Consider the following 72089-nt stretch of genomic DNA (forward strand, 5'->3'; position numbering starts at 1 on the left):
AGCGGAAGCAATTTGAGAGTTTAGCTACTACTATGTATGAAGACATAATAGTAACCGGAACAGTGATTTAATACGTTCTTGGATCATCGCTCAACATCCTCCGCCTCCCGACCCCGCTCAACCTGCACATAGGGAAAACATATGCAGGGGCTGAGTACTTGGTGCACCCAGTGAACTCATGCCCAAAAACATTCACCGTTAAGATATGTCAAGCCATCATCGAGTGAATCCCGGGTTTTACTTTTAAAAGGCCGAGAGACACTAAAGTTCATTTCCATAAAACAGTGTCCGCGCGGACTAACATCATCCTCCATCATATACCATATCTGAACCATCATGTGAAACGAAACTGTGGCCACAATCTCGATCACTGGACCGGCCGACCTAGGGGACGGCTCACGATCCCCATCAGTGCACTAGTCTAAGTAGGGCGTAGACCCTAATTAGACCCGAATTCGTTAACCATCAAAGTCTAGTAGAGTTTCATTCTAGTAGACAATCAGATAGGCAGTTTCAAAACATAAACACGACATGACATACTTATAGAAACATCCTTATAACATCGTAAGCATATTGATTCAAAGTAAACGTTAAAGAATAAAGCCCACCTCAAAAGCTTATGATTTCCGTAAAATTCCTCGTTCCGACTTTTAGCGTGCGTGCGAACTACCTTTTCGGAAAACACATAAAATTTATATCAAACCTCTGTAACGACGATAATTAGAATGCATGCACTCTAATTAAAATCTTTTTAATTCTCTTTCTCGATTTTCGCACATTTTTGGTTATTTGGCGGCAGCCCAAGGCGTCGCGTGCGACGACGGTCGGCCGCTTACGCTCGTTCTTTCCTTCGTTGACTCCTCGTATCTTCCATAACGTCGAAAATAATTTCTAAAAATTATTTTTTTTTCGCGCATACTTTAATTTTCTTAATTATTTACCGTTGAAAAGTATTATTTCATACTTAGGTAAATTATTCTTCTTCAAAAAGCCTTACGGGAATTAATTAAATAATTCGCCACGATTAAATTTTAAATTTACGGCCCAAGAGATTTAAATTCTTTAGCCAAATTAAAACCTCCAAGAAATTAATTGAAATAAAAACCCCAAATCATTTAAAGAGGCCCAACTATAAACATACTTCCAATTACTTATTAAAAAGGCCCAATCTTAAAAAAAAAATTTGGCCCAAAAACATCTCCCTCTCCAACACACCCTCTCTCTCTCTCTCTCTCTCTCTTCTTTCTCTCTCTCCCCGTCGCCCTCTCTTTCTCTCGGCAAACACACAGCAGCCGACCACCACCACTGTCGTCGCCGTCGTTCTCCCTCCGGCTCACCACCGTCGCGGCTGGAGCCGTTTGCCGCCGCAGTTGGAGTCGCCGGGAGCTGCTGCCGCGGAGGGCCATCGTCGGTCGCCGCTACCGTGCGGCTGGGACTGCTGCCTCGCCGCGCCGGGGCTGCTGTCTCACCGTCGCGTCACCGGCCGCCGTTATCCGCACCGAGGACATCGAGCGCGGCTGTCCGCCGCTGCCCGTCGCCGGCGACGGCTTCTCCTCCTCCGAAATGCTCCGAACCCGCCCAGAAACACTCCGCAAAGGCCCGCAACACGTGATATTAACATAAAGCTAAGTTCTTTCTAAGCTTCGGCTATGTACGGTGATCGTTTGGAAGATTCTAAGTTGGTTTCTATTTAGTTTGGTTATGGAGGAAAAGCTATGAAACAAGGATGTAACATGCATGAAAAGCTAGAACAACACATGCTTTAAACAAGGAATGGATTATACCTCCAAGAAATGGTTGAAAATGGTAGAGAAAAACAAAGAATGGTGGCTTCAAAGCTTCCTCCTTCTTCCCGTCGACTTCCTCTCGGCGCCTCTCTCTCTTTTTTTTTTGTGTGTGTAGTGTGAAGGTGGGGGGGTGGCTTTTGGGGTGTAGATATTGATGGGAAGTGGGGATGTGAAAACCGTGAACATCATGGGGGGAATGCAAGAACCGCCGGTCGGGGGGGGGGGGGGGAGGAGGAGAAGAAAGAAGAAAAAACTTGGGCTTAGTTAATTAAATTCATACATGGGCTTCCATGATTTACTTTCTATTGGGCTAAAAAAAAAAGAATACCAGCCCAAATTAGTGAAACCACTACTTGGTGGATTTAAAGAGTATTTAGACTCCAAGATTAATTTATTTTTTAATTGGACTTCAAATTTATTTTGAAAAGTCCAAAATAAATTCATACATCATAATTTTGTATTTTCCTTCGTTCATTAAAATTCACGGGTCTTCATTTTTATTTTGTTATCCCGTTCTTCATATCAAAAATTTTTGAGTACGGAAAAACGTACATAATTTATATTTGGTGTTGTTCCAAATATACTATTCCTTTAACCGTTCCTCGCTTACGCGCGTCGTTATCCATAAAACATATATTTTCCTTTCCATTTAATTCATTCGTCTTGCTAATGAATAGCAATTTCATCATCGATCTTTCAACGAGACCTTAAACGTGTCTCCCATCGTTCATAATTAAAATAACATAAACACATTCTTTTTCCATATTAAACACATAAACCATATTCTTTTCATATCACACCTATCGAGAAGCATAGCATTTCGAAATAATTTTATCAATTATTCCGTTACATGAAAATTAACTTCTCAATTAAGGTACGGGTGTTACATTCTACCCACCTTAACAGAAATTTCGTCCCGAAATTTACTCATTCCAAACGAACAGTTCCGGGTACTTCTCTTTTATTTTATCCTCGAGTTCCCAAGTAGCCTCCTCGTGGCCATGGTGTTTCCATAGTACTTTCACGGACGCGATCGATTTATTCCTCAACTCTTGCACTTTCCTGTCCAGAATAGCTTCGGGTTTCTCCTCGTAACTCAAGTCAGGATTCAAAACCATTTCCTCTTGATGAACCACGTGTTTGGGATCGAACACGTACTTTCGTAACTGTGACACATGGAAAACATTGTGCACAGTCCTAAAACTTGGTGGTAGTGCCAACCTATACGCTACGGGTCCCACCTTCTCAAGGATTTCATAAGGCCCTACGTATCGTGGCTTCAACTTCCCCTTTACACCGAACCTCGTTATCCCCTTCGACGGAGATACCCTCAAAAACACCTTATCTCCCGTATTGAACTGTAAATCAGTACGCCGGACATCAGCATACGACTTCTGTCGGTCTTGAGCTTCCTTTATTCTTTGTCGAATTTGTCGCACGATCTCTATCATTTCTTCGACCGAATCTGGCCCGAGTATTCTTCTTTCACCAACCTCATCCCAGTAAAGTGGTGATCTACATTTCCTCCCATACAATGCTTCATACGGGGCCATATTTATTGTCGCCTGGAAACTATTGTTATAGGCGAACTCGATCAAAGGTAGTACTACTTCCCAATTTTCTCCTCTGTCGAGCACCACAGCTCTTAGCATGTCCTCAAGAGTTTGAATCGTTCTCTCGGACTGTCCATCGGTTTGTGGATGGAAGGCAGTACTAAAATTCAGTCGCGTACCAAGCTCCCGTTGCAGACTTATCCAAAACCTTGAAGTAAACCTTGTATCCCGGTCTGACGTGATTGTTACTGGCACCCCATGTAGCCGAATGATTTCCTTCACGTAAAGCCGGGCCAGTTTGTTGGATCCATGAGTTATAGGGATGGGTATAAAATGCGCACTCTTGGTGAGGCGGTCTATAATCACCCAAATGGCTGTATTCCCTTGTCGGGTCTTTGGTAGTCCTGTCACAAAATCCATGGCGATATGTTCCCATTTCCACTCCGGAATCTCCAACGGTTGCAACTTCCCATAGGGTCGTTGATGTAAAGCTTTTACTTGTTGACATGCCAAACATCTTTCCACAAACAAAGCTATGTCCCTCTTCATTCCATCCCACCAGAATGATCCCTTCAAGTCCTGGTACATCTTCGTACTTCCAGGATGAGCGGTGTATGGAGTCTCGTGTGCCTCGGTCAGAATTTCATTTCGAAGTCCTTCGTCGCTTGGCACACATAGTCTCCCCTCATAGGTGAGAGCATTATCAGTCTCCTCTCGAAACTTCTCTTGTTCGCCCTTCCTCACCTTCAGTCGAATTTTCTCCAGATTTTCATCATTCCGTTGCCCTTCTATTATCCTTGTCCGCAGATCGGATGCAATTACCAAGGTGGAAATCTTTCCCTTCACGGTCTCCGGAGCTCTTACCACCTCCAATCGCATCTTGCTAAATTCGCGAATCAACTCCGCTTCCTGAGTGAGAAAAGTAGCCAACTGCGGTTGAGCTTTCTGGCTCAAAGCATCCGCCACCACGTTTGCTTTACCCGGATGATAGTTAATACCACAATCATAATCCTTGACTAGCTCGAGCCATCTGCGTTGCCTCATGTTCAAATCTTTCTGCTCAAAGAAGTACTTCAGACTCTTATGGTCGGTAAAAATCTCACACCGAACTCCATAGAGATGGTGCCTCCAAATCTTCAATGCGTGCACAACAGCCGTTAGTTCTAGGTCATGAGTAGGGTAATTCAACTCGTGTGGTCTCAACTGCCGCGAAGCGTAGGCAATCACCTTACCATTCTGCATCAGAACACACCCCAGTCCAATCTTCGATGCATATGTGTAAACCACATAGTCTACTCCCGGTTCCGGCACGGCTAGAACAGGTGCGGTGGTCAATTTCTCTTTCAACAACTGGAAGCTAGCCTCACACTCCGGTGTCCAATTGACCTTGGTCCCCTTCTTCAATTGTTGAGTCATTGGCCTTGCGATTTTAGAAAATCCTTCAATAAATCTTCGGTAGTGTACTGCCAGACCAAGGAAACTCCGAATCTCGTTTGGGGTCTTTGGCGCCTTCCACTGTTGTACGGCCTTCACCTTTGTGGGGTCAACTCGAATCCCTTCGGCTGTCACAACATGCCCCAGAAAATTTACTTCCATTAGCCAGAATTCACACTTACTGAACTTGGCGTATAACTTCTCTGTTCTGAGTGTTTCCAGCGTGATCCTTAGATGCTCCTCATGTTCCTTTTCATCCTTCGAGTAAACTAGCACATCATCTATGAATACCAGGACGAACTTGTCCAAGTATGGGTGGAATACTCGATTCATTAAGTCCATAAATACCGCCGGTACATTTGTCAGTCCAAACGGCATTACAACAAACTCATAATGCCCATACCTCGTTCGGAAAGCCGTCTTGGGTATGTCCTCCCTTCGTACCCTCAATTGATGATATCGCGACCTTAAATCCATCTTCGAAAATACTCCTGCTTCCCTGAGTTGGTCGAAAAGGTCGTCTATTCTCGGTAGAGGATACTTGTTCTTGAGAGTCAACTTGTTCAATTCCCGATAGTCTATGCACATTCTCAGTGTCCCGTCTTTCTTCTTCACAAACAGCACCGGTGCTCCCCACGGCGACACACTCGGTCGGATAAAACCCAAGTCCAGTAATTCTTGTAGCTGGATTTTGAGTTCTTCCAACTCCTTCGGTGCCATCCTATATGGCGCTTTCGATACTGGTGCGGCTCCTAGTTCCAGATCGATAGTAAACTCTAACTGTCGGTCAGGAGGAGGGCCTGGCAACGCATCGGGAAATACGTCGGGAAACTCACGTACCACTGCCACATCCTCAACTTTACTCTCTTTCTTGTCATGTCCTTGTAGATACACAAGATAGGCCGGACGCCCCTTCCTAATCATCGTGGTTGCTTGAAGTGCTGATATCACACAAGTTCGTTGATTCATCGAAATTCCGTGGAAGGTAGAGGGCTCCTTCCCCGGGGTTTGTAACGAGATTTGCCTCTCTTGGCATCGGATAATGGCATAGTTTTCAGCTAGCCAGTCCATCCCCAGAATAATGTCCACATTATCCATCGGCATAACGTGCAAGTTGTGCGCCACTAAACTAAGTTCTCCCACCGTGAGTTCTATGTTCGAGCAAGATTGTGAAATTTCTACAAGGCCTCCTACCGGTGAGTTCACATTCATCTCATGTTTAAGTTCATCAACAGGCAGTCTTAAAGCATTCACGCAGGAGTGCGATATAAAAGAGTGCGACGCACCCGTATCAAACAGAACAGCAACAGGCATGTCAAGTAATGTTCCCATACCTGCCAGATTATCTCGTTTGGGCTCTCCCTGTGGGGCTTTTGCTTGATTGCGTCCCAAGGCATAGGCCCTAGCTTGAGTCGGATATGGCTGGCGACGCTGCTGCTGCTGCGGAGGTGGTGTAGGATTTCCTCGAGGTCCGTTCGGCTTTCCCCCACCTCCAGTATTGTTGTTGCTCGGGCACTCTTTGGCGAAGTGTCCGACTCCACCACACTTGTAGCAAACGTTGGTCCCGACTCTGCACTCTCCCATGTGGTTCTTCTGACATTTGGCACAAGGAGGTGCTCTCTGACGGAAATCTCCACTTTGGAAGGGAGCAACTTGCTTTCCTTTTCCCTGGGAAGAGTTTGGGGTACTCTGGAACCTCTTGTTGTCGAAGGGTGCGCGGTTCCCGTCCCATTTCCTCTTATCCCGAAAATTCTGCTGTGAGGGCGGCGGTGTCGGAGTAGTGGGTGTAACCGTCCTTTCCCGTGGCATCGCTTCCTCCACGGAGTGGAGATATGAGAAAATCGTTTGGTGGGTTTGGAGAGATATATTTGACCAAGATTTGACTACAAAATTGAAATAAATAAATAAATTTTTTTTTTCTCTTTTATTATTTTTTTTACGGGTGTTACAATCTACCCATCTTAACAAAAATTTCGTCCCGAAATTTGCTTACGTCCTTCGAATATAGAATTTCTCCATCATCTTGTCTTCGAATATAGAATTCCTCCTTATCTTGCACCCTCTTTTGCATTTGAACTTCATTTCGTCTTCGCTATCTTCCACTTCTTGAAATCCTTCTCGTATTCTTTTTGTCCTTATCGTTCCGGAAAAACTTAGGAAATAGTAAAATAGTTCACGCATCAAGCTTGCTCCAACGTCTCGCGCCATTCCAAGAAAAGTTTCATAGTCCACCGACCTCCATTCGCACTCTCACTCTTCTTGTCTCGTCGTGCCTTGACACATTAGGGATTCGCCCCACACTTTCAGATTCTCGTTCGTTTTCGTCACTCGGGCAAGTGATAGATTATTTCAACTTAAAACTACGGTTCGCGCATACCCAGTCTAGCCTACAACATAAGCACTCTATGTTCGCAACATACTTCATCATCTCACATCTCAACATCTACCACAATTAACGTCATTCATACCACAAGATAAAACACACAACATTTTCACATCCATAGCAAAAGACTTTCGAACTTCACATTTATATTCAAAACTTTTGAAACAAAATTTCTTTACACTTTCACACTTTCCTCAAAAATTTCCACATCTCACTTTTAAAGTAAAAGTTTTGACTCAAAACTAAAATATACTTTCGCATAAACTTTCATCCATCGTATAAAACACTCCATAGAATAACGCATCATACTTTGCACCTCATAACATAAATATCATCATACTTCCATAGCTCAATTTTCCAAACGAAAAAGTTAAAACTAATTTTCTCGAAACTCAAAAATTTTCGAACAATTCATAAACACAGCATTTTCCATTGATCAAATCTTTTCATAAAAGACAAGTCACCCCATTGCATAACATATCGCGAAACACACACATATATTTTTTTATATAAGCCAAGTTCATCTATCTCAATGTAAAACATACTTTATTTTCATAACCATAGCTCTGCTATCCCATTGTAAAACATACTTTGTTTTCATAACCATAGCTCTTTTATCCCATTGTAAAACAAACTTTGTTTTCATAACCATGTCCATAGCTCATATATCCCATTGTAAAACATACTTTGTTTTTCCTAACCATAGCTTCTCTTCTTCTTTCCTGAAAACTTTCTCATAAAAAATTTTCATAAAATTAATTACCTCTTTCTTGATTGAGCGTGGCGAAGCGGGATGTTGAGCCTTCAATGCATAATTATTATTATCATTATTATTATTATCACTATTATTTTAGTCTAGCGAAACAAGTCTAGACTAAGACTGAAAAAGACTCTCGGGTCCAGAGCGGAAAGAAAAATTGCTCTGATACCACTTTGTCACGCCCGCATTTTCTAAGGATAGAAAACACGGTTGATCGCGACTAGGGGAGGGTTAAAGAAGCGGGGAAGGAAGGGGAAATCAACACAACTCAACCATAGCCCGAAACAATGGGAATAGCTCGAATAAAATCAGAGTATCTCAACAATCAACAACTCAAAAATGAATATTATCTCAACGATACAATAACTCAAAAGAAGGACAACTACTTAGCGGAAGCATTTGAGAGAATGAATATGCCACGTGTGAAGACATGACACATTCTACACACTTAAATTTCTTCAACGGTCTTGCTCAACACCCACCGCACCCGTCACGCTCAACCTGAAATTTTTAAAAGAAAAGCAGGGCTGAGTACTTGATGCACTCAGTGGACTCATGCCGAAAACATTTTATAAAAAGTATTTATCATGCCACCATTGAGTGACCTTGGGGTTTTAACTTTAGAAATCGCCCAAGACACTAAAATCATTTCCATTGTAAAATTCGGTTGATCAACCATTTTCCCATAGCTATCTCCCATATCTGATCAATTGATGACAAGGAATGTGGCCACATTCCAAGTCACTAGACCGGCCGACCCAAAAGACGGCTCACGATCTCCATAGGTGTACACTAGCCTGAATAGGGACTCACTCCCTAGACAGACCCGAATTCGATTATCCATTGATGGCAAAAGCCACATCAGATAGGTTCCATAGAATAAAACAAAACACGATATGACAAATATTCATATCATTTTCACATAAAAAGTATACTTAGGGCATTGCCCTTATTTAAAAAGAAAGCCCACCTCAAATGTTTAACTCCTCAATCACCTTCTGCTTCAACCACAAACGACGTGCAAAGTTCACCCTTTTAAAAATAATATGATATGCTAAAATCAGACTTTGCAAAATAAATTAATTTAAAACAATGCATGTATTATATGGGTGCGCTCAATTTATTCTTCGTCTTTACTACGAAGTAAACATACTTTTGTAAGATAAATTTCTATCCATCATTAGTTCAAAAATTATTTAAATTATCGGGCTGGAGAAAAATAATTAACTCCACTAAACAACCAAAGTCCAACCCATCACCAGAATACTCCAAACTGCCGACCCACTCAACAAATAAACTGGCCCACTTCTAAACCATTAAACTCTCTGACCCAAACCTCTAATAAAAGGGCAGCCCAATGCATTTTGAAACACTTCAATTAATTAATTAATTAGTCTAATGAATAAAACAACCCCATTCCCACGCTCTCCAAAATCAGATTCCTCTTTCCCAAAAAAAAACTCTATCTCTTTCTCTATGTTTTTATTCAGCAAGCAGTTCTCTCTTTTTTATTTCTCAGTCTCAAAACAGCAAATCTCAAACACACTCATTCTAAAATCAGCGCCGCCTCTCGCCCCTCCGTCGAGGACCAAACGCCGTTGTTGTCATCGCCAAATTCACGGTACCTCTGACCCCTCGGTCCGACCAACTCCGCTGCGGTCAAACTGCCGCTTCCGCAGCCTGCCATCTCCACCATTGTCAAGCAGCGCCACTGCCGCTGTCGCTGTCTCCGTTTCACACGCCGGGCCGCCGCAAGTTCCACAGCCTCACCCCCCGTCGCTACTCTTTTCTCCCGGCAGGTAAGTCCTCTCCCCACCCAAAACATTGTAATTCTAATTCTCCTAATCGATTTTGATATGTTTCTCGGTTGATTTCGTGGTTACAAAACTTCTACACCATTAAAGATTGGAGTTTGGACAAACTGTGTTATGTGTTATGTGAAACATGAAGCTATGCCTTGAAACGAAACATGGGAAATTTCAGAATTTGAGAAAATTACCTTTGTCGGGGAGGGAAAAATCGATCTGCAAGATGAACTCTTTCAGCCGGTATTTTCTTTGAGATTCTGAGAGAATGATTAAAATTGTGGAATTGATGGAATATATATATATAGGCAAAACTGATAGATATTGGTGGATTTGGTGGTTGGAGAGATTTTAGGGAGTGGAGATATGAGAAAATCGTTTGGTGGGTTTGGAGAGATATATTTGACCAAGATTTGACTACAAAATTGAAATAAATAAATAAATTTTTTTTTTCTCTTTTATTATTTTTTTACGGGTGTTACAATCTACCCATCTTAACAAAAATTTCGTCCCGAAATTTACTTACGTCCTTCGAATATAGAATTTCTCCATCATCTTGTCTTCGAATATAGAATTCCTCCTTATCTTGCACCCTCTTTTGCATTTGAACTTCATTTCGTCTTCGCTATCTTCCACTTCTTGAAATCCTTCTCGTATTCTTTTTGTCCTTATCGTTCCGGAAAAACTTAGGAAATAGTAAAATAGTTCACGCATCAAGCTTGCTCCAACGTCTCGCGCCATTCCAAGAAAAGTTTCATAGTCCACCGACCTCCATTCGCACTCTCACTCTTCTTGTCTCGTCGTGCCTTGACACATTAGGGATTCGCCCCACACTTTCAGATTCTCGTTCGTTTTCGTCACTCGGGCAAGTGATAGATTATTTCAACTTAAAACTACGGTTCGCGCATACCCAGTCTAGCCTACAACATAAGCACTCTATGTTCGCAACATACTTCATCATCTCACATCTCAACATCTACCACAATTAACGTCATTCATACCACAAGATAAAACACACAACATTTTCACATCCATAGCAAAAGACTTTCGAACTTCACATTTATATTCAAAACTTTTGAAACAAAATTTCTTTACACTTTCACACTTTCCTCAAAAATTTCCACATCTCACTTTTAAAGTAAAAGTTTTGACTCAAAACTAAAATATACTTTCGCATAAACTTTCATCCATCGTATAAAACACTCCATAGAATAACGCATCATACTTTGCACCTCATAACATAAATATCATCATACTTCCATAGCTCAATTTTCCAAACGAAAAAGTTAAAACTAATTTTCTCGAAACTCAAAAATTTTCGAACAATTCATAAACACAGCATTTTCCATTGATCAAATCTTTTCATAAAAGACAAGTCACCCCATTGCATAACATATCGCGAAACACACACATATATTTTTTTATATAAGCCAAGCTCATCTATCTCAATGTAAAACATACTTTATTTTCATAACCATAGCTCTGCTATCCCATTGTAAAACATACTTTGTTTTCATAACCATAGCTCTTTTATCCCATTGTAAAACAAACTTTGTTTTCATAACCATGTCCATAGCTCATATATCCCATTGTAAAACATACTTTGTTTTTCCTAACCATAGCTTCTCTTCTTCTTTCCTGAAAACTTTCTCATAAAAAATTTTCATAAAATTAATTACCTCTTTCTTGATTGAGCGTGGCGAAGCGGGATGTTGAGCCTTCAATGCATAATTATTATTATCATTATTATTATTATCACTATTATTTTAGTCTAGCGAAACAAGTCTAGACTAAGACTGAAAAAGACTCTCGGGTCCAGAGCGGAAAGAAAAATTGCTCTGATACCACTTTGTCACGCCCGCATTTTCTAAGGATAGAAAACACGGTTGATCGCGACTAGGGGAGGGTTAAAGAAGCGGGGAAGGAAGGGGAAATCAACACAACTCAACCATAGCCCGAAACAATGGGAATAGCTCGAATAAAATCAGAGTATCTCAACAATCAACAACTCAAAAATGAATATTATCTCAACGATACAATAACTCAAAAGAAGGACAACTACTTAGCGGAAGCATTTGAGAGAATGAATATGCCACGTGTGAAGACATGACACATTCTACACACTTAAATTTCTTCAACGGTCTTGCTCAACACCCACCGCACCCGTCACGCTCAACCTGAAATTTTTAAAAGAAAAGCAGGGCTGAGTACTTGATGCACTCAGTGGACTCATGCCGAAAACATTTTATAAAAAGTATTTATCATGCCACCATTGAGTGACCTTGGGGTTTTAACTTTAGAAATCGCCCAAGACACTAAAATCATTTCCATTGTAAAATTCGGTTGATCAACCATTTTCCCATAGCTATCTCCCATATCTGATCAATTGATGACAAGGAATGTGGCCACATTCCAAGTCACTAGACCGGCCGACCCAAAAGACGGCTCACGATCTCCATAGGTGTACACTAGCCTGAATAGGGACTCACTCCCTAGACAGACCCGAATTCGATTATCCATTGATGGCAAAAGCCACATCAGATAGGTTCCATAGAATAAAACAAAACACGATATGACAAATATTCATATCATTTTCACATAAAAAGTATACTTAGGGCATTGCCCTTATTTAAAAAGAAAGCCCACCTCAAATGTTTAACTCCTCAATCACCTTCTGCTTCAACCACAAACGACGTGCAAAGTTCACCCTTTTAAAAATAATATGATATGCTAAAATCAGACTTTGCAAAATAAATTAATTTAAAACAATGCATGTATTATATGGGTGCGCTCAATTTATTCTTCGTCTTTACTACGAAGTAAACATACTTTTGTAAGATAAATTTCTATCCATCATTAGTTCAAAAATTATTTAAATTATCGGGCTGGAGAAAAATAATTAACTCCACTAAACAACCAAAGTCCAACCCATCACCAGAATACTCCAAACTGCCGACCCACTCAACAAATAAACTGGCCCACTTCTAAACCATTAAACTCTCTGACCCAAACCTCTAATAAAAGGGCAGCCCAATGCATTTTGAAACACTTCAATTAATTAATTAATTAGTCTAATGAATAAAACAACCCCATTCCCACGCTCTCCAAAATCAGATTCCTCTTTCCCAAAAAAAAACTCTATCTCTTTCTCTATGTTTTTATTCAGCAAGCAGTTCTCTCTTTTTTATTTCTCAGTCTCAAAACAGCAAATCTCAAACACACTCATTCTAAAATCAGCGCCGCCTCTCGCCCCTCCGTCGAGGACCAAACGCCGTTGTTGTCATCGCCAAATTCACGGTACCTCTGACCCCTCGGTCCGACCAACTCCGCTGCGGTCAAACTGCCGCTTCCGCAGCCTGCCATCTCCACCATTGTCAAGCAGCGCCACTGCCGCTGTCGCTGTCTCCGTTTCACACGCCGGGCCGCCGCAAGTTCCACAGCCTCACCCCCCGTCGCTACTCTTTTCTCCCGGCAGGTAAGTCCTCTCCCCACCCAAAACATTGTAATTCTAATTCTCCTAATCGATTTTGATATGTTTCTCGGTTGATTTCGTGGTTACAAAACTTCTACACCATTAAAGATTGGAGTTTGGACAAACTGTGTTATGTGTTATGTGAAACATGAAGCTATGCCTTGAAACGAAACATGGGAAATTTCAGAATTTGAGAAAATTACCTTTGTCGGGGAGGGAAAAATCGATCTGCAAGATGAACTCTTTCAGCCGGTATTTTCTTTGAGATTCTGAGAGAATGATTAAAATTGTGGAATTGATGGAATATATATATATATGCAAAACTGATAGATATTGGTGGATTTGGTGGTTGGAGAGATTTTAGGGAGTGGAGATATGAGAAAATCGTTTGGTGGGTTTGGAGAGATATATTTGACCAAGATTTGACTACAAAATTGAAATAAATAAATAAATTTTTTTTTTCTCTTTTATTATTTTTTTTACGGGTGTTACATGGGGGGAAGTACACTTGTTTTTGGGCTTTTCTAATTAATTGGAATTGGGCCTCATTATTTAGAATTTGATGTTTGGGCCTCTTTAATTTAAATAAGATGTTTTGGATAGTTGGGCTTCATTAGTTGACATGGGTAAATTATTAAAGATGGACTCCATTTAATTGTTGGGCTTTAATTTGTAGTTGGAGATATAAGGTGGGGAAATAATTAAACTTGAGGCTTTTAATTAAATCTTTGGGCCGATAATTAATAGTGGCGAATTATTTAATTAATTCCGGAATATTTTAACGAACGAATAATTATATCCTAAGTCCGAAATAAATATAGTTCGAGGGGAAAATGCTTGTGATAATTTAATTACTTTTATTAATTTTTGAGAATTTTATTTCGATATAGTGGAGAAAAATACGAGGAGCTAACGGAGGAATTGAGGGCGTAAGCGGCCGCCGAATAATCGAAAACCGAGATAAATCGAGATAAAAGACTTTGCCTAGGATGCATGCATTTTTAGTTTTGTTTGAAACAATGTGTTGATTTATCTATTATATAAATTGTTAAAGGTGAATCATCGCAAGGGAATCGTGATCGCAAGGGAAAGAAAGTAACTTCAATTTAAGCACTCGAGGTGGGCTTTCTTTTAAATAAGGACAACGTCCTAAATATTTTATCGATGGAAATGAAACTGTTTTTATCATGCCGTGATTTGATTTTTAACGTGCCTATCTGATATGGCTACGCGCCATTGTTATATAAATCGAATTTGGGTCCTCGTAGGGCCGCAAACCCTACTTGGACTAGTGTACACCTATGGTAGATCGTGTGCTAGCGTACGGGCTGGCCGGTCTAGTGGCTTGGTTTATGGCCACATTCCAAGTCATGTATTGGCAGATATGGCTAACGTCTATGGGAAAATGACTGATCAGTCGACTTTTACTATGGGAAAATGATTTTAGTGCCTCGGGCCTTTCTAAAGCTAAACCCCGACGGTTACTTAAGTATGGCATGATAAATTGACAACTTTTATTGAAAATGTTTTCGGCATGAGCCCATTGAGTATTCTTATAGTACTCAGCCCTGCATGTGTTTTCCCTATGTGCAGGTTGAGCGGCGACGAGGATGTGTTGGTGTTGAGCAAGTGAATTAAATATGTTATTGATGTCTTTGAACCTTGAGTGTCGTTGTGTCTTCACACATGACGTCACTCTTTCTCTTGGTCGTTTCCGCTGTGACATGTCTTAAATTATGATTCATTTGGGCCGACAACTTTAATTGTTGGGGTAATGGATATTCTGAATTCCTTGTTGGATAATATTAAACTCTTGGTTATTTATTTGGATATTAATTTGGTCCAACTTGTGTTGAAACCCTAATTCTTTTCGTCTTCTATTTAATTCTTTTAATCACGATCGCCCGTATTTATTAACCCTAAGAGGCGGTCGTGACAGTTTGGTATCAGAGCCTCAGTTTCTTTCCGCTCTGGACCCAAGAGTATTTTGAGTCAAAATCTATCCTTGTACTAATTGGCTAAAGTATTAAACGTCGAAGGCTCAACACCACAACTCGTCACGCCCAACCACGAAAGAATAGGTAAGAATATTTTGGCGACTTTTTAAATGAGTTACTGAAATTTTTGAAATCCGAAGGAAAAATGGTTCCTTGTGAAAATGGCAATTTTGGGCCTATTGGAAATTTAAAGTAAATGCTATGGCTTTTGGAAAATGATGTGGTCACGTGAGACACTATGGGAGTATGTGATTGAAGGTGTTGAATGTGGTAAATATTGAAGTGTGAATATGAATCGCATGCTTGAGGCGGAGATTTGTTATTACATGTTTGAACTGCGAACAATATTTGAAGAACATATATGTTGATTACTTGAACGACGAAAATTCTAATGCATAATTTGTTGAAATTGTATGACTTTGGAACTCGGAAACGCAAAGTATGACGCTTGTGTAGTTGCAATTATGTGATTGTGATATAGATGGACACGAATTGTATGATTTATGAAATGTGATTCTAGGGACTAAGGATTGATTGAGTTACTATTTTAAATACTAATATATGCTGGATGAAATACTATGGAATGCCAAATGGTTTATATGGATAAACATGTTTGACTGCGCAATATATAAATGACGTTTTATGTGATAATTCATGATTGATGAAGTACGAGGTATTGTATAGAATCATTGTGAAAGTGAAATGTGGAATTTTGAACTTCGTTACAAACGTAGAATCCATATGGAGCTTGATTTAAGCAATGACCGAATATATGTTGAAGTATGAGACTATGAACTATGTCTGGAAAACATAGAGTGCCTAAGAAGTATGCTAGGCTGAACGTGCTCGAACATAGTTGTAAACTGATAATTACAATATCACTTTCCTGAGTGATGGGACAAACGAAAACATGTACTTCGAACTAGACGGAATATTGTAATTGCCTATTGTCTTCCCTGGATGATAAGAACAAAACGAAAGGAAGTTTCTAACGAGATCAAGACAAGAAGAAATGTTAGATGATATATCCTTACAACGACGAGATTTTATGCATGCAATCAAATAAAGTGAGTGCAATCGTGCATAACATGTTAATGCGACGACGCGCTACAAATAAGACAACATTTATGACACGTTAAGGCCGGGAGGGTTATTACCATGTTTTAATGAGAATGACCGCTATGGCGTGCCAAAAACAATATGAAGGTGTGATCTTCAAGGACAGTTAATTGTTGTAACGACACCAAGAATCTTGACTTCGAATCTAGAGTTTTCGAGAACGCATCTATTATCTTCGGGAAATGACGGAGTGCTACCTTTGTAGCTAGAATGGACGAATTTAATTGACAGCACTTACTTGGATTCTCATAAATTTATTTCTATGAAGCTCCTTGACAATGGTATTCTTTTCGTTCATTTAAAACCTTTGGTTGACCTGCAATTTGCAAGTGATGCATCACTGTTTCCTTTTAATGAAAGTAGTGACTCTTTCTTGTTCCTCTTGAGTCATTTGCGGAGCCATCCTAATCAATGGCAATTTCAATAGTGCTCCTCATGTTGAAACCCGTTCTGATCCAAGTAAGACTGTTAAATAGATTTCTAAATTCTTGATACAAGACTCTCAAGAAAGACAATGGCTCGATCTCTACAAACACATATGAGGAATAAGTTTTAAGAGACACCTACAAAATGATACACCAGCAACACGCAGAGTCGAATATTTACGCATCTATGCTTAGTTGTAGCAAGCAGCCAAAGAATCGGACGTTATGCCATACCTAGATATAAGGTCTTGAGAAATAGAAAGCTGAGAGAAGCCGTGTACACCAAATGATCACGTTTTGCGGCTCAGAATTTATGTAAGTGGTTTGATCAAGGGATATACGGATAACAACAGAAAGTTGTGAGTCGGAGTATTTAAGATCGTCGCATAAGATCATCACTGTACGATAGTATTGGAATGAAAATACGGGCACCATGATAGATTAAGATATACAAATGAAGGTCGTCGACGAGAGAAAATCGTCTAGCAAGTGGCGAAATTGAATCAACTAAAATGGGAAATAATCGAAAGGAGAAACGCGTGCAAGCACCATCACCATCACCTCCTCCACCTAAGCCAGAATGGCATATTGAATGGTTTTGCTAAAGCAAAATCCTAATATCTTCGATGGGATAGGAGAGCCAGCAAAGGCAGAGACTTGGATATGCGCTTTGGAGCGTATTATCACAGTTCTAATGTGCAACGCTGAGGAACGAATGACTTGTGTGACCTATGGGTCAGTCGATATCTGGTGGGATACCAAGATGAAGACTACGCCACGAGATCAAGTGGGTAGAATGACTTGGGAGAACTTTAAGGAGGAGATATATATCAAGTACGTACCAACAGCAAAGGCGGCTGAGTTTTACTACTTAACCCAAGGGCGCATGTCGGTGACTGAATATGATCGAACACTCTGCGATATGACTCGGTATGCACCTAAACAAGTTGACACCGACGAGAAGCTAGCAGATAAGTTCCGTGAGGGTCTAAGGCATGAGATAAAGATGGCACTAGCTAGTCGTGGGAGACTTACATACGCGGAGGAGTTAGCCCTCGCACTAGATGTTGAGGCAACTATGCCCAAGGAGAGGGCGATGTGAAACACTACACTAGCACTGCCTCCACCACATTATTCTCGAGAGAAGAGAAAGTGGGATGAAAAATAGGACCCACTATGAAAACAAGAGTTACCAGCCCACCCAAAATCGACCACAGTATGGGGGTAGATAAAATTTCTCTAGCCAGAGGAGCGACTTCCGACCTAGACCACCACAATGTAATGTGTGCTCCAAGTACCATCACGGAGAGTGCAGAATGCTGAATACCACCAAGTGCTTCAACTGTGGTGGAAATGGCCACATCTCTAGAGAGTGTCCGAGCAAGAACGTGGGCATGGGTTCAAGGCGGAACAGTCAGGGATTTCGTCCGCAGTCCAGGGCACCACCGGCTGAACCAAGGATGAATTGTGATCAACCTCCGCGACAACAACAACCTCACCGCCCAAGACTTCCCTCCCAGTCTAGAGCATATGAGCTGAGTTTTAGACAACCCAAGACTGAACAATGACGGGAATTTGGAAGGTATGGGCAAACTCCTCGATACGGGCGCATCGCATTCTTTCATATCAGAACTATATGTGGACACATTAAGTTGCCAGCAAATAAATCTGAACATAGGATGATGGTGACCTCACCAGTGGGAGAGGTAGTAGAGATTTCTCGAACATGCTCGAACATAGAAATTGTTATAGGAGAACTTAGGCTAGTCGCGCACGACTTACAAGTTATGGCCATGAAGGATGTCGATGTAATATTGGGAATGGATTGATTGACTGCGAATTTTGCTACGATTCGATTAAGGAGAGACAAATATCATTACAAGCCCCTGGAAAGGAACCAATCGTGTATCATGGAATCACGATTAATAGAAAGACGTCTATCATCTCCGCGCTCCAAGCCACTACGATGTTAAGAAAATGGCATCCTGCCTATCTGGTCTATCTACAAGGAGATGAGAAGGAAGAAAGGAAACTGGAGGACGTTGTTGTGGTACAATTTGCAGACGTTTTTCCTGAAGCTTTACCTGGCCCACCGCCAGATCGACAATTGGAGTTCACAATCGACCTAGAGCTAGGGTCGGCACCGGTGTCTAAGGCCCCATATCGAATGACGCCTAAAGAGTTGGAAGAACTCAAGATACAACTACAACAGCTTATGGACTTGGGTTTCATTAGACCCAGTGTTTCACCGTGGGGCGCGCCTGTGCTTTTTGTGAAGAAGAAAGATGGATCGATGAGAATGTGCATCGATTATAGAGAATTGAACAAGATGACTCTCAAGAACAAATATCCACTGCCGAGAATAGATGACTTATTCAATCAACTTCGGGGAGTCGGCGTGTTCTCAAAGATGGACTTAAGGTCCGGATACCATCAATTAAGGGTACGAAGAGAGGACATACCGAAGACTGCTTTTCGCACAAGATATGGTCACTATGAGTTCGTGGTAATGCCATTTGGATTGACGAATGCACCTGCCGTATTCATGGATTTGATGAACCGAGTATTCCACCCATACTTGGATAAATTCGTTTTGGTATTCATAGATGATGTACTCGTTTACTCGAGGAATGAGAAGGAACACGAAGAGCACCTGCGAATTACCTTGGAGACATTGAGGAGTGAGAAATTGTATGCTAAATTCAACAAGTGCGAATTTTGGCTTAAGGAAGTAAATTTCCTTGGTCATATCGTGACGGCAGAAGGAATTCGAGTGGATCCTGCTAAGGTTGAGGCGGTACAACGGTGGAAAGCACCTACAACACCAAACGAGATTCGGAGTTTCCTAGGCTTGGCAGGATACTACCGATAGTTTATTGAAGGGTTCTCCAAGATAGCGAGACCCATGACCCAACAACTCAAGAAGGGGGTAAAAGTCAATTGGACCCCAGAGTGTGAGGCAAGCTTCCAACTGTTGAAGAAAAAGCTAACTAGTGCACCGATTCTAGCGGTGCCAGAGCCTGAAGTGAACTACGTGGTATACACTGACGCATCGAAGGTGGGACTTGGATGCGTATTGATGCAAAACAACAAGGTGATTGCTTACGCGTCACGACAATTGAGGCCACACGAGTTGAACTATCCAACCCACGATTTGGAGTTAGCAGCGGTAGTTCACGCCTTAAAGATTTGGAGACATCATCTCTACGGAGTTCGATGTGAGATTTTTACAGACCACAAAAGCCTGAAGTATTTCTTCGAGCAGAAAGATTTGAATATGCGGCAAAGAAGATGGCTCGAGTTGGTGAAAGACTACTATTGTGGCATCAATTATCACCCCGGCAAAGCAAATGTGGTGGCGGATGCTTTGAGCCGGAAAGATCATTCCCAGCTGGCTACTTTTATCACCAAAGAAGAGAGCTTGATTCGCGAATTCAGCAAGATGCGTTTGGAAGTGGTGAGGGCACCTGAAACAGTGAATGCACGAATCGCCACTCTAGCTGTTGAACCTGATCTAAGGTCGAGGATTATTGAAGCACAACGGATGGATGCGAAATTGGAGGAAATTCGTATTGAAGTGCGAACCGGTGAATCTGGGAATTTTAGTGAAGAAGGAGACAATGCCCTTACTTTTGAAGGAAGATTATGCATGCCAGATAGCGAGGAGCTCAAAAATGAGATTATGAGTGAAGCGCATGAAACTCCTTACACCGCCCACCCAGGAAGTACGAAAATGTATCAAGATTTGAAGAAATCCTTTTGGTGGAATGGTATGAAGAGGGACATAGCATCATTTGTCGAAAGATGCCTAGTCTGCCAGCAAGTGAAGATTCTACATCAACGACCGTATGGGAAGCTACAACCACTAGAAATTCCTGAGTGGAAATGGGAGCACATCGCCATGGATCTTGTGACGGGATTGCCAAGGACTCTAAGAGGGAACACCGCCATTTGGGTAATTATAGACCGACTCACTAAGAGCGCGCACTTCATTCCGATTCTTGTAAGCTATGGGTCCAACAAACTGGCTCAAATCTACATATGGGAGATAGTTCGATTGCATGGAGTCCCAGTGACTATCACGTCCGACCGTGACCCAAAATTTACCTCAAGGTTTTGGATGAGCCTACAGAAAGAGCTTGGAACCAAATTGAACTTCAGCACAACGTTTCACCCGCAAACCGTTGGACAGTCCGAAAGAACGATCCAAACTCTCGAAGATATGCTAAGAGCCGTGATACTCGACCGAGGAGGAAGTTGGGAGGCAGCACTCCCACTGATCGAGTTCGCCTACAACAATAGCTTCCAAGCAACGATAAACATGGCGCCGTATGAGGCATTATATGGAAGAAATTGTAGATCGCCGCTCTACTGGGATGAAGTTGGCGAGAGAAGAATACTCGGACCTGATGCAGTTGAAGAGATGGTGGGAATCGTTCGACAAATTCGTGAGAGGATAAAAGAAGCTCAAGACAGACAAAAATCATACGCGGATGTCCGACGAACTGATTTACAATTCCAAGCTGGCGACAAAGTTTTCCTGAAAGTATCTCCATCAAAAGGGATAACACGATTCGGCGTCAAGGGCAAACTGACGCCGCGATTTATCGGACCTTACGAAATTCTTGAAGGAGTGGGCTACGTTGCATACCGGTTGGCGCTACCACCAAACCTTGGGAATGTGCACAACATTTTTCATGTGTCACAGTTACGAAAATACGTGTTCGACCCGAAGCATGTGATCCGTTTTGAGGAAGTCGTGTTGAATCCAGACTTGAGTTACGAAGAGAGACCCCAATCTATTTTGGACCGAAAGATCCAGAATATGAGGAATAAACCTGTTGCTTGTATGAAAGTGCTATGGGAAAATCATGGGCATGAAGAAGCCACGTGGGAGAATGAGGATAAAATGATGGAATTGTACCCAGAACTCTTTACTTGAGGGTAGCAAATTTCGGGACGAAATTTCTGTTAAGGGTGGTAGGATGTAACGCCCCACTTTTTGAACCCTAATTTGTGAACCCGAAAGTACTTGTTTTAATGCTATTGTTTTGCGAAGATCCATGATCTAATTGTGGTGAATTAATTGGTTTTGGACTGAGATTTGTGAAATAAGTTACATCGCGAATCTAAATAATTTCCTTTCCGTGAGGAATATTTATTGGACTCAATTCTATGTTGGATCCGATAAATAAAATAAATAATATAATAGTCCAGTCCGTGATTAATAAATTGTGTACTGCACAATTTAAAATAAAATACAATGGGCTGTGAATTAAGCTAAACTAATTAAAATAAAATATTTTTAATTCTAATCTTAATTAAAGATTTTACACAGATATTTCCTGCTCCGTGATGAGATATTCACCCTCCGTGATCTGCAAATAAATATTAAATAAATTCAAATTTATCCAACATATATAAAAAAAAGAGAAGAAAGCAGATTTTAAAATTCTCTCCTTCCCCACGTTGGAGAAAAAAAAGTTCCCCTCTCTCCCCAAATCTCTCTCACATCCAAACTACCCATCCCTCTATTTTAAATCTCCAATTTAGTTATTTCTTTCCATTCTACACGTCCTCAGCAAGCAAGAAAAACCAAGACCATTCTGCTCAACTCCACTCAAGTAACCAAAATCCTCCAGCTTCAAGAACCATTTTTTTTAATCCTCAACATCCGTCTGCAATTGAAGGTAAACACCTCCCCCATCCAAATTTCAATTACATTCTACTGCATCCATACACATTACACCCTACAATTTCCACAATCTGCAATATACCTTGAATCGAAGCAAAGTAATCTAAAGAAACAAATTTTAATCAAATAAAGAACTTACCTTCGGGGAGGAAATCGGGGCTGCGCGGTCTTGATTCGGGGCTGTTCGGGGCGAGTTCGGGTAGCTGCGCGAACCGGCGACGAAGGCAGCGGCTGGCGGCAGCAGCAGCTCCTCCCGGCGACGAGGGCAGCAGCAGCTCCTCCCGGCGACGAAGGCAGCAACAACGGGCAGCAGCGACGGCAGCGGCTGGCGGCTGCGCGGACCGTCGTGACAGCAGCGGCCGGCGGCGGTGGGTGAGGCGAACGGAAGAAGCCGACGGGAGATTTGGGTGACATTCCAGCCGGCGAGAGGGAAGAGAAGAGAAGAGAAGGGAAGAGAAGAGAAGAGAAGAGAAGAGAAGAGAAGAGAAGACGTGGGGGGAAGTACACTTGTTTTTGGGCTTTTCTAATTAATTGGAATTGGGCCTCATTATTTAGAATTTGATGTTTGGGCCTCTTTAATTTAAATAAGATGTTTTGGATAGTTGGGCTTCATTAGTTGACATGGGTAAATTATTAAAGATGGACTCCATTTAATTGTTGGGCTTTAATTTGTAGTTGGAGATATAAGGTGGGGAAATAATTAAACTTGAGGCTTTTAATTAAATCTTTGGGCCGATAATTAATAGTGGCGAATTATTTAATTAATTCCGGAATATTTTAACGAACGAATAATTATATCCTAAGTCCGAAATAAATATAGTTCGAGGGAAAAATGCTTGTGATAATTTAATTACTTTTATTAATTTTTGGGAATTTTATTTCGATATCGTGGAGAAAAATACGAGGAGCTAACGGAGGAATTGAGGGCGTAAGCGGCCGCCGAATAATCGAAAACCGAGATAAATCGAGATAAAAGACTTTGCCTAGGATGCATGCATTTTTAGTTTTGTTTGAAACAATGTGTTGATTTATCTATTATATAAATTGTTAAAGGTGAATCATCGCAAGGGAATCGTGATCGCAAGGGAAAGAAAGTAACTTCAATTTAAGCACTCGAGGTGGGCTTTCTTTTAAATAAGGACAACGTCCTAAATATTTTATCGATGGAAATGAAACTGTTTTTATCATGCCGTGATTTGATTTTTAACGTGCCTATCTGATATGGCTACGCGCCATTGTTATATAAATCGAATTCGGGTACTCGTAGGGCCGCAAACCCTACTTGGACTAGTGTACACCTATGGTAGATCGTGTGCTAGCGTACGGGCTGGCCGGTCTAGTGGCTTGGTTTATGGCCACATTCCAAGTCATGTATTGGCAGATATGGCTAACGTCTATGGGAAAATGACTGATCAGTCGACTTTTACTATGGGAAAATGATTTTAGTGCCTCGGGCCTTTCTAAAGCTAAACCCCGACGGTTACTTAAGTATGGCATGATAAATTGACAACTTTTATTGAAAATGTTTTCGGCATGAGCCCATTGAGTATTCTTATAGTACTCAGCCCTGCATGTGTTTTCCCTATGTGCAGGTTGAGCGGCGACGAGGATGTGTTGGTGTTGAGCAAGTGAATTAAATATGTTATTGATGTCTTTGAACCTTGAGTGTCGTTGTGTCTTCACACATGACGTCACTCTTTCTCTTGGTCGTTTCCGCTGTGACATGTCTTAAATTATGATTCATTTGGGCCGACAACTTTAATTGTTGGGGTAATGGATATTCTGAATTCCTTGTTGGATAATATTAAACTCTTGGTTATTTATTTGGATATTAATTTGGTCCAACTTGTGTTGAAACCCTAATTCTTTTCGTCTTCTATTTAATTCTTTTAATCACGATCGCCCGTATTTATTAACCCTAAGAGGCGGTCCTGCGAGGGCTAATGACTACAATAATATCACCAGGTAGGCCTCCAAGCCAATTGTAACAACAATTTTACAATTCTTGGTTTATTAATCTAATTAATATACGTCCATAAATTATTCTGGTTGTGAGGGCTACTCAAAATAATTTAAGCAAGTCAACCCCATCACACGATGCCAACCATGCATCTATGAATGAGCCTAAATCTTGTAAATTTAGAGTAAACGCGAGGGCGTAAAACTCGTGGTCGAAAAGACTAGGAACATCAAACAATTGTGATGGACGACGCGTTTGTTTCAAAAAACAAGACTTATATTTTATGGGGAAAAGTGTGATACTAGTTTTGTGAATATAATATCTAATATTAAATTTCAAACAATTACTGGGCGCCGCCTACCCAGACATAGTATAACACGGACTATAAATACTGGGCGCCGCCTACCCAGACATAGTATAACACGGACTACACATACTGGGCGCCGCCTACCCAGACAATAAAACGGTCTCTAACTACTATAGTTAAAATAAAACAAACATAAATCAAATAACATGCTTATTACATATGATATCAAATAATACTCAACAAATAAAATCAAATTTTATTTTCTAATTAAATGTGGATTTAATTATATTAATTCTAAATTAATATAATTATACATATCTAATATTAATTCCAAATTAATATTGTGATGTGGAGTATATATTATCATTTCCAGATGCTAACTATGTCCCAATTTGTTAATCTAATTAACAAAATTAATCCAATCTACATTAATTCTAAATTAATAAACTTGTAAATCAAGTAATAACTCCAAATTATCATCAAGCACATATATTATTTATTATTCCAAAAATAATAATATTAATAAATTCTAGCTCATTAATTCATTAATCCAATTAATAAATTTATCATCTAATGTATATCAATTCCAAACTAATATAAACAGATATTTAATATTAATTCTAAAACAATATTAAAACACATTTACTATTATTATTCAAAATAATGATAGTAAATAATTTATTGGCTTGATTAATATTATTAATTCCAAATTAATAATGTGATTTACCGTGATCAAAACCACGATTCGGATCCGACCCGGATCTTCAAAAAAAAACCGCTAGGGCTCTGGGAAAAAATCCCATGTCGTTGTCGTTCCGTCTATCGTCACACTATCAATTAGATTTAGGGATTTCTCACAATGAAATCACTCCCTTCTCAAACACGGCAGCGGCACATCATCCCCTACTTTCAGTTGTCATCGCCTCACGTAGTGAACAAATTGATTTTCATCAATGCTGTTTGTCGCACATCTTTGAGGCTCGTGTAATTCTTATCCAGACGCCACCGATTCATCATCGGATGAATCCAATCCATCGGAGAGAAAATCTAAGGGAATAATTCATGAGCTGCCGCTCCCTCTGTTGAAGATTTCCAGCCGAGAAATCGAATCGGGACGCGGCACCGATGAATTCCAGAATTTGTTGTTGAGAGGAGTTTCGTCGGTGTGCACAAGAGGAAATCGGTGAAGGAATTTTGAAATCCAATTTCATAATTTTGATTTCCAAAATCATCCACAAATTATTAGACTACAAAACAATTATGAATCGAGCCCTGGGCTCTGATACCACTGTGAGGAATTCTTGTGTTCATCTAATGAGCGCAGCGGAAATTGCAGACAAGAATAACAGATCTAGATTCATAATCATATTGCAAGTTGAGCACGTAATACACAACGGAACTAAATCTTACTTGTTGTTGTGTTTTCTTCTACGATTGTGTCCTGCAAGTTGAATCCACTACTATCGAGGTCCACGTGTATTCTGATCCGATGCAGGAACAATTCCTCGATACAATCGCTCTATAGAGAAAGCTAGGAATTCTCTACAAAGCTTTACGTATTTTCCTCTAATGTTACGATATTTCTCATCTCCCACAATGGAGAATAAATAACCATTATATAGACAAAGAGTCATTAGGGTTTCATGATTGTTGGGCTTATGGACTAATTATAATTGTAGCCCAACTATAATTATTTAATCCATATTAATCTAATCTAGCCCATATCCTTTCAAGATGATCAAAACTCAGAAGGCATAAACGTCATGGAAGTACTAGTGTTTATTCATTTAAATGGGAACATTTTGATTTTTCTATTATTAGGCATGGATCAGTCTTCCCCTATTCTCACATATCATAGCATCACAAGAATTATGATCTGCAGAAGCAAAAGGATCTTAATACAACACCCAAATTTTCAAACTAATTTAATGTTAAGAGTATTAGTTTGGGAAAAAGCCATCCTAACTCACAAAACTAGACAATCCATAATATACCTAGTGCCAATCTAGACACGGGTTATTTTTCTCATCCTAATTGATACAGACACCAAAACTGATGTTACTTTTTTATTGATAAATCAACAAGGCCACGTCATAATGAACTCAAACCGGAGACATTTGGCTTCAAGCACTAACCACTCTCCCACTAGGCTAACACACATCACTAAGTTCCAAATTTGCTTCTCTCTGTATAATAGCTGCATAACTTACATGGAGATCTGTGAGTGTAACATACAAACAAATAAGAGCAATTACAAGAACAAGGCTAGCAACAACAAAGGGTTCACATATCTTGTGCCTGCTCCCACGGCCCATTATACGGATGACTGCTCTATTTGTCGTGTGGGGCGATTGCGCCTGCGAACTGGCTTCACTTCTTCCTCTTCAGAAGAGACATGGACATCATCTTCCTTCTCTTCACCATCTTCTGCTTCAAGTATTGCTTGGTTTATTGCAAGCTGGATCATCGCAACAACACAAGTTGTCATAACAGAATTTCTCTTAATATGGATACGAAATGCTAAGTTAGACTTCGGTAAATCTACCACCTACGATTAATTCATAAGAGAGACATAAGGCAAATCTTGTGTCCCAATTGGTATGTACAATGTATTAATCCTCAATAATAGTTTATTAAACGGAAACAATTATTACAAACATGGTTCACTCATTTAGAGACCGTTACAAGCAAGGGGAGTAAGAACACATGGCTAGAGACGTAGCATGGTAGGGGCAGTGTCGACTACCGAGGAGATGTACGACCATGAGTATTGACATGGTTTACCCTCCCTTTTACACCTCAGAAAATGGGCACCCAACAAAATCTTTTCTTGACTACTACTTTTAGGGGAAGCAAGCAGTCTTAGATGTGGTTAGGAGTTTTTCCTAAGATTCCGAGGTGAAATTACTTTGTACTCCCTCCGCCCCATAAAAATTACCACTTTCTTTTTTCGTCCATCCCATGAAAATACTTCATCCGTCCAAACTAAGTTGAGTCAAAACTTTTGGGCTCGGAGATTAAGAAATTGTGTTGAAAAGTAGGAGAGAAGAGTAAAGTAGGAAAAATAAATAGAGAAAAAAATAGGTAATGGTATAAATTAAGAGTGATTGAATGTTTTATTTTTTTTTTCAAAAAAATGACTCAATTTAGTTGGGACATCCCAAAAAGGAATACGACTCAACTTAGTTGGGACAGACGGAGTATCTCATTTCCATTTATTGAAAATTCTCCCAAACTCATTACCCATATACATCAATTTATTTACAACTCCACTAGGGCCCACCATTAAACGCTAATAATAATGTGGATCCTACTATCCTCAGAGGCTATTGTAACTACCTTATCCTCATCTCTCTTAGTTTACCAATTACGCATTAATTCTCGTATCATCCCAAATGTCCTTATTTTTTTGGGACGGAGGAAGTATTACAGAAAAGAGTAGCTGGTTTGCCTTAGCTAATTAGCTTCTTTTACTATGGCTAGGCCATTGATTTGGATCTTCATAAATTTGATAGGAGTAAATTAACTTCTATTCATCTCAGATATCGTTTTCTACTTCAATATATCCCCAATCAAAATTCATCTAAGATTCTTGTATAGCAATGGACCAAAAATCCAAAAATCAACAAACTATTTTAGCTGTAACATTACACACAGAGACAAAGGCATGAAAAAAGAGCAATTCAATCCCTTGAAAACATTGGACGATAGAAGAACAAGCACGTCATCCAGCAATTATCCAAAAAATGAGAAGAGTAGTGGCAAAATATTGTGAATTACTACCTCTTCGAGAAACTTCTGGTCGAGCTTGTCGGCAATTCTAATAGAGGTGATGGCTGTACCTGCCAGAAGAGATAATGGGAAAACGAAGGCAAATATGTAGCTGGTGGTGCTCGGCCCGGCGCGTGTTAGTACTACTCTCCGGCGCCCAAATCCGGATAATTGGGGGTGTTGTCGGGTGGTGGGGAGGATGAGAGTGGGAGAAGAGATTGAGTTGCTTAACATCTTTAGATTCTCCAGATTGAGTTATCGATAGCTTGGATTAATGATATTGTATTTAAATATATCAGTAATTGAATTAGAATGACAGGCAATTGTTTGACACGCAGAAAAAAATACACTTTATAGAGTTTATTTTTATATATGCACAGCTATGTACTTGAATGACATCTAATTTTAAACTTAATAACGTAATTCTAACTTCGTGCTACCACGTGATATGCAATATATAAAATTATAAATGCTACCCCTTTATCCCAAAATAAGTGAAACACTTCTTTTAGTCACGAGATTTAAATAATTAGACCATCCGCAATGGGGCGGACGATTGCACGCCCGATGGCGCGCATCGTCCGCACCCGCCATCGTCCGCCTCATTGCGGGTGCGTGACATAGGCCGCGGACGATCGTCGCGCCCTATACTAAAGGCGCGGAGTATAGCGCGGACGATGTCCATTGTCCGCGCCATCGTCTGCCCCATTGCGGCCTACGCGGACGATGGCCGCGGACAATAGGCCATCGGCCGCCCCACTGTGGGCTACGCGGACGATGGTCGCGGACGATGGCACAACATGATAGTCGAGAATGAAGGCGGAAGCATCACCGATTGGAATGAAGATGACCGTGCATCTAGCACATCCGACACGTCGACCGAGACACCCGATAGAGGGTTACCGTTAGGCTTCAATGGGGTTCTGTCTAGACAGGCCTCAATGCGCAACCAACAGGATCATGCGCAGCTCATGAGCGACATGATTGAATAAGTGTGGGCTCGTAACCGCCGTCACTGAGTTTGCGTTTTTTTTAATTCGCATTGTAATGTATTAATTTTTATTAAATGAAATGAAGTTTTTGAAATTCGTATTTTAATTTATTAGTTTTTTAAAATTCGTATGGATTTTGTAAATATTAAAAAAATGATGATGTGGCGCGCCATAAGGCGCCCCACTGCAGGTGGGGAGGTAGGAGGATAAAACTGATGACGTGGCGCGCCATAGGGCGCCCCACTGCTGATGCCCTTAATATTTAAAGAGTTAAAGTAGAGAGAGAAAAGTATGAGAGAGAGAAAAAATGAAGAAATAAAGAGAGAATAAAATAAGAGAGATGAGTTTTTACTAAAAAGAGAAATGATTCACTTATAGTGGGACATTCCAAAAAGAAATATGACTCGCTTATCTTAGTACAGAAGAAGTACTACACTATTATAGATATAGACAAATTGCATTATAAATAGTTTATTTTTGTATTGTAACCATTGACTCTTTAATTTGTACTTATACATATAGATGGATTGCATTTATAGACCGTTTATTTTGCATTATAGATAATTTATGTTATGATGCATTCCGCCTATGTTTATAATATTATTTGTGAAAATCCATCTACATCGTCTAGTTATGTATATTGCATTGTAGCGCTTACAAATTTTGCATATTCTGTGCCATGTGGCAGCACGAGACTAAAAGTATGTTGTCACTTTAAAAATGAATGCTCACTAATGCATCTGTGTGCATGTATGTATGTATATAATAAAAAAATAATACTAGTATCTTATAAAAATTCATTCATTATAAAAGTTTAATTAGTATAATAAATTAATATTCTTTTAAACTATGCCTATATAAGATAATTTTAACTATTTTCTTTTATTTTTTATTTTCTAAATTTGATAATTTCTTCTTCGTTTTTTAAACCAATTTTTTGCAATATTTTTGTCCTCCAACACTTAGATAATTTATATTTATCCACGCCAATTTAGTAAAGAGTTAAGATGACTAGATGAGTCATGCAAATAAAAGTCCAAAGAATTAAGTAAATTTTGGGCTTCACATTTGAAATAGTCTAAATAAATAAATCAAATAACTAAATTAGAGCTTGGACATAAACAAATAAATAAATGGGAGGTAATTTAAAACCTTCTTGAGCCCAAATCTTGTCTTTCACAGCGCCAGGATGGATCCCAAGCAGAACTCTGAAGTCTTCATTCTTCTCTTGACCGTTACTTTGCAGGAGATTAACTCATCCTTAATCCTGCAAATTAATATCATTCAATTCCACTTAGTGGTAGCAGATTAAACACCAATCAATTCCTAAATCTTTTCTCTCTACTCTATCGCCATCACAATCTGCACTCACCCATTTTTGCACACTCTCGAATTTCCAAGCAAGTTGAGCCGAGTTAAGCAAGCAAACATTCTTAATAAATCATATCATAGGTACTTCCATTCACAGTTTATATATCAATTTCCACAACTTCTTTTGGAATCAAACTAATACGAACTTCATTACAGAAATCACAATCCGGAGTGACCTTTCTGTTCTCCAACCCAACCTCTTCAACCACAAATTTTGTTTTCTACAAGGTATATTATTTATACGACGTTGATCGTATCGGAGACTATGCTCAACGGTGAGGGAGCTCAGTGTTCGAAGGCGGACTGCGCCCGGTGGATGAATAAAATCATGAGACTGCCGGTGTCAACAAGAATGGTCACAGGTGAAGCTTGTATCGCGCCCAGAATGTTATTTGATTTGGCCCGTTGTTGTTCGTCAACAGCATTCAAGTGAGATATGTAACGCCCCGTCTTTCTAAACTTAATTTTTGAACCCTAAAGTACTTGCAATTAATGAAATATTTATTGCGAAGTCCGTGAAATTATTTGCCGAGTGGAATTGTTGTTGGATACTTTTCGTGACTTAATTTTGAGTTGGAATTTTGACTGGGTCAACTTTGTAGTTAAATGTTTTTGCTGCTTTGAATAGTTAATGCGGGGTGAAATTAAATGTTTTTGAATAATTGATCATTTGTTATGAGAGCTAGAAATTGTGAAGTAAATCACAATGCGAATTTAAATAATTCCTTTCCGTGAGGAATACTTATTGGATTCAATTCCGTGTTGGATCCGATGAATTAAATAAATAATACAAAAATCTAGTCCGGTGATAAATAAATTGTGAGCTGCACAATTTAAATAAAATACAAAGGACCGTGAATCAAACTAATCTAATTAAATATTTTCCTCGTTGACTTGGTCACCAATTATTCTTTACTTCAAATTTTAAATAAAGATTCTACAGAGATTTTCCTCCTCCGTGATCTGCAAATAAATTTGAAAATAAATTAAATTAATGAATATCATATAAAAAAAGGGGAAAACAGAATCATCCCCCTCTTCCCACGTTAAAACCGTCCCTTTTCCCTTCACTCCATAAATCTCTCACATATCTATCAACCACCTCCCCTCTATAATGTACCTTTCACAAATCAGTTTCTCCTATTCGTTTCTCTGCAACAAGAACACAAGATATACTCTTCTTAATCAAATTCAAGGTAACCTGCTGAATTTTCCCTCTATTTTACATGCTTTGGAACAAACACACTTAATTTTCCTTCCGCCAGGAACCGAGAAAAAAAAAACAAATTTAAGAGAGAAGGTCCTACATCGTTTCATCCTTGTTTCATTCACAATCTGTCAATTGAAGGTATACACCTCCCTCACCAAAATCTGACTTTTAATGCTGCACTCAAACATGCACTACCGTTTAACACAATCCGAAATCAAATCTAGTAATAGGGTAATCGAAGCAACCAAATTAAAGATCGAACCTGTAAAGAACTGAAATCAAATTTAGAACTTACCTTGTGGTTGTTCGGGCGAATCGGGGCTGTCCGGAGAGTACGCACTGCCAAGCGTTGGCCGCGGCTGTTGCTGCTCAATCTGGACAGCGGCGTCGGGCGATGGAGGAGCGAACAGGCACGGCGACGCAGCGGCGGTGACCGGTCAATTGGTGAGGGGCGACAGAGCTCTAATTTCTGTTTGTTCAACTTTTGAAATTGGGGGTGTTCTTGGTTGGAGAATTACAGTAGAGAGGGAGAGGGGTAACCTACGGTTTTGGGGATAAAAAGGGCAACGAGTTTTGGAATGTAGGAATAGTTGGTTCTTAATTATTTTATGCCTTTAAAATTTTAGTCTGTGTTTTTTTTGTTTTTTTTAAAAAATGGGATGGCAGTGCGTACGTGTATGTAAGTTAGTTAGCTATGGGAGTATTTATAGTTACTGTTTGTATAGGAAGTACTTATATTAAACTGGTATGTGTTGGGGTGGAGTATTTTTGGTTCAGTACTTTTAGTATGGATTTGGGGAGTGCCGAGAGGGAGAAGGGGAGTATTCTTTGTGGACTCCTTTTCCTTTGACTTTTAATTTGAGCTCCATTTAATTGTTTGGGCTTTAAAATTTTAATTTGAGATATAAGGTTGGGAAATAATTAAGCTTTGAGGCTTTTAAATAAATCTTTGGGCCGATAATTAATCGTGATGAAATTATTTAATTAAATCCCGAATTAATTTTGAAGTATGAATAATTTGTCTCATGCCCGGAATATATACATAATTTTCTTAACAAATGGAAATAGTTGCGATAATTCAAGTTATGCGCTTGAATAAATTTTGGGAATTTATTTGACATCGTGGTGTAAAGTACGAGGAGCCAACAGAGGAAATATAGCTTGGGCGGCCGCCGAATAATCGAAAAACAAGACAAACGAGATAAAAGACTTTACTTAGGATGCATGCATTTTATTTATTTATTTGAAAAGTGTGTTGATTTATGTATTAACTAAATGATAAAGGTGAATCATCGCAAGTGAAACGTGATACCAAGGGGGAAGACAGTGCTTGTGAATTAAGTAGTCGAGGTGAGCTTTTTTTTACTAAACTCTTTTACGCTTTCAAAAGTATGATTATGGTGGAAAAAGGGTGGTTTAAATTGTTATGTCATGCCATGTTTGTTTTGATGATGAGATTGTCGCCTGATGCCAAGTTGGTGAGTTCGCTCCATTAGGCTATATGGCTATGTTGAGATTGTGCCTGATGCCTAGTTTGTGAGTGTGCTCCATTAGGCTATAGGGCTATGTTAAACGAATTCGGGTCTGAGTAGGGCCGCAAACCCTATCAGGATAGTGTACACAGGTGGGATCGTGAGCCGTCCTTGCTAGTCGGCCGGTCTCGTGGGCGAATAGTGTGGCCACATTTTCGTCGCACTATGGAAAGAGGATGTGATTGAATGATTGTTGAGAAAGTGGGGAGATTGTTTTGACTGGCCAGTCTATGAAATTGTTTTGTGATACTCGATGATATTTCTTTCCTAAATGTAAAACTCGAGTTCACTATGGTATGGATGACATAACTTTCATCAAATGTTTTCGGCATAAGCCACTGAGTATATTAAGTACTCAGCCCTGCATGTGTTTTCCCTATGTGCAGGTTGAGCGGCGACGAGCAATTGGTGGTGTTGAGCAATTTAAAATTGAAGCATGTTTTGGTTAGTCGTAAACTACGAGTGTCGTTGTGTCTCCACACATGACGTCACTCTTTCTCTTGAACGCTTCCGCTGAGGCATTGTTTTTACTCATTATTCATTTAGCTTTGAACCTAATTATTTGGATAATGTCAACCTCTTGGCCCTTTTTATTAAATATTAATTATTGGTCAAATTCTTTATTGAAACCCTAGTTTCCTTCGTCTGTTTATTAAGTTCTTTTAATCACTATCGCCTGTATTTATTAACCCTAAAGGGCAGTCGTGACAGTTTGGTATCAGAGCCAGGTTTCTTTCCGCTCTGGACCCAAGAGTCTTTTGGAGTCAATATCTATCCTTGTCTTAATTGGCTAAAGTGTTAAACATCGAAGGCTCAACACCACAATTCGTCACGCCCAACCACGAAAGAAGAGGTAAGAATATTTTGGCGACTTTTTAAATGAATTACCAAATTTTTTGAAATTCGATGGAAAAAAATGGTTCCTTGCGAAAATGACAATTTTGGGCCTATTGGAAATTTAAAGTAAATGCTATGGCTTTTGGAAAGTGTTGTGGTCATACGAGACGTGAGACATTATGGGAGTATGTGATTAAAGGCGTTGAATGTTATGGATATTGAAGTGTGAATATGAATCGCATGCTTGAGGCGAAGACTTGTTATTACATGTTTGAACTGCGAATTTAACTTGAAGGCATACATGTTGATTACTTGAGCGGAATTTTTTTTTTATGTCTATGTGGTCGAAATTATATGATTACGAAACTGTGAATACAAAGCATGATGAGTGCATAGTTGCAATTTTGTGATTGTGATACAGATGTCCATGAATTGCACGATTTATGAAATGTGATTTCATGGACGTTGGAATGATTGAGTTACTATTTTAAATATTAATATACGCTGGATGAAATGTTGTGGAATGCCAAATGGTTTATATGGATAAATATGTTTGACTGCGCAATATATAAATGATGTTTTATGTGATGATGATTCATGATTGATGAAGTACGAGGTATCGTATAGAATCATTGTGAAAGTGAAATGTGGAATTTTGAACTTCGTTGCAAATGTAGAATCCATATAAAACGATCGAAGATATGTTGAAGTATGAGACTATGAACTATGTCAGGAAAACATAGAGTGCCTAAGAAGTATGCTAGGCTGAACGTGCTCGAATATAGTTGTAAATTGATAACTACAATATCACTTTCCTGAGTGATGGGACAAACGAAAACATATACTTCGAACTAGACGGATTATTATAATTGCCTATTGTTTTCCCTGGATGATAAGAACAAAACGAAAGGAAGTTTCTACGAGATCAATACAAGAAGATATGTTAGGTGATGTATCCTTACAACGACGAGAAATTGTGCCTGCAATCAAATAAAGTGAATGCAATCATGCATAACATGTTAATGCGACGACACGTTACAAATATGACAACACTTATGACACGTTAAGGCCAGGCGGGTCATTACCATGTTTTAATGAGAATGACCTTCAAGGACAGTTAATTGCTGCAACGACACCATGAATCTTGACTTAGAATATAGAGTTTTCGAGAACGCTTCTATTATCTTCGGGAATTGACGGAGTGCCACCTTTGTAGCTAGAATGGATGAATTTAATTGACAACACTTACTTGGATTCTCAGAAATTTCTTTCTATGAAGCTCCTTGACAATGGTATTCTTTTCGTGCATTTAAAACTTTTGATTGACCTGCAATTTGCAAGTGATGCATCACTGTTTATTTTAATGAAAGTAGTGACTCATTCTTGTTCTTCTTGAGTCATTTTCGGAGCCATTCTAATCAAGGGCAATTTCAATAAGTGATCCTCATGTTGAAACCCGTTCTAATCCAAGTAAGACTGTTAAATAGATTTCTAAATTCTTGATACAAGACTCTCAAGAAAGACAATGGCTCAATCTCTGCAAACACATATGAGGAATAAGTTTCAAGAGACACATACAAATGATACACCAACAACACGAGGAGTCGAATATTTTTACATCTATGCTTAGTTGTAGCAAACGGCCGAAGAATTGAACGTTATGCCATACCTAGATATTAGGTCTTGAGAAATAGAAAGTTGAGAGAAGTCGTGTACACCAAATGATCACGTTTTGCGGCTCAGAATTTATGTAAGTGGTTTGATCAAGGGATATACGGATAACAACATAAAGTTATGAGTCGGAGTATTTAAGATCGTCGTATAAGGGCATCACTGTACGATAGTATTGGAATGAAAATACGAGCACCCTGATAGATTAAGATATACGAACGAAGGTCGTCGACGAGAGGAAATCATCCAACAAGTGGCGAAATTAAATCAACTAAAATAGGAAACAATCGAAAGGAGAAACGCGTGCAAGCACCATCACCACCACCTCCTCCGCCTCCAGTAGACCGAGAAATTGCGAAGATGTTCTTAAAACAAAAACCACCCGTCTTCAATGGGATAGGAGAGCCAGCGAAGGCCGAGACTTAGATACGCGCATTAGAGAACATCCTCGAATTCTTGAAGTGCACTGAGGAAGAGCGTTTGATTTGTGTAACCTACCAACTCACGGATTCGGCCGACTTTTGGTGGGACAAGCAAAGGACCATGACCACCGAGCAAGTGGATACAATGACATGGGAGGACATTATGGCGGAGATATACAACAAGTATATCCCAAAAAGTTACCGAAAGGCGAAGACGACCGAGTTTTACAACCTCAAACAAGGGCGCATGTCAGTGACAAAATATGGCCGCACACTTGCGACATGGCTCGGCATGCAGCCGAACAAGGGATACCAATAAGAAGATGGCTGAGAAGTTCCATTCGAGCTTAAGGCATGAGATAAGGATAACATTGGCCAACCTTGGGAGACTTACATATGCTGGATCGTTGACCCACGTACTAGACGTGGAGGAAGCTATGCCCAAGGAGAGGGCGATGTGAAACACTACACTGGCACTGCCTCCACCACATCATTCCCGGGAGGAGAGGAAGTGAGATGGAAATAGGACCCACTATGAGAACAATAGGCACCAGCCCACCCAAAACCGACCACAGTATGGGGGCAGACAAAATTTCTCTAACAAGAGGGGTGACTTCCGACCCAGACCACCACAATGCAATGTGTGCTCCAAGTACCATTTCGGAGAGTGTAGAATGCAGAACACTACCAAGTGCTTTAACTGTGGGGGAAATGACCACTTCTCTAGAGAGTGTCCAAGTAAGAATGTGGGTATAGGGTCAAGGCAGAACAATCAAGGATTCCGTCAGCAGTCGAGGGCACCACCGGCGGAACCAAGGATGAATCGTGATCAACCTCCGCGACAACAACAACCTCACCACCCAAGACTTCCATCCCAGGCTAGAGTAAACAACCCAAGACTGAACAGGGGAGTTACGAGAACGGGAATTTGGCAGGTATGGGCGAACTCTTCGATACACCTATTGTTGTGTTGTTTGATACGGGCGCATCGCATTCTTTCATATCAGAACTATGTGTGGACACATTAAGTTTGCCAGTTACTAAATATGAACATAAGATGATGGTGACCTCCCTTGTGGGAGGGGTAATAGAGATTTATCGAATATGCTCGAACGTAGAAATTGTTATGGGGGAACTTAGGCTAGTCGCGCACAACTTACAAGTTATGGCCATGAAGGATGTCGATGTAATCTTGGGAATGGATTGGTTGACTACGAAGTTTGCTACGATTTGATGTAAGGAGATACAAATATCATTACAAGCCCCTGGAAAGGAACCAATCGTGTATCATAGAATCACGATGAACAGAAAAACGTCTATCATCTCCGCACTCCAAGCCACTACGATGTTGAGAAAAGGACGTCCTGCCTATCTGGTCTATCTACAAGGAGAAGAGAAGGAAGAAAGAAAAGTGGAGGATATCGATGTGGTACGAGAATTTCCAGACGCCTTTCCTTAAGCGTTGCTTGGTCCACCGCCGGATCGACAATTGGAGTTCACAATCGACCTAGAGCCAGGGTCGGCACCGGTGTCCAAGGTCCTATATCGAATGGCGCCTAAAGGGTTGGAGGAACTCAAGATACAACTACAAGAGCTTATGGACTCGGGTTTCATTAGACCCAGTGTTTCACCGTGGGGCGCGCCTGTGTTTTTTTGGTGAAGAAGAAGGATGGATCGATGAGAATGTGTATTGATTATAGAGAGTTGAACAAGATGACTCTCAAGAACAAATATCCACTGCCAAGAATAGATGACCTATTCGATCAATTTCAAGGAGCTGGTGTGTTCTCAAAGATGGACTTAAGGTCCGGATACCATCAGTTGAGAGTCCGACGAGAAAACATACTGAAGACTGCTTTTCGCACGAGATATGGTCACTATGAGTTTGTGGTAATGCCGTTTGGATTGACAAATGCACCTACGGTATTCATGGATTTGATGAATCGATTATCCCATCCATATTTGGATAAATTCGTTTTGGTCTTCATAGATAATCTACTCGTCTACTCGAAGGATGATAAGGAACATGAGGAACACCTGCGAATCACATTGGAGACGTTGAGGAGTGAGAAACTGTATGCCAAATTCAGCAACAGTGAGTTTTGGCTTAAGAAAGTGAACTTCCTTGGTCACATTGTGTCAGCAGAGGGAATCCGAGTGGACCCTCCAAGGTTGAGGCGGTACAGCAATGGAAAGCACCTTCAACACCAAACGAGATTCGGAGTTTCCTAGGCTTGGCAGGATACTACCGAAGGTTTATAGAGGGATTCTCCAAGATAGCGAGACTCATGACCCAACAACTCAAGAAGGGGGTAAAAGTCAATTGGACCCCAGAGTGTGAGGCAAGTTTCCAACTGTTGAAGGAAAAGCTAACTAGTGCACCGATTCTAGCTGTGCCAGAGCCTGGAGTGAACTACGTGGTATACACTGACGCTTCGAAGGTGGGACTTGGATGTGTATTGATGCAAAACAACAAGGTGATTGCTTACGCGTCACGACAATTGAGGCCCCACGAGTTGAACTATCCAACCCATGACTTGGAGCTAGCAGCGGTAGTACACGCCTTAAAGATTTGGAGACATCATCTCTACGGAGTCCGATGTGAGATCTTTACGGATCACAAAAGACTGGAGTATTTCTTCGAGCAGAAAGATTTGAACATGCGGCAACGAAGATGACTCGAGTTGGTGAAGGACTACGATTGTGGCATCAATTACCACCCCGACAAAGCAAATGTAGTGGCAGATGCTTTGAGCCGGAAGGACCATTCCCAACTGGCCACTTTTCTCACGAAAGAGGAAAGCCTGATTCGCGAGTACAACAAGATACGTTTGGAAGTGGTGAGGGCACCTGAAACAGTGGAAGCACGAATCGCCACTTTAGCTGTTGAACCTGATCTAAGGTCGAGGATTATTGAAGCACAACGGATGGATGCGAAATTGGAGAAAATTCGTGTAGAGGTTCGAACCGGCGGATCTGGGAATTTTAGTGAAGAAGGTGACAATGCCCTTACTTTGGAAGGAAGACTATGCATATCGGATAACGAGGAACTCAAAAACGAGGTTATGAGTGAAGCACATGAGACTCCTTACACCGCCCACCCAGGAAGTACGGAAATGTATCAAGATCTGAGGAATCCCTTTAGGTGGAATGGTATGAAGAGGGACATAACGTCATTCGTCGAAAGGTGTCTAGTCTGCCAGCAAGTAAAGATTCTACATCAATGACCGTATGGAAAGTTACAACCGCTAGAAATTCCTGAGTGGAAATGGGAACACATCGCCATGGATTTCGTGACGGGATTGCCGAGGACTCTGAGAGGGAACACCGCCATTAGGGTAATTATAGATCGACTTACCAAGAGTGCACACTTCATACCGATTCTCATAAGCTAGGGGTCCAACAAGCTAGCTCAAATTTATATAAGGGAGATAGTTCGATTGCATGGAGTCCCAGTGACTATCACATCCGATCGTGACCCAAAATTTACTTCAAGATTTTGGGTGAGTCTACAGAAAGAGCTTGGAACCAAATTGAACTTCAGCACAGCATTTCACCCACAAACCGATGGACAGTCCGAGAGAACGATCCAAAGTCACGAGGATATATTGAGAGTTGTGGTACTCGACCGAGGAAGAAGTTGTGAAGCAGCACTACCACTGATTGAGTTCGCCTACAACAACAGTTTTCAGGCAACGATAAACATGGCGCCATATGAGGCATTGTACGGAAGAAAGTGTAGATCGCCGCTCTACTGGGATGAAGTTGGCGAGAGAAGAATATTTGGACCCGATGCAGTTGAAGAAATGGTGGAAATCGTTCGGCAAATTCGTGAAAGGATAAAAGAACCTCAAGACGGACAGAAATCATACGCGGACGTCCGACGAACCGACGAACCGACTTACAGTTCCAAGTTGGCGACAAAGTTTTCCTGAAGGTATCCCCGTCAAAAGGGATAACATGATTTGGCATCAAGGGCAAATTGAAGCCGCGATTTATTTGGCCTTACGAAATTCTTGAAGGAGTGGGCCCCATTGCATATCGATTAGCGCTACCACCAAGCCTTGGAAATATGCACAACGTTTTTCATGTGTCGCAGTTACGGAAATATGTGTTTGCCCCAAAGCACGTGATCCATTACGAAGAAGTCGCCTTGAATCCGGACTTGAGCTACGAGGAGAGACCCCAATCTATTTTTGACCGAAAGATCCAGAATGTGAGAAATAAGTCTGTTGCTTGTGTGAAAGTACTTTGGGAAAATCATGGGCATGAAGAAGCCACGTGGGAGAATGAGGATAAGATGATAGAATTGTACCCTGAACTCTTTACTTGAGGGTAATAAATTTCGGGATGAAATTTCTGTTAAGGTTGGTAGGATGTAACGCCCCGTCTTTCTAAACTTAATTTTTGAACCCTAAAGTACTTGCAATTAATGAAATATTTATTGCGAAGTCCGTGAAATTATTTATCGAGTGGAATTGTTGTTGGATACTTTTCGTGACCTAATTTTGAGTTGGAATATTGACTGGGTCAACTTTGTTGTTAAATGTTTTTGCTGCTTTGAATAGTTAATGCGGGGTGAAATTAAATGTTTTTGAATAATTGATCATTTGTTATGAGAGCTAGAAATTGTGAAGTAAATCACAATGCGAATTTAAATAATTCCTTTCCGTGAGGAATACTTATTGGACTCAATTCCATGTTGGATCCGATGAATTAAATAAATAATACAAAAATCCAGTCCGGTGATAAATAAATTGTGGGCTGCACAATTTAAATAAAATACAAAGGACCGTGAATCAAACTAATCTAATTAAATCTTTTCATCGTTGACTTGGTCACCAATTATTCTTTACTTCAAATTTTAAATAAAGATTCTACAGAGATTTTCCTCCTCCGTGATCTGCAAATAAATTTGAAAATAAATTAAATTAATGAATATCATATAAAAAAAGGGAAAACAGAATCATCCCCCTCTTCCCACGTTAAAACCGTCCCTTTTCCCTTCACTCCATAAATCTCTCCCATATCTATCAACCACCTCCCCTCTATAATGTACTTTCACAAATCAGTTTCTCCTATTCGTTTCTCTGCAACAAGAACACAAGATATACTCTTCTTAATCAAATTCAAGGTAATCCTGCTGAATTTTCCCTCTATTTTACATGCTTTGGAACAAACTCACTTAATTTTTCTTCCGGCAGGAACCAAGAAAAAAAAAACCAAATTTAAGAGAGAAGGTCCTACATCGTTTCATCCTTGTTTCATTCACAATCTGCCAATTGAAGGTATACACCTCCCTCACCCAAATCTGACTTTTAATGCTGCACTCAAACATGCACTACCGTTTAACATAATCCGAAATCAAATCTAGTAATAGGGTAATCGAAGCAACCAAATTAAAGATCGAACCTGTAAAGAACTGAAATCAAATTTAGAACTTACCTTGTGGTTGTTCGGGCGAATCGGGGCTGTCCGGAAGAGTACGCACTGCCAAGCGTTGGCCGCGGCTGCTGCTACTCAATCTGGACAGCGGCGTCGGGCGACGGAGGAGAGAACAGGCACGGCGACGCAGCGGCGGTGACCAGTCAATTGGTGCGGGGCGACGGAGCTCTAATTTCTGTTTGTTCAACTTTTGAAATTGGGGGTGTTCTTGGTTGGAGAATTACAGTAGAGAGGGAGAGGGGTAACCTACGGTTTAGGGGATAAAAAGGGCAACGAGTTTTGGAATGTAGGAATAGTTGGTTCTTAATTATTTTATGCCTTTAAAATTGTAGTCTTTGTTTTTTTTGTTTTTTTAAAAAAATGGGATGGCAGTGTGTACGTGTATGTAAGTTAGTTAGCTATGGGAGTATTTATAGTTACTGTTTGTATAGGAAGTACTTATATTAAACTGGTATGTGTTGGGGTGGAGTATTTTTGGTTCAGTACTTTTAGTATGGATTTGGGGAGTGCCGAGAGGGAGAAGGGAAGTATTCTTTGTGGACTCCTTTTTCTTTGACTTTTAATTTGAGCTCCATTTAATTGTTTGGGCTTTAAAATTTTAATTAGAGATATAAGGTGGGGAAATAATTAAGGTTTGAGGCTTTTAAATAAATCTTTGGGCCGATAATTAATCGTAATGAAATTATTTAATTAAATCCCGAATTAATTTTGAAGTATGAATAATTTGTCTCAAGCCCGGAATATATACATAATTTTCTTAACAAAGGGAAATAGTTTCGATAATTCAAGTTATGCACTTGAATAAATTTTGGGAATTTATTTGACATCGTGGTGTAAAGTACGAGGAGCCAACAGAGGAAATATAGCTTGGGCGGCCGCCGAATAATCGAAAAACAAGACAAACGAGATAAAAGACTTTACTTAGGATGCATGCATTTTATCTATTTATTTGAAAAGTGTGTTGATTTATGTATTAACTAAATGATAAAGGTGAATCATCGCAAGTGAAACCTGATACCAAGGGGGAAGAAAGTGCTTGTGAATTAAGTAGTCGAGGTGGGCTTTCTTTTACTAAACTCTTTTACGCTTTCGAAAGTATGATTATGGTGGAATAATGGTGGTTTAAATTGTTATGTCATGCCATGTTTATTTTGATGATGAGATTTTCTCCTGATGCCTAGTTTGTGAGTTCGCTCCATTAGGCTATATGACTATGTTGAGATTGTGCCTGATGCCTAGTTTGTGAGTGCGCTCCATTAGGCTATAGGGCTATGTTAAACGAATTCGGGTCCGAGTAGGGCCGCAAACCCTATCAGGCTAGTGTACACAGGTGGGATCGTGAGCCATCCTTGCTAGTCGGCCGGTCTCGTGGGCGAATAGTGTGGCCACACTTTCGTTGCACTATGGAAAGAGGATGTGATTGAATGATTGTTGAGAAAGTGGGGAGATTGTTTTGACTGGCCAGTCTATGAAATTGTTTTGTGATACTCGATGATATTTCTTTCCTAAATGTAAAACTCGAGTTCACTATGGTATGAATGACATAACTTTCATCAAATGTTTTCGGCATAAGCCACTGAGTATATTAAGTACTCAGCCCAGCATGTGTTTTCCCTATGTGCAGGTTGAGCGGCGACGAGCAATTGGTGGTGTTGAGCAATTTAAAATTGAAGCATGTTTTGGTTAGTCGTAAACTACGAGTGTCGTTGTGTCTCCACACATGACGTGACTCTTTCTCTTGAACGCTTCCGCTGAGGCATTGTTTTTACTCATTATTCATTTAGCTTTGAACCTAATTATTTGGATAATGTCAACCTCTTGGCCCTTTTTATTAAATATTAATTATTGGTCAAATTCTTTATTGAAACCCTAGTTTCCTTCGACTGTTTATTAAGTTCTTTTAATCACGATCGCCTGTATTTATTAACCCTAAAGGGCGGTCGTGACAAGATAGGTCCACTGTGATTACATTGTCCTCCGGTAAATCACTGTCAATTTGCTGCTCGGCGATGTCGTCTTCATCAACACCCATGTAAGCTAAAAACTTATGCTTACAAACATGGCCTGGGGCCCACGCATAAACCCTGATGAGAACGATCTGATTTTTCTGATGAAGAAGACATACAATCTGGAGTTTTCCGAGCTCATTTCCGAAGGCGCGGCCACCCGACGGTTGCGGAGTCTGGGAGGTCGTGGCAGCCTGTACAGGTGGTGCGGTTGGGGTGTTGTACAAACCTCGCGAATGCCGTGGAAACCATGGTTTATGCGAAAAAGTTGATGAGGATGACTGCGATGTATTTTGACTTCCCATTGAAGCGGTTGCTTGAGACTGAGGATATAAATGGGAAGAAGAATATAGTCTGGGACACCAGATAGTAGGGATGTCAATTTAGCCCGCAACCCGTGGGCTGACCCGAATAGCCCGCCAAATTTATAGGGTTAGAAAAATTCAAATTCACTAAAAAAATATATTTAAATTTCTAAACATGCTTTAAAATTTCTTGATGTTTATATTTTATGTTGCATAAATCTCAAATATTAGTATTTGATCATGTTAATATTTGAGTTTACGCATATATCTCAAATTTATCATAATTAAATATTTTACATTTTATAAATATAACTAATTTTCACCATTATTTATTGGATTGATCGCATGTTAATTTTATCGGTAGCAACCCGATTAACCCGATGGGCTAGCCCGAAACCCGAGCTTTTAGGGTTAGGGCTGAACTTTTATAACCCGAAAAAATAACAACCCGATTAGCCCGCACCCGATTGACCCGCAACCCGAATAGGGTTGGCCCGAAACCCGGTGGGCTGGCCCGATTGACATCCCTACCAGATAGCTTATTATGTTGTCGCTCGAACTCTATCGAAGGTTGATTGAGGGGTTTTCTAAGATTTGGAGTTTCCTAGGTTTGGCTAGATACTATCGAAGGTTGATTGAGGGGTTTTCTAAGATTACAAGGCCGATGACCCAACAACTAAAGAAAGGAACCAAGTTCGTATGGACTTCCGAGTGTGAAGCAAACTTTCAGCTTCTTAATGAGAAATTAACCATTGGATCAGTCCTTACTGTGTCGAAGCTGGAAACGAACTATGTGGTGTATACTGATCCTTCGAAAGGGCCGTGCTAATGCAGCACGACAAGGTGATTGTGTATGCATCACGAAAACTAAGACCGCACGAGTTAAATTACCCCACACATGACTAGGAATTAGCAGCAGTTGTGCATGAAAATTTGGAGACATCACCTCTATGGGGTTCGATGTGAAATTTTCCGGGATCACAAGAGCCTAAAATACTTCTTCGAGCAGAAGGATTTGAATATGCAACAACGAAGATGGCTTGAATTGGTGAAAGATTACGATGGTGGAATCAATTATCATCCCAGCAAGGCTAACATGGTGGCCGATGCGTTAAGCCGGAAAGATCAACCTCAACTAGCTACTTTTCTCACTCATGATGAGAGCCTGATACGAGAATTTAGTAAGATGAAGTTGGAAGTGGTGAATGCTTCCGAGACAGTAGAAGGGAAAATCGCTACTCTAGTAATTAAACCCGATCTCAGAACGAGAATCGTGGAAGCTCAGAGGGGCGATACTGCGTTGGAAAAAGTGTTAGAGTTTGTATACTAGAAATTACCTTTCGAGTGATTGAATACTGTAAAACTCTATATTTTATTTTCCAATGGATGCAACATATTATTTTTGTCATAATGTTGTTATGTTTTACATTTAATGAATGTTTATTGCATATTTAAATGTATAAGCAACGTAACAAAGTCTAAGTCTTTGTTTTAGTAGACCGGTTGTGGGCGTCGTCCAATTTAAGGTGACACGGTCAGTTCTGAACAAAGAAAAATAAGAATTTCACAACCTAGATAGGCCTAGACTACCTATCGTGAAAGGTTACAATGTCAGTACGCATACTTCTAAGCCTTACTGAAATAAGATGACATTGGTGTGGTATAGTGATGGATCCGCGAATTATTGATGTTAGTAAATGCTGGTAGAGAATTATGACACAATGAATTTACGTGGTTCGATTTACTGAGGTAAATCTACGTCCACGGGGAGAAATGAGGGCAGGTTTGTATTGCTTGATCTGCGAAAATACCGCTTACAATACAGACTTGCTATATGCTATTTTATCTCTAGAGAGCTTAACCCTTTTCTATCAGATCTAAGTTCTATTTATACATTGAACTAGGATCGTGGTTTGCAGCCCCACTAACAAGATCGTGGGTGAGCAATAACTGCTCAATAACTGCTTCATACCACTAAATAGATCGTGGGTATAGTGGAGGTCGTGGAGGCCTTTCGTGAGTCCACCAACTCCTAGTTCGGTCGAATGCTGAGACCGAACTGCTGGACTTTACCGATCAGCTCTTGCCGATCTGAGAGAAGAGCTTGACTGGTCGGCTTTTACCGAGCTGTAGGCTGAGTCCGAACTCTTTGGTCGTGCCGAACTCTTTGGTCGTGCCGAATTCTTTGGTGCCGAACAGATACTCTTTCTTGGGCTCTGGGCTGATGGGCCGTCACTGTTATTGGGCTTGCCATTAGGGTTTAGTTCGTACCCCATCACTACCCCCCCCGAAAAGCGAAGTGGATCACTTCGGCAAGGTGAGTCACTTCGGCATTCTGGATAACGGTAAGGGGGAGGCTGACGTCAGGGGACGTGCCTAGCGCATGCCTGCATTAAATGCGACAGTAAAATCCGGCCGTTGATTCCTGAAAAGGTGGGATTCGAAACGGCGCAACGATTTCGAAATCTTTCCCGTATCTGATAAATACGCTCTTTCTTCATCATTGAAGCACTTTTGCTGTTGCGTCTTCTATACTCTCTTTCTTGCGAAAATTCTCTCTCCGCTTTCAAGAATTTTTTTCAGACTATCTTCACCTTCAAAAGTAAGAAAAATGTCTTCTTCTTCTTCTTCGGAGTCGGGTAGCGTTAGGAAAGGGGGTAAGGGGTCTTCTAGCCGGAAAGAATCCGGGGAGAAGACCGTAGAGTATTTTCACAGTATCTTGAGTAAGGATACTGTGATATCCCTTTACGAAAAATACTCTTTTCCTGGGGGGAAGGCGGTGGTACCTGACGGTGATCACAGGGCTGACTCCCCGCCGGAGGGTTACGTCACCGTGTACGAGGCCTGCTTAGAATGCGGGCTTCGTTTCCCCCTCCCTTCTGCCTTTATAGATTTACTAGATTTTTTTCAGCTTCCTTTAGGCCAGGTGACTCCGAACTCTTGGAGGCACTTGTCGGCCTTCGCTGCCGAACTCCGTAGGTTAGGAAGGGATTTGTCTTTGAAGGCGATCCTTAAATTCTTTCAATTTAAGAGGAAGGGGTCTTGGTTTTACTTGATCCCTTTACAGCCTTTTAGGGCCTTTTGTAAAACGAAGTGGCCGAAGTGGCAAAATCGCTTCTTCTACTATGATAGGACCGCGGCTCCTAGTTTTCCCTGGAGAGGGCCGGAGTCCGTTATCCGTCACCCTCGGCCTGAACCGTTGGACGAGCTCGACGGCGAGCTCAACAAGATTCCCCTAGTTAGGAAACAATACACGGAGTCTGAGCTCGTCAAGGGCGACGTCGTGTTCGACATCTCGTCTTCGGACGAAGAGGCCGAGGGTGAGGATTTCTCTTTATCTTTATGCTCTACTGCTTTAACGAAGAAAATCTGACTTTGCTTTCTTGCTTTTTGGCAGTGTTCATGTTGAATAAGGCTATCAGAAAGTCCTCCGAGCTTGTGGAGCCGGAGAGAGAGAAGGCTACCAGCTCGGCGCCTGATGCCGAGAAGAATCCGAAGAGGCAAAAGACCTCTTCGGGTCCAAAGAAGCCGGAGTCGACTTCGGCAAATAGGAAGGGGAAGACCCAGAAGCCCCCGAGAGCGCCAGAGAAAGACATGGTCTTGGCGCCTCCTTCGGAGCATATCTGTGAGCCATTTCTATGGCCCACGGACTTCGCCGAGGTGAATTGTCTTCTTGATTCCTTGGCTTGGCTTCTGTCCTGTATTTTTGGTGCCCTCTGTTAACTTTTTTCCTTATCCATTTTCAGAGGAATGATATGCTCTCCAAGCTCGTCGCCGTCGAACTCTCCAAAGCGTCCAACGACTATGCCGAGATGCAGAGGAAATTGGCGGCTGCTTGTCACCGGGCCGAGCAGGCTGAGGCAAACTTTGAGAAAGCCAGGGCTGCTAGGATTTCGGCCCAGGATGAAGCTCAGTTTGCCAAAAACCAGCTCGTCATCCAGCGAGAGCAGACGAAACAGAGGGATGCTGCCGCCGTGGTTGCCCAAGGAGAGGGTCTCCGTGCCTACACGGAGAGACTCTTTTTGAGCAGCCAGTTCTCGGCCTTTGTCGGTAGTCTGGTAAGGCTAATTGCCGATAAGGGCGAGCAGGGGGCCGACGTCGTGCTGCCTCTGTACAGCCGAGAGATAGCAGCTCGGCTTCAGAATCTGCCGCTCCTTGAGGAGCTCGCTTCATCTTCGGTCCTGCTTTCTGCAGACCGAGTCCGGAGTTGTCGAGCTGATCGGGACGAGAACCTGGAGGCTATCTTTGCCTCCGTGGGACCCGTTTCACCCGCTTCGACTTACAACGGAGAGGGTGAGGCCGAGCCGCTGGAGCGGGAGGCCGAAGTCGATCAGGCCGGGCATCCGGAGAAGGAAGCCGAAGTCGAGCGGGCCGGGCATCCGGAGAAGGAGGCCGATCAGGAGGCGGAGGCGAGGCCGGCAGGAGGCGAGGCTGAGGCTGAGGTAGCCCAGGAGAAAGAAGCTGTACCAGACCGAGGAGCCGGAGACGAAGCTGGCGGAGTATGATTTCGTCTCCCTTCTCTTAGTCTAGTTTCTTCCTTGTAAAATGGCCTTGATGCCCTCCTAGTGTAAAATTTTCCTTGTGAATGAAAAATTCTCTACACTTGTCTTCGTATAGCTTTTCGTACTCGCCTTTATTCCTGTTGTATTTTACTATCTGCTCGGTACAACTGCCGAACTAATATAGCTGCTTTGTACCCAAGGAGATGGAGATACTTCACTGGAAACGGCTGTACTCTTCGGCTTTGGACGAAGCTGAGAGAAGAGCTATAGCCGATCAGACGAAGAATGACGAGCTTCTGGCTCGTTTAGTGAAGCTGGAGGCCGATATCAAGGACTTAGAGTCCGATAAGAAAGATCTGGAGGCCGAGCTGAATACGACCATTGCTGAGAGGACTGCGTACGAGGATTACATCCGTGTGCGCGGGGGATTGACCATATCAGATGTTCAGAGTCGAGTTGACGAACTGTGGGAGGAATATCTTGTACTCCGGAGGAACAATGCGCTGGAGAGCTCGGCTTGCCAACAAGTTGTGAAATCACTACGGCGTTGGGCTTCTCGGTACAACATTGTTCTTTCTCGGCGCCCCTCCATAGAAAGATTCCTTCGGCATATCGTGCCAACAGATGCTCGCACTCCAGATCAAACCTCTGGTTCCCTTGTTCAAAATCCTACTCCAAGTCAACAACGAACTCCGGAACAGCCGGAAACGTCTAGACGAGAACGGGCTCAGGAGCAACCGGAATCGTCAAGACAGGGACGGACTGAAATTCGCCGAGGAGTTGTGACTATGAGCGAGCAAGATCAGCAGATGCTTATTGCAGAGACTCTTCATCGCCGAGGTGTTAGGACTTCTCGGGCTCGGGGAAGAGGCGTTGGGTCGAGGATAGCATCTCGTCGACCTGCTTATTCTTCATCTGCTCGGAACGACCGAACTCGGCTTCCAGAGGATTTTGTGAATAGGTGGCTCAACTTTAGCAACCCCGGACAGTAGAATAGTCCTTTGTAATAGTAGGGTAGCGGAGTTGTATGCTGAACAAGATTTGAAAAATGAAATTTTGTTTCCACCTCTAACACTGTATTTACAGCTTAGCGAAAAAAAGAAAAAGACGAAAGAAAAAAAAAAAAAAACTTTAAACTTTTATAAAACGACAAGTAAAAGATACAAGTAAAAAAAAACAAACAAATAAAAACATGTACCCCTATGACCGAACTAGACACAAGACAGACTGACCGGACTTTGTCTCTTACAAGTGGAACTTCTTGAGGTTGGAGACGTGCCATGTTCGGGGTACTTGTTCTCCTGACATGTGAGTCAATTTATAAGACCCTTTGCCGAGGACTTCTGACACCCGATATGGACCCTCCCATGTGGGCTCGAGTTTGCCCAGCTTTTCTGCTCGGCTTACTTCGTTGTTTCTCAAGACGAGATCTCCCACTTGAAATTGAAGCTTTTTCACCCTTTGGTTATAGTACCGGGCTACTTGCTCCTTATACTTGGCTGCTTTTATGCACGCCAATTCTCTTCTTTCTTCGGCGAGATCTAGTTCTGCTCTCAGTCCGTCGTCATTCATTTCTGAGGAGAAATTTAGAGTTCGGGGACTGGGTACGCCGATCTCCACCGGGATTACGGCTTCAGTGCCGTACACCAGACTATACGGAGTTTCACCGTTGGAGGTTTTGGGTGTAGTTCGGTAGGACCATAGGACTTGAGGGAGATTTTCTACCCATTGTCCTTTGGCTTGTTCTAACCGAGCTTTTAACCCTTTCACCAGAATCCGGTTCGTTACTTCCGTTTGTCCGTTTGCTTGGGGATGGGAGACCGAAGTGAACCGCTGTTGAATGTTTAGCTCTTGGCACCAATTCTTGAACGTCTTGTCGGTGAACTGAGTCCCATTATCCGAGATGAGGATGTGGGGTATGCCAAATCGGCACACTATGTTCTTCCAGACGAAGTCCAATGCCTTTGAGCTCGTTATCGTAGCTAATGGTTCAGCCTCCACCCACTTCGTGAAGTAGTCCACGGCAACGATAAGGAATTTCATTTGCCGAGGAGCTTGAGGAAGTGGTCCCACTATGTCTATGCCCCATTGCATGAAAGGCCAAGGGCTTTGCATAGTGTACAGATCGGTCTGCGGCATCCTTGGGACATTTGCATGAATTTGGCACTTCGTACACTTCTTGACGAGCTGCACTGCCTCTTGTACCATGGTTGGCCAATAATATCCCCATCTCAGAACTTTTTTAGCTAAAGCTCTGGCTCCGATGTGGCTACCGCACGATCCTTCATGAACTTCTCTGAGGATGTAGTCCGTCTCTTCTGGTCCTACGCACCGCAATAACGGCTGGAGGTAAGACTTTCTAAAGAGGACTCCTTCATGAAGTTCGTACCGAAGAGCTCGGCACGTGATCTTCCGAGCTTCTCTCTTATCCTCGGGCAATTGTCCTTGATCCAGATACTGCAAGATCGGCGTCATCCAGTTCGGCGAGCTGGATACTGAATGTACCTCGGCTTCATCAATGCTTCGATGCATTAATTCTTCCGCCTTTGAGCTCGGATCTGAGGCCAACTTACTTAAGATATCTGCTCGGCTATTTTCCGCTCTGGGAATACGGATTATCCGAAAATAGGAGAAACTTCGGCTGATGCTTTGCGCTTTGTCCAAATACTTCTTCATTCTCTCGTCACGGGCTTCACTTGTACCCAACATGTGATTTACTATGACTTGTGAATCACAATGGACTTTGAGAGATTTGACGAGCAGACTTTGCGCTAACTGGAGTCCGGCCAGGAGGGCTTCGTACTCGGCTTCATTATTAGTAGTGGGGAATAGGAACCGAAGTGAGTAGGTTACCTCGTGTCCGTCGGGAGCGACAAGTAGAATACCAGCTCCACTTCCCATCTTGTTTGAAGCTCCATCTACGAATCCGCTCCAACAGTCCGGCGGTTCTACTTCGGATTCCAAGGGCTGTGCTAGTTCGGCATTGGCAGAATTCTTCTGTTCGGCAATAACAGGACTTGCTTGATCGAACTTTGCTTCTGCAAGAAAATCTGCCAAGGCTTGTCCCTTGATGGCTTTCCGAGGTAGATATTCAATTGTGTGCTCTCCCAACTCTATAGCCCACTTGGCGATTCTGCCTGATGCTTCCGGTTTGGTCAACACTTGCCGAAGTGGCAGATCAGTTAAGACGCATACCTTGTGAGCATAGAAGTATGGCCGCAGTCTCCTTGCTGCATTTACTAATGCCAGAGCAATCTTTTCCAGTGGTTGATACCTTGTTTCTGGACCTCTTAATGCTCGGCTTGTAAAGTAGATGGGAAGCTGCTTTAGGCCTTCTTCTCGTACAAGCACCGCGCTGATGGTTTGATCCGATGCCGCTAAGTATAAGAATATTACTTCGGCTTCGGTTGGAGCAGAGAGCATAGGAAGCTCGGCTAGATAACTTTTGAGCTCGTCAAAGGCCTTTTTCTGCTCGGCTCCCCACTCGAACTTTGGTGCCTTTTTCAACACCGTGAAGAACGGCAGTTGCTTTTCGGCTGCTTGAGAAAGGAATCGATTCAGTGCGGCTAGGCATCCGGTTAGCCTTTGCACGTCATGTATGGACTTCGGCATTGCCATGTTTTGAACGACTTGAACTTTTGAGGGGTTTGCCTTGAGTCCGTCCTTTGAAACCCAACAACCCAGAAACTTTCCCGAATCTACCAAAAAGGTACACTTTTGGGGATTAAGTTTGAGGTTGGCTTTCTTGAGCACGTTGAGAGTGGACTTGAGGTTGTGCTCGTACTCCGAAGTGCTTTTGCTTTTGACGACTATATCGTCAACATACACTTCGACCTCCTTTCCAATCAGGTGCCGAAAAAGCTTGTCTACCATCCTTTGATAAGTGGCTCCGGCATTCTTTAAACCGAATGGCATCTTTTTATAAGCGAAAATGCCGAAATCAGTAATGAAGGCCGTTTTTGAAGCGTCAATCTCATCCATTAAAACTTGATGGTATCCTTTGTACAGATCAAGAAAACAAAAAATTTCAAAGCCTATCAAAGCTTCTACTTTTTTATCTATGTTCGGAAGGGGATAGCAATCTTTGGGACAGTGCTTATTTAGATCGGTGAAATCTATGCACATCCGCCATCCTCCTTCCTTTTTCTTGATCATGACAGGATTGGCTACCCACGAAGGGTACTTCACTTCGAATAACACATCCGCCTTCAATAATTGACGGACTTCGTCATGGATGACTTGATTTCGTTCTGCCGCAAAGAGTCTTTGCTTCTGTTTTATCGGCCGGACTGAAGGATCAATATTTAACCGATGAGTGATTACCTCGGGGGGCACTCCGGTCATGTCCAACGGAGACCATGCAAAGACGTCTTTATACTCCTTGAGGAGCTGGATGGTTTTTTCCCGAAGTAGGGGCGTTCCCGCGAAGCCGATCTTAACCGTTCGGGATGGATCGTCTTCGTACAGCTGAACTGTCATCGAGTTCGGCTCCGGTATGACTTCGGTCATCGCCTCTGACTCCGGCTGCTGTGATTGCTATGCTTGGTGGTGCCGATCTGACTGCTCGGCACTTCTAAGCGCAATTTGCAGACATTCCTTTGCTCTCTTTTGGTCACCTCGGATGACCGCTATCCCTCCTTTAGTGGGGATCTTGATGGTGAGGTGATAGGTGGAGCAAACGGCCCGAACTGTGTTGAGCCAGTCTCTTCCCAGGATGACGTTGTACGGGGACCGAGCTTTCACCACGAAAAACTCAATCATCGTACTGGAGCTAGTAGGCGCTTTCCCCACCGTGATCGGAAGGCTGATAATACCTTCAGGGCGGGTGTCCTCCTGGGTGAAGCTCTTCAGGGGAAGCGGAGCCGGACTGAGCCGAGCTGGGTCCACTTCTAGTTTGTCGAAGCACTCTTTAAAAAGAATGCTAACCGACGCTCCTGTATCCACAAACACCCTGTGGATCAGTTTGTTTGCCACTCCGGCTTGGATGACAATGGCGTCTTGGTGAGGAGAGATGGCCGGGACGGGATCAGCAGCCGAGAACGTAATCACTTCGTCCTGCTTCAGCCTTTTATGCGTTGGCTCCTCTCGATTGGAGCCTCTGCGTTCTGACTTTAGGGACGACTTGGTCTTCCCGGCAGGGAGCGCGTCAATAGTCTGGATTACTCCATCATATTGCGGCTCGTCATCGTCTTCGGGATCCGGCTGCCTTTTCGGATCCTGAGGGGCGCAGTTCGCACCACTCTGCTTTTTATTCTTCTTTGGCTGCTTACTTCGGTATTTTTTCAATGTCCCTGCCTTCACAAGAACATCGATACCTGCAGCCAAGTTTCTGCACTCCTCAGTATCGTGACCGTGGTCTTGATGGTAGGAGCAGTAGTTATCCTGTGGTCGGCGCGCGGCTGATTTCGTCATCCGCTTTGGCTTTTCGAATAGGTCAGAGTGCAGTTCGAAAATTTCCGCCCTCGGCTTGTTCAGCGGTACGAACTGAGCGGGCGGCTTCTCGGGATTGAGACGAGGTCCCAATCTGTCTTGCACCGGAGCCCTTTGAATTCTTTCAAATGGAGTCCGGCGAGGATGCCCCTGATCGCTATGATCGGGCTTCCTTCTGTCTCCTCGGGACGATGAGCTGTCTAACGACCGTTTACGACGGTCTGCCTCATCGGCCCGGGAGTACTGGTCCGCAATGTCCCACATTTCCTGAGCTGTCTGCGGACCGCACTCAACGAGCTTCCTGTAGAGAGCTCCGGGCAGGATTCCATTTTGGAATGCCGAGATGACAAGCAGATCGTTGAGATCGTCTACTTGCAGGCATTCCTTGTGGAATCTTGTCATAAAGTCGCTAATTTTTTCGTCGCGACCTTGACGAATGGAAAGCAGCTGAGCCGAAGTGATTCGGGCTTCCGCTTTCTGAAAGAACCTCCTGTGGAAGGCATCCATTAGATCTCGGTAAGATCTGATGCTGCCCTGGGGGAGGCTATCGAACCACCTTCTCGCGTTCCCGATGAGCAGCTCGGGAAACAGCTTGCACATGTGGACCTCGTTGAGACCCTGGTTCGCCATGTTATATTGATAGCGCCCCAAGAAATCGTGAGGGTCCACGAGCCCATCGTAAGTCATCGACGGAGTTCGGTAGTTCTGTGGTAGGGGAGTTCGGGTGATGTCGTCCGAGAACGGAGTCTTCAGTGCTCCGTACACGGCGAATCCGATATCTCGTCGGTATGGAGGAGATTGAGTTCTCCTGTGATTCCGGTACCGAGGAGGAGCTGGAATATGTCGGGGTTGAGGATTCTTTCTCCTGGGAGATGCGACACTACTGCGGTAGTGACTTTCTTGTGCGGAGGGAGAAGGAGAATCCGTCGTTTTCGTCTCCGGCTGCTTTTGGCTTTTTCGCAGGAAGGTTAAGAATTCCTCCTGCTTTTCAGCCAAAAACTGCTTAACAGCCTCATTCAAATCGGGCTGCTGGGAAGACTCAGTGGGACGATTTTTGGAGCGGCTTGTTCCTTCGCCATGAGAACTGGTGGTGGATTTATCCCTAGGCTGTTTTCCCGACCTATGGGATGGATTGGCTTCCTCCTGGTTCTCACGGGCTGGAATACGGGTATTCTGCGATCTGGTATGCATTTTTTGGGTGGAAAAAATGGATCAAAAATTCGCTTTATCACAAATTTTGTTCTCTGCTTCCCACAGACGGCGCCAGTGATGGATCCGCGAATTATTGATGTTAGTAAATGCTGGTAGAGAATTATGACACAATGAATTTACGTGGTTCGATTTACTGAGGTAAATCTACGTCCACGGGGAGAAATGAGGGCAGGTTTGTATTGCTTGATCTGCGAAAATACCGCTTACAATACAGACTTGCTATATGCTATTTTATCTCTAGAGAGCTTAACCCTTTTCTATCAGATCTAAGTTCTATTTATACATTGAACTAGGATCGTGGTTTGCAGCCCCACTAACAAGATCGTGGGTGAGCAATAACTGCTCAATAACTGCTTCATACCACTAAATAGATCGTGGGTATAGTGGAGGTCGTGGAGGCCTTTCGTGAGTCCACCAACTCCTAGTTCGGTCGAATGCTGAGACCGAACTGCTGGACTTTACCGATCAGCTCTTGCCGATCTGAGAGAAGAGCTTGACTGGTCGGCTTTTACCGAGCTGTAGGCTGAGTCCGAACTCTTTGGTCGTGCCGAACTCTTTGGTCGTGCCGAATTCTTTGGTGCCGAACAGATACTCTTTCTTGGGCTCTGGGCTGATGGGCCGTCACTGTTATTGGGCTTGCCATTAGGGTTTAGTTCGTACCCCATCATATAGCACTGAATTGGATCTAACAGCAAGACAAGTCTGTATGATATCTACTGAAAGACGATGTCTTGATAATTAATTTCTTAATCAATGTACGTTAGCATTGAACATACGGTATTGATTATGTACTACTTTGACTTACCAAATGGTGCGGGTTTTTTGCAACCCAAGAATCCTGGTATATTGGATAATGGTGATTAATATCTAGCGGTGCTAGGATTGCTATTATATTGAATCATGCGCGAGGTGAGTTTCGTGTGATAACGTCCACAAGAGGAGCTCGAAACAAGGTTTTATTATTCGGAACCTAGCTAGTTGGAGTTTGATTACTCTATTAATAATAAATAAGCGTTTCTTGCTAAGTCCACTCTTGGAGTTAATAATATGTTAATTAATTAAGTTCATAGCAGACATTAATTAATTAATGGACGTTTCTATCTTAAGCTCGGGAAATGAACGACAAAAAATGGAAACCCGAAATACTTGTAATTTCGGATTTGGATGGGCAGTGCAATATTACTTCTATGGTGGCTGCTTGTAATATTCCAATATAAGCTTATATTAAATTGTTGGTTCAATTTAATTAGTAAGAAGATAATTGGGGGATGCCATATCCAAATTCTTCTATAGATCCCTGACTGAGCCCAATATGTGACTTAATATAAATAGGAGAAAAAAGGAGACCGAAAATAGACTTAATTATTATCATAATTTTCGTCCCCCTCTCTTTCTGGACGAGGGACGTTTTTCAGCTCCCTCCGTGAGCAGTTTCCGTCTTCTTTATTCAAGTCCTAGTATTTTGGTGAGATCAGCCCACATTGATATCAGTTTACAGTCCGGAAACCAGTAAGAAGATCCGTGGTTTAATACTCAAGATCTTCACGAGGAGAAGACGCTAGCCAACTTCGATTCTTTGGAGAATCAACGAGGTAAATTGACTAATTCCGCAGTAAGCATGTTTAAGTTTTCAATTACGCTAAAGCATGACTAAATTCAAGTTATGAGCATGATACATGTGAGAATTATGCGAATAGATTTTGTCTAAATAATCTGCTAAATAGATTAAGATATTATGTGTTCAATCTGTTGCACGTTTCCGCTGCCAACCCCCTTCAATTGGTCTCAGAGCCAGTCTTTGGCTCTGATTATTTGGATTTAAATTTCGCAAAATTCATGTATGCCTGTGTTATTTGATTGCGAAGCATGTTCTTGGTGTTTTTGCTTATATTTTATGCATTCTGAACTCAAGAACTATCGAATCAAAGAACTTGAATTTTTTTATTGTACCAGACGTACGATCAAGGAAGGGTTGTCGAATTGAGTGGGAGCCGAGACCACACGCCCCTGACGGAACCCGCGAACAAGATCAACGGAGGGAGCAGGCTAGGCATGGTGGCTCGACCGAGAGCCGCCGAGAGCTGAACCAGCGTGTCCCGAACCCAGGCGGAAGTGCCGGTAGCAACTTCCAGCGGCGACCGAGAGCACTGTGCCCAGGCGCGGGTGTTGGCTGGTACAGTGGGAGTGGCTGGGAGGCGAGACGTCAGGCTCCTCGCTGGCCGAGAGAAGTCGTGCCACCGAGCATGCTCCTGGCCGAGAGCAGCGGATGCTAGACGTGCCGAGACGTCGAACCAGGCAGGCGCGATGCGTGGCCAAGCACAGCGGTGCCCTGTGCGTACGCCGCTGGCCGAGACGTGCGTGCGGCTTGGTGAGTCGGGTTCCGATGAAGAACTCATCGGATTTTCATCGTTCATTGTTCGTGCAAACCTCGTACGATGAGATATCGATGATGGATTATTTTAATGATTATTAAAGATATCATTAAAGTATTATTATTTAATGGAAATAAAATATTTTGAGAAGATTTCCCTAGAATTTAGGAATATTGAAATTATTGACTATATTTATGGAAATAAATAATACTCCCTCCGTCCCGTGCTACTCGCACGTTTGCTTTTCGGCTCGTCACAAAGTCCTTACACTATTTATAATTTAAGTTAGAATTAATGCATTTAATTAATATGTTAGTTTAAGTTAAGAGCTTTTTTATTAAGTGATGTCTCATTACACCTAAAATTCTTTTTTAATTACACAAAAAAATAAATCCCAAATTTACGGCCTAAAATGAAAAGTGCGAGTAGCATGGGACGGAGGGAGTATTATTTTGATTCCTAGATCATATGGACAAGAATAATTTAATAGTTTCCTAATTATATATCTAGAATCCTAATAAGGATAGATATGTAGGAATACATTAAATAATATAATTTCTTCCTAATCTTGAACATGGAAATATTTTGAGTTTAATTTTTGATGTCTAATTAAGATTTAAATAATTCGTTTATTTTAGAAACATCTTATAGTAGACGTGAATAAGAATTAAATTCTAGAATAATTAATTTCCTAAAGTAAGATACTAAAAGATAATAAACGATTTAATTATCTAGTCAATTAAATGCCAACAGAATTTAATTAAGCATTTTTCTGCCTTAAGGCTAAGGATAATTAAAGAAAAACCATAACCCAAATATCTAAGCTATAATTACGAACTTAATGTTTGTATATGGTCTCCATCGATTGGTCTGCAATTTGTGAAGCTAATTTCTAATATCATCGCCACCCATTATGTGAGGACAATAATCCTAAGAAATAGTAAGTTCATGAGGGCGGACTTCTCAAATATAAATAGTATGAACTAGAATGTGGTTTCTAATATTATCGCCACCCATTATGTGAGGACAATAATCCCAAGAAACTATGAGATTCAGGAGTTCACACAGAATTTATGAGATAGCTTGATTTTATTAGCATCACATGAACATTGTTATATGAGTGTGTTGTAGAAATGAGATTTTGTAATGCTAAATCTGGTGGTCTTACTTAGGAAACATTAGGCGGTCATGCCATTAAGTGGTCTCTGGACTATTCGTCGGTGTTGTGACCAGTAAAATGCTAAAATTTTAATGCGTATTGACCTTTTTATGGAGGCTACAAAATTTTAATTTTACCGTTGTAAGATTTTGAAAAGTTTTATGGTTAATCTACTCAAATTTCTTACATAAGTTTATGACAAATAGTAAATCTTCTGTTTTGCAGTGCAAACTAAATCGTCAAAGTCAAAATGTCATTTAATCATCTTTGTGCAATTCTTAAAGAAAACAAACTCGAGGGCCAAAATTACATAGAATGGAAACAAAATTTGGACATCGTTCTCACAGCTGAAGAGTACAAGTTTGTGCTCACTACTCCACAGCCTCCAGTGCCGGCGGCCGCCAAGTCAGCAGCGGTCCGCTCCAGGAAAGTTGTGCATGGAATGAAGAACAGGCCCAACGACTACTACAAAGAGTCCAGAGAGTTATGGGATGATAGCCGGTGACGGCTGAAACAGGTGCAGCAACCCGCCGACCAAGAGTCAGAAGCCTCGGACAACCCCAAACGACTGCTGGCAAAGGTGCAGCGTCCAGCTGGGAAAAAGCGGCGAGCAGAATGTGCCCTACCTTCTCTCCAAGATTTACCATATTTTGCAACCCTTTTCGTCATTTGAAGGGGATGATTTCTCAGATATATATACCCCCTCAAGCTTCGTCATTAGGATCCTCTTTTTGCAACATATTTTCCAGAGATTAAAAGTTAGAGTACTTTATTGTGCAAGGATTTGAAGAAGGATTCAAGATCATCAAGGCTACAAGGATACAACCTTTGTGTTTTATTTGCTTTAGTTTGATGTTTTCATTGTCTTCCCTTCAATCTATGTTTTTAGATTATTCTATCATGTGTAACTAAATTATAGGATTCTAGGGATGTGTTAGTAACGACTTTGGTTATACAATTCCTTTTCTATTTAATATCCGTTTGTTCTTACTTTGTTTCTTCCTTAAATTGTTGGATAATGCTTCACGTTTTAGTGACACATTCTGTGATAAATTAATATAACTTGCTACATAATCGTGAGAGGAGATTGGTGAGTTAGGTCCACTTAATAGACACTATAATTAGCTTCCTTTAAAACGGCACTATTAATTGAGAGTGAGGACTTTTCAAGGGTCTTGGGAGCTTTTAGGAGTTACCTATTTAGGATTGTCAACCCCAATGTTTGTAACCAACGTTTGCATCGCATGAGCATAAACTAGGTGACTCGTTCTATCAAAGTAAGAACTGTGCTAGGGTATTGTAGTTGAAATTTGTATAGCCATAACTGTCAACGCACATCCCTGGAATTCCCTTATCTCTATACTTTTATCTCCGTATTTTATTTGCAATTAATTGTTTATTACTTTCAAATTCTTCTTTGTTTCAAAATTCATAAATCTTTCGGTTTTTCCAAATAGTAATTGAGTTTTAGTAGAGGATAGACAGTCTGTGTCTGTTTTCCATGTGATCGATATTCGGTACTAACCTTTAGCTATACTATTCCTACTCTGTATACTCTGTAGACTCCTTCTTGGGTAACAGATATTTGATAGCTGCATGAACTGTAAACACAATTACCCTCGACCCTAACAGATATGGTAGGAACTTTTCGAACGGGTAGACTACAACTAGCATTTCTTTTTCTATGGTGTCATAATTCTTCTGGGCCTGGTTGAGAGTCTTCGAGGCATAGAAAATTACATAGTTTTTCCCGTCAATCCTTTGACCTAGCACTGCTCCAACTGCGAAGTCACTAGCGTCGCACATCAATTCGAATGGGTGATTCCAGTCGGGAGCTCTGATGATAGGGGCTGATACAAGCTTGTCTTTCAAAAGTTGGAAAGCCCCTTGACATGCTTCGTCGAAGACGAAATCTACATCATTCTGCAGGAGACGAGTAAGCGGTTGTGCAATCTTCACAAAATCTCTAACGAACTGTCACGACCGCAATTCCTAAGGATAGAAAGCACGGTGGGTCGTGACTAGCGGGGGAATTAAGAAGCGAGGAAGAAGGGGGAAAACAATCAAAGGGGGTACGACATGTAGATCAAAAGACGAAACTTCATTATCAAATCATAGTCTCAGATCACGAAGCAACATAGTTTGAAAAAAAATAGTCTAACTGATTAAAGAAAACATAAGAGTTTTTAAGACTTAGAGTAGCGGAAGCATTTGAGAGTTAGATACTACTATGTATGAAGATACAATAGCAACCAGAACGTTTATTGAATATGGTCTCGGTCCAATGCTCAACATCATCCGTCTCCCGTCCACGCTCAACCTGCACATAGGGAAAACACATGCAGGGCCTGAGTACTTGATGCATTCAGTGAACTCATGCCCAAAATACATTTCAACAATAAAATTATGTCAGCCATCATTGAGTGAAACTCGGGTTTTACTTTAAAAGGTCGAGAAACACTAAAATCATTCCTTAAATAAAATAGTGTCCGCGCGGACAATGTCATCGTCATCCTCCATCATATACCATATCTGAACCATCATGTGAAACGAGAAAGTAGCCATAAACTCGATCACCTGACCGGCCGACCCAAGGGACGGATCACGATCCCTATCAGTGCACTAGCCTAAGTAGGGCTTGGACCCTAGTTAGACTCGAATTCGTTAACCATCAAAGTCTAGTAGAACATTATTCTAGTAGACAATCAGATTGGCAATTCAAAACGTAAAGTACGGCATGACATAATATTTAAACCTTCCTTATCTCACCATAAACATATCATTTGCAAATAAAAAGTTTAAGCAATAAAGCCCACCTCAAACGCTTAGAATTTTCCTTACATAGCTTCTCGATCCAACTTTAGCGAGCGTGCGAACCACCTTTTTGAAAAAAATACATAAAGCACACATCAATCTCAGTAACGAAGACATTTAGAATGCATGCACTCTAATTAAAGTCTTTTATCTCGTTTTCTCGGTTTCTGTGCATTTTCGATTATTCTGTGGCCACCCAAGGCGTCGCGTGCGACGCCGGTCGGCCGCTTACGCCCATACTTCCTCTATTGGCCCCTCGTATTTTTCTCCACGGTATCGAATTACGAAGCCTCAAAATTATTCAAGCGCATAAGTAAACTATCGCAATTATTCCCATTCGAAATTATATTTATTTCGGACTTGAGATATATTATTCATCCTTGACATTAATCAAGAATTACTTAAGTAATTCCCCACAATTAATTATTGGCCCAAAGATTAATTTAAAAACAACCCACACTATTTTAATTAAATGGCCAAAAACTAATTATTTTATGACCCAACCTTATTCCTCCAATTGATTTAGTGAGCCCAAAAAGAGTACTTTAAAATTTAATCAGGAGCCCAAGAGAGTAGCCCATTATACTCCCATCGTCCACATCTCGTTCCTCTTCCTCATTTCACAAAAAGAAAATTCCCCCAAAAGGAGAGATCCCCAACTGCACAAACCCCAAATCCGTCGTCTTTCGCAAATTTCTCGCCGCCTCCTCCTACTCAAGCGACGCCCGGTTACTCTCCACCACCGACTACACTCCCTTCGCCGTCCTCAATTTCTCATCGTCTCAAAATTCGACGCTGCTCCTTGGTTCCGATTTAGAGTCTCAGCGTGTCTGGGTTGCCGCTGTCACACCCGCAGACGTCACGCCGGGCCACTGCTGCCGTCGCCGCCTCTGTTCGCTGCTGGTGGCAGTCGTCCAGCCACCGTCTCGGCTGTCTGAAGTCAGCCGCTGCTGCTGCTACTGCACAGTGTCGCTGCTGTCGTTGCCGGGAGACGCTGTGCAACCCAGGAACATCACCGAGGATGGCCCGAACAGCCCTGCACAAGCCTGAAACAGCCCCGATTCCCTCCGAACCACCCCTAAACAAACTTTAATCACCCCGATTCAAACCGCAAGATAAGTTCTCACACTAAATTTTTTTATTTCGATTTTTATTTTGCCGAGGGAAAGTTTGATTTGTGATTGTTCGATTTGTTTGAGCTATGCGCAAGTATGATGTACAAAATGCTAACATGACTTGCAAATTTGGGAAAGGATTTATACCTTCGTTGTTATGAAATTGGTTGGGCCGAGAGGGATGAACTCCTTGGCTTGGCAGATTGTTTCTGTCACAGGTTGAGCAATTGTTTTGAATTGGAATAGAATTGATTTGCTTGAGCTATGATTTGGTGAAAAGAATTTACCTTGGCTTGGTTGTGATTGAAACAAAACGGCAGCAAATTTCTTCCACTCTCTCAATCTCGGCTCTCCCTCTCTCTCACTGGTTTTTGCTTGAAATGTTGAAGTGAAAGGGTAGGGAGGAGATAAATGAACATAAGATTTAGGTTGGGAGACTCTTCTTTTTTTTGCAGAATTGAATGAGAGAAATGGAAGGTTGAAGATCATGGTAGATTTTGGAGAGTCTCCATGCGTTAGAGAAGGAGATGAAGAGTTTGTTGGGCTTGAAATCTATATTTTCCATGAAGCATTTGGGCTCAACATATTATTTGTGGAGTTGGGCTAAAAAATATAAGGGAATTTGATGGCCCAACACTCTTTAAAAAAAACAATTGTTCAGGACATTTGGACTTGATTTGAATTTATTTGGGTCGGCCCAAGTTAATTAATTTATTTTGTTTGTTTTCATTTTGTTTAAACAATTTATTAATTACCTCGTAGTAGCTTGGTGTTGTTCCAAGTACTATAAATACTATATTTTATTACTAAAAAAACGTGAAGCAAAGTAAGACAACAAAATTTCACTTTAACTAATTCACGACATATTTTAATTAGTACTTAAAAAGTACGGGCGTTACATTCTACTCATCTTAACAGAAAGTTCATCCCGAAATTTGCTCATCTCTAACGAACAACTCCGGGTACTTCTCTTTTATTTTATCCTCGAGTTCCCATGTAGCCTCCTCACGACCATGATGTTTCCAAAGCACTTTCACAGATGCAATTGATTTGTTTCTCAATTCTTGCACTTTCTTGTCCATAATAGCTTCTGGCTTCTCCTCATATCTCAAGTCGGGATTCAGAATCATCTCATCCTGATGTACCACGTGTTTGGGATCGAACACGTACTTTGTTAATTGCGATACATGGAAAACATTATACACGGTCCCAAAACTCGGTGGTAGTGCCAACCTATACGCTACGGGTCCCACCTTCTCAAGAATTTTATAAGGCCCTACGTAACGTGGCTTCAACTTTCCCTTTACGCCAAACCTCGTTATTCCCTTCGACGGAGATACTTTCAAAAACACCTTATCTCCAGTGTTGAACTGTAAGTCGGTACGCCGGACATCAGCATATGACATCTGTCGGTCTTGAGCTTCTTTTATCCTTTGATGAATTTGTCGCACAATCTCAATCATTTCTTCGACTGAATCTGGCCCAAGTATTCTTCTTTCACCAACCTCATCCCAGTAGAGTGGGGATCTACACTTCCTCTCATACAGTGCTTCATATGGGGCCATATTTATCGTTGCTTGAAAACTGTTGTTGTAGGCGGACTCGATTAATGGAAGTACGACTTCCCAATTTTCTCCTCTGTCAAGGACTACGACTCTCAACATATCCTCGAGATTTTGAATCGTTCTCTCAGATTGTCCATCGGTTTGTGGGTGAAAAGCAGTGCTAAAATTTAATTGAGTACCAAGCTCTCGTTGCAGGCTTATCCAAAATCTCGAAGTGAATCTTGTGTCTCAGTCTGATGTGATTGTTACTGGAACTCCATGTAGTCGAATGATTTCTCTCACATAAATCCGGGCTAGCTTGTCGAATCCATGAGTTATGGGAATAGGTATAAAATGCGCACTCTTAGTGAGGCGGTCTATGATTACCCAGATGGCAGTATTCCCTTGTCAAGTTTTTGGTAAACCCGTCACAAAATCCATGGCGATGTGTTCCCATTTCCATTACGGGATCTGTAGCGGTTGCAGCTTCCCATAGGGTTGTTGATGCAGAGCTTTTACTTGTTGGCAAGCCAATAATTTCTCCACAAATGAAGCTATGTCCCTCTTCATTCCATCCCACCAAAATGATCCTTTCAGGTCATGGTACATCTTTGTACTTCCAGGATGAGCGGTATATGGAGCCTCGTGTGCCTCAGTCAAAATTTCATTTCGAAGTCCTTCGTCCTTCGGCACACATAGTCTTCCCTCGTAGGTGAGGGCATTGTCAGCCTCTTCTCGGAACTTCTCTTGCTCGCCTTTCCTCACCTTTAGTCGAACCTTCTCCAAATCTTTATCATTTCTTTGACCTTCTCTTATCCTTGTTCGCAGATCGGGTGCAATTACTAAGGTGGCCATTTTTCCTTTTACGGTCTCCGGAGCTCTCACCACTTTCAAGTGCATTTTGCTAAATTCGCGAATCAAATCTTCTTCTTGAGTGAGAAAGGTAGCCAATTGTGGTTGGGCTTTCCGGCTCAGTGCATCTGCCACTACGTTTGCTTTGCCCGGATGATAGTTAATGCCACAGTCATAATCTTTGACTAGCTCGAGCCATCTGCGTTGCCTCATGTTCAAGGCTTTCTGCTCAAAGAAGTATTTTAGTCTCTTGTGATCAGTAAAGATCTCACACCGAGCTCCGTAGAGATGGTGCCTCCAAATCTTCAATGCATGCACAACGGCTGCTAATTCCAAGTCATGAGTGGGGTAGTTTAGCTCGTGTGGCCTCAATTGACGCGAAGCATAGGCAATCACCTTACCGTTCTGCATCAAAACACATCCAAGTCCAACCTTAGACGCGTCAGTGTAAACCACATAGCCTATTCCCGGCTCTGGCACGGCTAGGATAGGTGCAGTGGTCAACTTCTCTTTCAACAACTGAAAACTAGCTTCACATTCCGGTGTCCAATTGACCTTGGTCCCTTTCTTCAGTTGTTGGGTCATCGGCCTTGCAATTTCGGAAAATCCTTCGATAAATCTTCGGTAGTATCCTGCCAGACCCAGGAAACTCTGAATCTCATTTGGGGTCTTTGGCGCCTTCCATTGTTATACGGCCTCCACCTTTGCAGGGTCAACTCGAATCCCTTCGGCGGTCACAATATGCCCCAAAAAGTTTACTTCCTTTAGCCAGAAATCACACTTACTGAACTTGGCGTACAACTTCTCCGTTCTTAGTGTCTCTAGAGTGATCCTTAAGTGCTCCTTATGTTCTTTTTTATTTTTCGAGTAAACCAGCACATCATCTATGAACACCATGACGAACTTGTCCAAGTATGGATGGAATACTCGATTAATTAAGTCCATGAATACCGCAGGTGCATTTGTCAGTCCAAACGACATTACTACAAACTCATAATGCCCATACCTTGTTCGGAACGCCGTCTTGGGTATATCTTCTCTTCGTACCCTCAACTGGTGATATCCCGACCTTAAATCCATTTTTCGAAAATACCCCTGCTCCCCTGAGTTGGCCAAACAGGTCATCTATTCTCGGCAGAGGATACTTGTTCTTGAGGGTCAATTTGTTCCCGATAGTCTATGCACATTCTCAGCGTTCCGTCTTTCTTCTTCACAAAAAGCACAGGTGCTCCCCACGGTGATACACTGGGTCTGATGAAACCCAAGTCCAAAAGTTCTTGTAGCTGAATTTTGAGTTCTTCCAACTCTTTAGGTGCCATCCTATAAGGTGCCTTCGATACAAGTGCGGTTCCTGGTTCCAGATCGATAGTAAACTCCAACTGTCGATTAGGCGGCGGTCCTGGCAAAGCATCGGGGAACTCACGTACTACCGCCACATCTTCAACTTTTCTTTCTTTCTTGTCATGTCCTTGCAGGTAAACGAGATAGGCAGGATGCCCCTTTCTAATCATCGTAGTTGCTTGAAGTGTCGATATTACAAAAGTCCGCTGTTTCATTGAAATCCCGTGGAAGGTAGTGGGTTCCTTCCCCGGGGTTTGTAACGAGATTTATCTCTCTTGGCATCGAATAGTGGCATAGTTTTCAGCTAGCCAGTCCATCCCCAAAATAATGTCAACGTTATCCATTGGCATAACATGTAGGTTGTGAGCCACTAAGCTAAGTTCTCCCACCATAAATTCTATGTTCGAGCAAGATTGTGAGATGTCTATAAGGCCTCCAACGGGTGAGTTCACATTCATCTTATGTTCAAGTTCATCAACAGGAAGTTCTAAATCATCTACGCAGGAGTGGGATATAAAGGAGTGCGATGCACCCGTATCAAACAGAACAGCAACTGGAATGTCAAGTAGTGTTCCCATACCTGCCAAATTATCGTGTTTCGGGTCTCCCTGTGCGGCTTTAGCTTGTTTGCGTCCCAAAGCATAGGCCCTAGCTTGAGTGGGATATGGTTGGCGACGCTGTTGCGGCTGCTGAGGTGGTGTAGGATTCCCTCGAGGCCCATTTGGTGTTCCCCCAACTCCAGCATTATTGTTGCTCGGGCACTCTTTGGCGAAGTGTCCAACTCCACCACACTTGTAGCATACATTCGTCTCGATTCTGCACTCCCCCATATGATTCTTCTGGCACTTGGCGAAGGGAGGTGCTCTCTGACGGTACTCTCCACCTTGATATGGAGTAGTTTGCTTTCCCTTGCCCCGTGCAGAGTTTGGGGTACCTTGGAACCTCTTGTTGTCAAAGGATTCTCGGTTCACGTCCCACTTTCTCTTGTCCCGAAAATTTTGTTGTGGTGTAGGTGGTGTTGGGGTAGTAGGCGTTGCTGTCTTTTCTCGTGGCATTGCTTCCTCCACGTCCAATGCACGAGACAGTGACTCGGCATACGAGAGCCTTCCATGGCATGCCAAAGCCATTCTTATTTCGTGCCTCAGACCGGTACAAAACTTCTCCGCCATTTTCTTGTCAGTATTCACTTGCTCCGGTGCATATCTAGACATGTCGCATAGGGCACGGTCATATTCCATCATTGTCATCCGCCCTTGCTTCCATTGTAGAATTCGGCCTCCTTAGCCTTGCGGTAACTCCTCGGGATATACTTATCATATAGTTCCTCGTTGAAGTTTTCCCATGTCAGGGTGTCTAGTTGTTCACGCGTCATCGTCCACTGCTTGGTCTCCCACCAAAATTCCGCGGACCCAGTGAGCTGGTAGGTCACGCACGATAGGCGCTCCTGATCGGTGCACCTCAGGAACTTGAAAATGCGCTCTATGGCCCGAATCCAGGTCTCAGCGTTGGCCGGATCTCCCATTCCATCAAACACGGGAGGGCGTTCCTTTCGAAATTCCTTCTTGATATTTCGTTCCGGCTGTGGTGGTGGCGAAGGTGGTGGTGATGGTGGTGGTGGTTGTCCTTCAGGCCCCACACTACTTTGGGTCTCATTACTGTCCTCGTTTTCGTGATGAACTGCTGCACGTCAGGGAGGCATTCTGTTTAACACACGCGTCAGTACAAAAGTCCGAATTTACCATCACCACACTACACCACACAACTTTTCCAAAAAAGATTTCACAAGTTTTCCATACATTAAAGTAAAAACGAGCAAAACGATAAAACAACGGGAATTTTATAACTTAAAACAAAACGTGTTTCAACACGGTCTTTGCAACAAGTACAACCGAAAACTCAAAAGAAAACATTACGTAGTTCGTTAAAACAAAACATCAAAAATACTAAGAAAACTGGAAAAGGAACTCTACTCCTCGGGTGCTCTTTCAACATTCGCCCCTTCCTCGCTTTCAACTTCAATCTCCCTTTCAAGGGGTTCTTCATCCTCGTCGGGGTCATCTTCTTCCTCCATGGGATCCTCCTCATCTTCAAGGGGTTCCCCCTCATCTTCAAGAGGATCTTCTTCCTCCTCTTCCTTATCGTTCTCCCTCACATAGGTAGCTACGTCGATATGCTTATCGACAACAAGGACTTACGTCGCGGGAGGTGCGGAGGTGCGCATCCCCAGCCTCCTTCTCTTGGGAAAGTTTGGTTGCGGCGTTTCACTCTCGTACCGACCTCCGCTGTAGGGGCTGAGACTCGATGAGGATGCCTCCTTCCTCGGTGGGGCATAGGGCGGCGGTCCGTCACGAGCATCAACCAGGGCTTCCAAGAGAACCTTCACGAAACCATGCATGTCTCCTTGCACACTATAGTCGGGGAGCTTATGCCAGATGTATGGCCGCGAGGCCTCATCGGCCCACCTATTCCAAGGCGCCGGTAAACCATCAATCAACCTCATTATGCCCTCGTAGTGTCTCACTCCACACCCATGGGCATCCCTCCATAGGGCCAAGTAGTCAGAAACGTACGACATCAAAGGGGCCCTCTCGTCTCTCTCGAACCCCCGGTACAGTTCCACAGCTTGCAGCCCATTCTTGACGTACCTGCCCTTAGCGGTGCGTGAATCATAATCGCCATCTACATGAAAGTAAGTTTCCTTAGTATGAATCGACGAAAAGAAACAAAACAGGGTAGAGAAGGATAAATACGCGTAGAGAACGTCATACGTGCTACCGTGTGTATACCTGCCGGTTACCATACGGAAAAAGGGTCATAACAATTCTTTCTTTTTAAGTTGTCATCTACGGATAGATGTTTCGTGTATTGGGAACGTAGTGACTCGCAATCTCATCAATCTTTTGATCTAGCACGAGTCGCGCTTCACAAGGTTATCCTTGTCTCGTCATCTCATCATCCTTTGGGATTCGCTCTTTTCTATGCCCCATTCGTTCCATCGATACATATATTGCCTTAAAAGGAAGTAGTCCGCGTGTATGTGACTAGCCTACGTCTAAGGCCTTTGAAGTCTACATCTCAATCATATCCCATTCATCATCACATCCAACATGCCTCGTTTCAAACATTTTACCTTCTTCCTTGTTGAGCGCGGCGAGACGGAATGTTGAGCCTTCAATGAATACACTTTTAGTCTAGCGAAACGAGTCTAGACTAGATTGAATAAAAGACTCTCGGTCCAGAGCGGAAGGAAAATTTGCTCTGATACCATTCTGTCACGACCGCACTTCCTAAGGATAGAAAGCACGGTGGGTCGTGACTAGTGGCGGAATTAAGAAGCGGAGAAGAAAGGGGAAAACAATCAAAGGGGGTACGACATGTAGATCAAAAGACGAAACTTCATTATCAAATAATAGTCTCAGATCACGAAGCAACATAGTTTGAATAAAAATAGTCCAACAGATTAAAGAAAACATAAGAGTTCTTAAGACTTAGAGTAGCGGAAGCATTTGAGAGTTAGCTACTACTATGTATGAAGACACAATAGCAACCGGAACGTTTATTGAATATGGTCTCGGTCCAATGCTCAACATCCTCCGTCTTCCCGTCCACGCTCAACCTGCACATAGGGAAAACACATGCAGGGGCTGAGTACTTGATGCACTCAGTGAACTCATGCCCAAAATACATTTCACCAATAAAATTATGTCAGCCATCATTGAGTGAAACTCGGGATTTACTTTAAAAGGCCGAGAAACACTAAAATCATTCCTTAAATAAAATAGTGTTCGTGCGGACAATGTCATCGTCATCCTCCATCATATACCATATCTGAACCATCATGTGAAACGAGAATGTGGCCACAAACTCGATCACTGGACCGGCCAACCCAAGGGACGGCTCACGATCCCCATCAGTGCACTAGCCTAAGTAGGGCTTGGACCCTAGTTAGACCCGAATTCGATAACCATCAAAGTCTAGTAGAACATTATTCTAGTAGACAATCTGATAGGCAATTCAAAACATAAAGTACGGCATGACATAATATTTAAACCTCCCTTATCTCACCATAAACATATCATTTGCAAATAAAGAGTTTAAGCAATAAAGCCCACCTCAAACGCTTAGAATTTTCCATAAATAGCTTCTCGATCCAACTTTAGCGTGCGTGCGAACCACCTTTTCGAAAAAAATACATAAAGCACACATCAATCTCAGTAACGAAGACATTTAGAATGCATGCACTCTAATTAAAGTCTTTTATCTCATTTTCTCGATTTCTGTGCATTTTCGATTATTCGGCGGCCGCCCAAGACGTCGCGTGCGACGCCGGTCGGCCGCTTACGCCCATACTTCCTCCGTTGGCCCCTCGTATTTTTCTCCACGGTATCGAATTACGAAGCCTCAAAATTATTCAAGCGCATAAGTAAATTATCGCAATTATTCCCATTCGAAATTATATTTATTTCGGACTTGAGATATATTATTCATCCTTGACATTAATCAAGAATTACTTAAGTAATTTCCCACAATTAATTATTGACCCAAAGATTAATTTAAAATCAACCCAAGCTATTTTAATTAAATGGCCCAAAACTAATTATTTTATGACCCAACCTTATTCCTCCAATTGATTTAGTGAGCCCAAAAAGAGTACTTTAAAATTTAATCAGGAGCCCAAGAGAGTAGCCCATTATACTCCCATCGTCCACATCTCGTTCCGCTTCCTCATTTCATAAAAAGAAAATTCCCCCAAAAGGAGAGATCCCCAACTGCACAAACCCCAAATCCGTCGTCTTTCGCAAATGTCTCGCCGCCTCCTTCCAATCAAGCGACGCCCGGTTACTCTCCACCGCGACTACACTCCCTTTGTCGTCCTCAATTTCTCATCGTCTCAAAATTCGACGCTGCTCCTTGGTTCCGATTTAGAGTCTCGGCGTGTCTGGGTTGCCGCTGTCACACCCGCAGACGTCACGCCGGGCCACTGCTGCCGTCGCCGCCTCTGTTCGCTGCTGGTGGCAGTCGTCCAACCACCGTCTCGGCTATCTGAAGTCAGCCGCTACTGCTGCCACTGCACAGCGTCCCTGCTGTCGTTGCCGGGAGACGCTGTGCAGCCCAGGAACATCACCGAGGATGGCCCGAACAGCCCTGCACAAGCCTGAAACAGCCCCGATTCCCTCCGAACCGCCCCGAAACAAACTTTAATCACCCCGATTCAAACCGCAAGATAAGTTCTCACACTAAATTTTGTTATTTCGATTTTTATTTTGCCGAGGGAAAGTTTGATTTGGGATTGTTCGATTTGTTTGAGCTATGCGCAAGTATGATGTACAAAATGCTAACATGACTTGCAAATTTGGGAAAGGATTTATACCTTCGTTGTTATGAAATTGGTTGGGCCGAGAGGGATGAACTCCTTGGCTTGGCAGATTGTTTCTGTCACAGGTTGAGCAATTGTTTTGAATTGGAATAGAATTGATTTGCTTAAGCTA

General features: G+C 42.0%; 2 protein-coding genes and 4 long non-coding RNA genes across 6 annotated transcripts; 3 read left to right on the plus strand and 3 right to left on the minus strand.

Annotated features, from left to right (window-relative positions):
- The first annotated feature begins 17327 nt into the window (after nt 1-17327).
- On the plus strand, nt 17328-17837 carry LOC121748463. Its single transcript, XM_042142879.1, has one exon. It carries the CDS (start codon nt 17328-17330, stop codon nt 17835-17837), a length of 510 nt encoding a protein of 169 aa, XP_041998813.1.
- A 4085-nt stretch (nt 17838-21922) lies between these two features.
- Nucleotides 21923-23135, minus strand: LOC121803735. Its single transcript, XR_006051099.1, has 2 exons — nt 22570-23135; nt 21923-22113 (listed from the first exon to the last, which is right to left on the minus strand). It is a non-coding gene; the product is annotated as an uncharacterized LOC121803735 (long non-coding RNA).
- Nucleotides 23136-26861: 3726 nt separating this feature from the next.
- On the minus strand, nt 26862-28794 carry LOC121797235. The gene is made up of 2 exons (XM_042195992.1): nt 28481-28794; nt 26862-27155 (listed from the first exon to the last, which is right to left on the minus strand). Exons 1-2 carry the CDS (start codon nt 28700-28702, stop codon nt 27012-27014), a joined length of 366 nt encoding a protein of 121 aa, XP_042051926.1. The 5' UTR covers nt 28703-28794; the 3' UTR covers nt 26862-27011.
- Nucleotides 28795-31810: 3016 nt separating this feature from the next.
- On the plus strand, nt 31811-34022 carry LOC121800841. Its single transcript, XR_006050547.1, has 3 exons — nt 31811-32179; nt 33326-33391; nt 33960-34022. It is a non-coding gene; the product is annotated as an uncharacterized LOC121800841 (long non-coding RNA).
- Nucleotides 34023-41463: 7441 nt separating this feature from the next.
- Nucleotides 41464-43593, plus strand: LOC121800843. The gene is made up of 4 exons (XR_006050548.1): nt 41464-41637; nt 41708-41791; nt 42939-43004; nt 43573-43593. It is a non-coding gene; the product is annotated as an uncharacterized LOC121800843 (long non-coding RNA).
- Nucleotides 43594-61016: 17423 nt separating this feature from the next.
- Nucleotides 61017-63597, minus strand: LOC121797245. The gene is made up of 3 exons (XR_006049807.1): nt 63011-63597; nt 61751-61814; nt 61017-61254 (listed from the first exon to the last, which is right to left on the minus strand). It is a non-coding gene; the product is annotated as an uncharacterized LOC121797245 (long non-coding RNA).
- Nucleotides 63598-72089: the final 8492 nt, after the last annotated feature.

The sequence above is a fragment of the Salvia splendens genome, chromosome 1 (genome assembly GCF_004379255.2).
Source record: "Salvia splendens isolate huo1 chromosome 1, SspV2, whole genome shotgun sequence".
Taxonomy (NCBI): Eukaryota; Viridiplantae; Streptophyta; class Magnoliopsida; order Lamiales; family Lamiaceae; genus Salvia; species Salvia splendens.

Bases quoted from the DNA above. Each gene is read 5' to 3' on its own strand.
- LOC121748463 (XM_042142879.1), top strand. From the start codon at position 17,328: ATGGTTTTGCTAAAGCAAAATCCTAATATCTTCGATGGGATAGGAGAG.
- LOC121797235 (XM_042195992.1), bottom strand. From the start codon at position 28,702: ATGTTAAGCAACTCAATCTCTTCTCCCACTCTCATCCTCCCCACCACC. The intron at 27,156-28,480 runs GTAGTAATTCAC...GCGATGATCCAG, and splicing joins ACCAGAAGTTTCTCGAAGAG to CTTGCAATAAACCAAGCAAT.